Source organism: Coturnix japonica, chromosome 1 (genome assembly GCF_054131305.1).
Source record: "Coturnix japonica strain WE chromosome 1, WE-NBRP24, whole genome shotgun sequence".
In the NCBI taxonomy this organism is placed as follows: Eukaryota; Metazoa; Chordata; class Aves; order Galliformes; family Phasianidae; genus Coturnix; species Coturnix japonica.
This window is the reverse complement of record NC_140663.1, coordinates 80,281,511-80,353,599: the sequence shown is the minus strand read 5'-3', so window position 1 is coordinate 80,353,599 and position 72,089 is coordinate 80,281,511. Positions and strand designations below refer to the sequence as shown.

The following is a 72,089-nucleotide window of genomic DNA, read 5'->3' as shown; positions in this document are numbered from 1 at the left end:
ACAAGCAAGCAAAAACTCATAGATTATTATTTTCTTAGTTTAAATAGCTTACAAGAACATCAGAAAGCTGTGCAACCTTCAAATGCATGGTCAGCATAATAAAGGTAAATGGGTTAATGTTGGCAAATGGATTTAAGAAGTGAAAGGCAAGCCAGATTTCAAACACCTATGAACAGCTGTTGCACTACTGTCACAGTCAGCTCATCCATATGAATTGGCACACTATGACCAGGAAACTGTATATGGAGCTGAATATTGGCTTCAATGCATTTGAAGCAGTCGTGGCAACATCAAAATATTACACATTTTGCACCAAGGAGATCCCAAAAATGTTCAAAAAGGAACAGAAAGAACACCGTATGCAAATTTGTCCAGACCTATTGCACCAATACAAGACTGAAGCTGGTAGTTTCTTGGGTAGTATCATTACCTGTGAGAATTTGTGGCATTGCCACTACAAACGAAAGTCAAAACAGCAGCCCTGGAACTGATGACATGAATTCCCCATCAAAGGGGAAGTTCAAGACACAGTCCTTAGTGGTTAAATTGATGTACACTGTCTTTTGTGTTAGGAAGGGATGATCCTTCTGGATTTCCTGGAACCCAGACAAATCATGAACTCTGACGGCTACATAACAGTTCTGACCAAGCTGAAGGCTCGAACTTCCAGACTCAGGGCAGAGAAGAAGACAGTCCTTCTTTTGCAAGATGATAACACCAGGCTCCAGATCAGTTGGAGCACATTGTCCCTCTTGTCTGGACTGTCTTACCACTCTACAGTCTGGATTTGGCATCTTCTGACGTTCATATGTTCAGGCCAATGAAAGATGGACTGTGTGGGCAACATTTTCACAGTAATTATGCTGTTAATGATGCTCTAAAACAGATTGTGAAAGACAGCCAGCAGGGAGAGCTAGGAAGAAGTGGAATGGCTGGAGGGCAGCTCACCTGCAGGGCCAAGAGCATCTAGAGCTGTGCTTTGCTGCCTCTTAAATCCTGACAGAGTCACCAGGGAGGAGGACAGTATGCTGCTGAGAGAAGACAGGAAACTTCCTCCTACCTCATCACTGGCTTAATCAGGAACAAAAGGGCCATTAAATAGTTTTAAGAATTAGGTACTACTAGTTGCTTATATGCATTGCTTGAATCTTACTGATTTGAAAAATTCCTGGTTCTTACGTAACATTAATTGACACCTGAATAGGGGAGGAGAAATCTCATTAAGCAGTATTTCTGCTAAGTGAGAATTTCACCTGCTTCCAAATGAGGCTAGGGCTGGTGCTTTATACTGAGCATTTCCATTCATATTTAGCTGTTGATTTGGTAGTGAATTTCTGGCAGAATAGCTTCACTTGAGTCCTAAAAATACTTGGCAAATTTAAGCTGATATAGCAAGTTAACAAGAGTGCTGGACCCCGTGGCTCTGAACTATCACACTTACTTGAGTTACTTAGAAATTTAACAGGTTATAGTTGAAATATCTCATTGAGCCTTTGCCACAGACTCTGCAGACTTCCTGCAGTGACCCTCACTGAGTGGATAAGGATTGGAACTTGTATCATTTCTTAGTTTAAACTGCTTTTTAGTTTTCTTCTGGCGATCATATTTGTCCTGCTGGGTAAACTGAGGCATAAATCTAGGGAAACCTTTTATGGAAGAGGTGATTTTCTCCCTGTTAGAAAAGATTATTTGAGAGTATGTGATGTTCTCCCAGCAGGTGTTTTCAAAGAACGATGTCTGTACTTCACAGGAGGCAAAAAACACCATTTTAGTCCACAGCTACCTGAATGCTTAAGCTAAGTAAAGGGAAAATTATCACAAAGCACCATTTTAGATGTTGCATCGGCACTTCCTGCAAAATAAAGAGCAGCCGTGTCTTGCAGAGATGACATTTTAATGGAGTATATTTTTGTATGTGTATTCTGGTTTTAGTTTTATTTGTTTGTTTTATTTGGTTTTTAGTGGTCAGAAAATATAATGTTCTGCTCTGGTGTTGGGTTTTCTGCCTACACACCAACATCCAGGGCATCCACCATGTGCCCTGTCTGGCTGTTGCACATAACAAGTTCAAATTTTCAAAAATGTCTGGGTATCTAGCTTGAAGTATCTTTCCAAGTGGCCTACAGTTTAGGGCACTGTAAGGGAAACTGTTGATCACAGCCTGAACCTCTGATCTTAGGCAAGCAACAAGTCAGCTGTGGGAGCACAGGTGAAGGTAATTCAGCTGTGCTCTGGAACAAATGGAGCTTGACTCCACCTCTCCTAAATCCCATTTAAGGGCTGACCACCACTAAGGTGGTGTCTCTTTTTGATGATTGCTTCTTTGTGGAGGATTTGTGGTAAGTCTCAACATTGGTGAGCATCCATCTCAACTGAAAGCCTCAGCACTGGTGAGTCTTTTCTTAGATACTCTCTGGTTATCCATCTACTCTGTAATTACAGCTATACACTTGTATTATTCCAACTATACGGGCACTCTTGGAAACACAGACCTTTTCAGACTGGCACAGCACACTCCATTTGACTACAGGATGTTAGTGCCACCTGAGATGCAATTGTTTACTTACTGTGCTACCATCCCTGTCACCCTAGACACTGGTACCATTTTCAGTTTTAGAGGGCGCTCCTATTTCTGTGTTGCACCCAGTAAGGTAGTGAATTGAAGCATTCTGCAGTACAGGTTGTGTAAAAGATGTAGAATCATCTAGGTTCTCCAACCACTGACCTTGATCTCTCAAGTCCTGTCACTAAACCATGCCCTTTAGCACCACATCTGCATGTCTATATTGTCAGTTATGGGGACTGACTACTTTCCTGGGCAACCCCTTTCAGTGCTTGGCCACTTCTTGAAGAAATTCTTTCTTATGTTCAATCTAAACTACTCCTGGTGCAATCTGAAACCTTTAAGTAAAATCCTGTTTTGCTTCAAAAGTAAGATCAGCTTGAGAGCAAAAATGACTTTGGAAAGAAAGAAACAGGTAAGACCACAGTAGGCATGTCCTGTCTGCTCCTGTGGTCAATTCTACTATTATCTCCGCTTCCCTGTCTTATTTTCTGCCTGCCATTAATGCCTGCTCTGAAAAAAACATAAGAAAATATGTGAAGTTAATCAGAACATATGTATTTTTTTCTTTCCCTAACCCAACAACAAAGGTACTGAATTCGCTACCATTTGTTACCTGGCACTGAGTGGGTTTGGACTTGTGGCCCTACATCTTCATCTGCACACTTAAAAGCATATTTCAGAAGCAACTGGCATTGAAATGTAAGAGAGAGGCTGCAGAACAAACAGGTAAGTTTAATTAGCTCACATAGTACTGTTGAGTGCTAATGCGTTCATGTGTGGCATTTTTATCTTGGTTTCAGCAGTAGCTGAATATGCAAGCTTTGCTCCTTTCACTTATTTTCTTTTATTTCCACTATGTTTGCTTTTTATTCACTGTTTCACAATAAGAAATACTGCAATGATTACAGGACTGTATATTTAATAAATAGGCACCATAAACATTAAACGAAAAAATATAGTCTCCTATGTGGTTTTATGTTTTGTTCTTTATTAGTAACGCTAGTTGAAGTATAGTCATATGTGTACATGGGTTGCTCTGAAAGTAATGCCTCCTATTTATTTCCATGGAAACTACTGCAGATACGAATATCATAATAACATTATTTGACAGAGAAAATTCTCAGCCACAGAGCATTATTTTTCAATGTAGTCACCACCATTAGCTGTGTATTTATGCCAGCAATGAACAGGAGTCTGTGTGCTGTGCTTGTAGGAACCTGCACTATGGAAGGTGACCCACTGTCACACTACTCAAACACACCACCCACTATTTCACTGTGCTCACATCCACGGTTTGATCTTCAGAAACTTTCAGAAGGTACTGATGAATGTCAATGGGTACCATTTTTTCTGTGTGGAGGAATTCACTGTCACGCTTCTGCTTCATAAGCACTTCCATGTCAGATGCCATTTTGTCAGACTGCCCCTCTGCTGCCATCTACTGCATGATGGCAAAATGTAATGGGGTGTTTGTGGGAAGATTCAGCCTCTGCTGCCATAACATCGTCCTCTGTCTGACACTGGGCCAGCATGATAAAACTGGAGGCATTACTTTTGGAGCAGCCCTCCTAACACATGTTGAGAAGGAAGCAGGTGTGTCTGATAGAACTCTGGAGAGCATTTGGCATTTGACTAATTACTTGCATTTCAGTAGATGGCAAAGATTTTACTTTCATGGGAGTAGATTTCAGCTGCTGCTAGGTGCTATTTTAATCATTTAATAGAGAATGGAACTGATTTCACTGTGGCTGCTCCCAAGTGCATCAAAATTGCTTGCCTTTAGGACCTTTCTAGTCCCTGATCTCCCTGCTGAGAGCACCAATTTCTGCCAGAACACTGGATGACTGACTGTTCATTTGAAACTGCTTTGAATGCACACATGTATTGATAGACAATTCATTACTTACCTTACTCATGTAACTGTCGTACTGTACGTAAACACAGAGCTCTTATTCTGAAGAGCTCCCAGGCTGAGCAGATGCGATAGTAGCAAATGGAGATGACAAAGTGAAATGCTGGAGTTATGTGACAAAGGAGAGAAGTGGGGTGGCAGTGATTTACAAAGACAACCAATGAAAATGTACACCTGTCAAATTACTTCTTATGTATCATGAGAAAACCTATGGCTGCATACCTGATTGATGTCCCTTGTGGACTATTTTTTTCAGGAGATCAATGGAGGAGAAGTTGCCTCAGTAAGGGACAGCTGAGGGGGAAGGGATAAGGAAAGGTAAATGCAAGGGTGTTTGCAGGGTAGATAAGTTGATCACTGCCTTCTGATTTTCTTCCTTCAGTTGATGGTGTCTCAAAGCAAGAAAAGAAACAGTCACACAGAACTCCTGGATGAGGGGAATGATGCTGTAATACCAGATGCACTGAATATGGTCAGAATGATTGTTACTCAGTTATCTTCTTATGCAGCCTTCTGTTAAGATATTTCATTGGATCAGAATCACAGTATGTCTTGGATTAGAAGGAACATCAAGGATCTTCAAGCTCCAGCCCCATGCAGATCAAGCTGCCCAGAGCCCTATACAACTGGCATTGAATGCCTCTAGGAATGGGGCATCCATATCTTTTCTGGGTAGCCTGTGCTAGCACCTCACAGTCCTCTGACTAAAGAATTTCTTCCTAATATCTGACCTAAATCTCCCTTCTTTTAATTTAAAGCCATTCTGACTTATCTTGTCACTATTAGACCATGTAAAAAGTCAGTCCCCCTTCTGCTCCTAAGCTCCCCTCAAGTAATGGGAGGTCTTCTCCAGGCTGAACAAGCCCAGTGCCCTCAACCTGTCTTCACAGGAGAGGTATTCCACCCCTATGATTCTATTTGCGGCCTCCTCTGCACCCACTCCAACAGCAACACATCCCTTCTGTCCTGGAGACCCCAGGCCTGGACGTAGTATTCCAGATGGGGATTCACAGGGGCAGAGCGGGGGGGGGATGTTACCTTCTCTCTGCCTGCTGGCCATCCCTCTTTTGATGCTCACGTGGTACTGTTGCCCTTCTGGGCTGCAAGCATACACTTCTGGAGCATATCCAGCTTTTCGTCCTTCTCTGCAAAGCTGCTCTCATCAAACAAGAAAGGCATCCATCAAACAAGAAATTTCTACCATCTAGGAAATGCTGAATTAGGAAATGAAAATACACTGCACAGCTCATGGCTCCCAGACCTTGCCTGGATATTAAGAGATAGTCATTTAGAGAGTTTCAGATTTGCCTGCTCTTTGTTTTGCTGATACAATCTTTTCTGCTAGAGTACCTTTACATTTCTTGCTTTAACTTGTATATTCCCAGGACACCTTCCTTAAGCAAAAAAAAAAAAAAACAAAAAACTTGTTACCATTAGCCAAATGAGAAATTAAGGCATAAAAAGACCTCAACAGTTTGCCCAGACTCACACAGGATATCTGCACCTGAGTATTACATTGAAAATGCATCTCTGTAAGTGCAGTGACCTGACGCGGAATGCAGTTTAATTTAAAGAGCTCTGTATGGAGCATCTTCTTGGAATCTAATCTACAAATTGCTACTGGACTCTTCACAAGTGCTGTAAAGCTGTTGTTTTGGACTTGGGCAGCTCAGAATAGTAGAAGCAATAAATCTGTGCATTCAGATTAGCTTAGACAATAGTTTCAGTTCATCTTTACTTTTACTACACATCACTATGCTGATGGCCATGGGAAATAAGATTTAAAGCTTTTAATGCATTCCTGGTGAGTGCTGTATGCAACATTCTGCCTAAAAATGCTGCTTTCACATCACAATTTCTAAGTAAAGTCTCCAGTCACTTATTAAAAGCTTGCAGTGTAGAATCAGATAAATGATTACAGTTTTCTGGTCTTATGTTTGCTGATCTGGCAACTAGAAATGTTTTACTTGGAAAAAAATGTCTCCAAACAGAATTTTAAGGAGTTAATTCAGAGTTTCTGGCTATCAACCTTCAAACTTTATTTTTAAGGAGAGAAAATTCAGAGTTTCTGACTAACATCCTTACAAAGTTTATTTTTAACCTCCTGTTCAATTATTCCTGTAGTTGGTTTTTGGTTGTTTTTGTTTTTGGTTTTTTTGTGATTTTTGTGGGGTTTTTTTGATCATTTTCTAGATCTTTGCCATAAAACTTTCTCAAAAATTTCTTTTTGTAAATAGGCATTCTTGTAAATATTTCACTTGATTCTAAGAGATATCATTCTATTTTGAGGAGACTTTTCTTGCTTTCTTTGTAGCTCTAATCCATACCTGTTGCAGTGTTTTAAGTACTGGTCATGATTGATATGGTGGTGCAAGCTCGTAGGTAATTAATAGTGGAGTCCCCAGGTGTAACACTGAAGCAGAGTTATTTTTTATCTTTACAGTGCTCTTCTTCAAAACAAAAGCTGATCTATTTCTTTAAAGATACATATGAAGGCATAGAGTCTCCTGCAGTGGGTGTATATTCACCCTAACTTGATGGGTAAGGGAAACAGAACTTAGAAACTGTTCTTAAAGTGACCATATGTTTTTATGCATGTTGAAGGGAGAAAAGAGTTTGGTACGATTAACTAAAACTTATATGTCAATAATTTTTAAACTCTTAACTTCAGTTTATACAGCTTATACTTTCTTCTCTCTTTTGTACTGGCAGTGTCTAAGCTTTAGAAATGGAAAATAAGATATATACAGTTTTAAGGGAGAAAAACCAACAATAGCAACAAAAAAAAACCCCACAACTGTAGCTATTATAAATATGCTCCCTTTACTGTGAAAGTTTCATTTTGATGAAATCTATTTATCAAAAACTTTCTGATCAGCTCTACTTCCTCCTCCTTCCGATATATGTTTTGTTAGACCTGAACTCATTTCTCAGACCAGAAACTTTCTCTGCTACTTATTTTAATTTAATGCAGTATTTCAGCAAAATAAGCACCCACACAGGGGAAGAAACTGTTGAGTGAGATTGGAAATTCTCATAGTTGATCAGATGAGATATTAGTGTATAGCTCTGACTCAGGGGAGCATTTTGTGGAAGTGACTTTGAATATGTTAGCTTTTTTCTGAATTTAATAAAACGCTTAGCCAAGCATTACACACTGCAAAAATGGGCCTGATACTACCAGACTCACCATCCTGAATGTGAAAGAAGAGACTGAGGTAAACAGATTGAGCAGCAGCCAATATCCAGATTCACTGAAAGCAGAATCATAGTATCTCAAGGACCCACAAGATCATCTAGTCCAACTGTCCTCCCTTTACCATACCTACAGAAAACCACTAAACCATATTTCCTAGCTCCTAGATGTAGAAACCTTTCCCATCACTGCAGCACTAGCCCTTGGGAAGAGCCATTACTCTACTGAAAGCCCGTCAATACTGTATAAAGTTACTCCTGAAAAAAATAAATAAATATATATATGTATGTATGTATCAGAACAAAGCCCGTTATTATAAATTAAATTTTAATAGGGCCTTCAATTTTTTTAAGCAAACCAGACCAAGCTTTTGCCCTTTTATTATAGTAGCAACTCCAATTATCAGCACTGTAATTAAAGGCACTTCAGAGGCCCAAAATGCACTCACACACTAAAAAACCCTTTACTAATAGACTTGGAGCAAAATGACTTCCTAAGGTACTTCTCCCTCCCAGCATGAATGAACTCTTCCTATCAAAGTGGTATTTACAGTATTTATTAATGGTTTATTATAGTGTATGCTCACATATGTTGGAGTAACAAGGTTAATGTTCATTTTCAGGGAAGGAGAAGGGGAAAAAGTTCTGTATCTGCCTTTTTTTAACAGTTCATGTAGTGTCTCTGTTGATGGAGTTTGTTATAGTGAAAGTGGTTCACTACGACACATCTCATTAGAGATGGAGACTCTTGTTACTGTTTAGAGAGGTTTGACTACATTCATGGTTCTGCAACTGGAGAAAAACTGGAATAGGGTAGAAGGATTAGATTATTTCACTGCTGGATAGGGAGTTACACACAATGGAGGAAGAGCTTCCATTTCCCACTTGCGTTTGTAGACTTCTTGTGGATATTTTTAAACTAGAAACCTTGACTCATTCCTTCTGGGTTCTTCTACTCTGTGTCACAATTAGCTGTGATCAAAAAAAGTGGTTCTAGCAGACAACAAGATTTCCTATTGTGTTCTTTTCCCTCAAATGTCTTATTTGAATGCTTCCATATGATTATTCAGATCATATTTTCAGGAATAACAAATTGTGCTGTGTCATCTTGTGCTTTCTTATCCAGTTCTCTCCCAAAATCCGACTGTCCTCTCACATGTTCTCTTCTTAGGAAAAGGTGTCATGCATCTGGATGGGAATTACCAGGAAAGTGTCTTAGCAAACAGTGCTACCAAAATGGTTGGTGATTGGCTTGATAGAAATATTTCTGGATTACCAAATCTGAAAGAAATTTTTGAGTGTATAAGCAGTAATCAGAGAATTTCAGGAAAAGGTGGAGTAACACTGTTCCATATTCACTTCTGTATTGACATAGGAGGTTATTTTATTTTCCTTGTACTGGAAGTCAAAGTGAAATCTTAACACAGGAAAAAAAATACAACACTCATCTATCAGGTCTAGAGTACGCAACACTAGAGGAGGAAAACCTAGAATCCTTCTGATAAAGATGTCTCATAGATACGTGTGTTGGTGTAGTTTGTTTGACAGGCTCACTTGGCAGCCAGTGCTCTTTAAAGACAAATCCTTATCTGATTCAAAGCAATGTTTGAAAGCGTTAAGAAGCATCTTCCAGCTATTTAGTAGAATGGCTACAGTACAGTTAGTGGGGAAAAATGTTTGGCATTTTAAGAACATACAAAGACTGAAGAGAGAAATGGGTTTAATTCTTCCCAAGTCATATTGATTCTTACATTGTGTTTCATTTGGATTGATCTGTTTGGAATGAAGGTTTGGCACTAAAAACAATTTATAATGTCAAAGAGTTGCTGGGGGAAAAAAAAAAAAAAAAGAAAAAAAAAAGAGTAAAAATGCACATAGAGAAAACTGTCACTGGAACTGAAAAACATTGTATTTCTTTTTTATATTCACTAGGGTTTGTTTGCTTCATTTTGTTTTTATAGATTAGATATCTATATCTGTTTGGAAAAGCATGTTGCATTTGCCTGCTGGAAGTGCTGAGCAGCAGTGGGGAAAGATGCCCAGTTACCATCACCAAGTGAGGATTTTGTGGCAGCTGCTGAAAGATCACTTTAATCCAGATGCAGAGAAAGTGACTTATTCCCTTTATTAGATAAATAAACCCTCCATATGTTTCAGTCATGACCTATAGCAGTCTGACAGGGCTGGTATGGTGAACTCTGCTACAGATTGTTACAGTGGTTTCTTCTGAAAGGTTGTCTCTTTGGCAACACTGAATTTATACTACCAAGTTGCTGGGGTTTTAAGGCTGAGGTGGTTGCCTTGATATTTCTCTCTGAACCACCAGGGCAAAGAGATTAGATTTAGTCCTTTGCAGAGGATTTTCTTCTCTCTTTCTTTCTCAACACACAAACCCTTGCAATGTGTGATGCTTTTTTTATGTGTCTGCGTAAATAGAGCTCATTGCTGTTAACCTGACATTTCTGAAATGGCCATTAAACCTTTGTGCATATCTGCTTGCAAGTGTGACTAAGCATGGCCTTGGCCTTTCTCCTGAGATCTGTCTTCTAACTTTGAATTGAACAAGGTACACACCACAGAAGGATTAGGAGAGAAATTCCTTCATGAAGCTGTGCCTAAAGAACTCTGCAAGTGAAACAGATAGCAAAAGTATATGACTTGTCAGGAATGCAGAACAACAGGAGAATCAAGGGCAGAAAATGGAACATGGGAATTTCCATGTGAATGCAAGGAAAAACTTCTTTACTGTCAGAGTGATGTTGCACTGGCAAAGGCTGCCCAGAGAGGTGGTGGAGTCTTCTCCTAAGGAGATATTCAATACCCATCTGGATATTCTCCTGTGCAACCTACTGTAGGGAACTGCTTTAGCAGGGCATCAGACTAGATAATCTCCAGAGGTCCCTTCCAACCCCAGTGATTATGTGATTCTGTGATTGATTCTGCAATACCACAGGCAGGCTGTAGATAGGCTTAGACGGACACTTGCAGCCTTGTTGCACAACTATTTGAAAAGCAATAATCTGTGTCTCACTGAATTAGCTGTTCCACAGCTCAGCCTTTTCTTCCCCCGACTTCAATCTGAGTGTGCAGCAGACCTTTCCAGAAGAGCTGCTGCTGTCCAGCAGACCCTGGCGACTGTATTTAATCACTTGGCTATGCCATTGTTTGCACCAGAATCTGTCTGCAACACCAGATTAGGAAAATAAACTCATGGAAGGTGGGAAAAATAAACAAATCTTCATTTCACAGGCTGTCAAGATCCCCTAGTTTCTCTTTATTGCTCAGACCATATGGTAACTAGATTATTTTATTATCCCAGAGCAACCGTTGAAAATGGTAAGGAGTGAAAAACTAACTTTATTTTTTTGTAAAGGGAGGTGAGATTTATTCATTACTAAGTTCTTGTTTTTATTAGTATTGTATGCTTCCCATCAGAATGATCAGACTTTCTTGTAAAACAATCTTGCTTGAAAGGAAAACCCTCCCCAGAAAGTTGCAACTGTCTATTCATTAGGATTTATTATTCTTATTTAGCTTTCAGCAGTTGGTGAGGGTTGAAAATCCGTCAGTCTCTTTCAGCAGAGTGCAGAGATAGCGATCGGAGGCAGCGGTGTGTGTGCTCCCTCTAGTGAGCTCTGCCCAAGGAGATGCACTTTAACTTTGGCTACTGTCCTTGGGGAGCTCCCACTGCTTCACTCATAGTGCTCTCTTTCCACAGGTAAAACTCAGACTCTTTTCTGTCCTGCAGGATGGGGTGTTGGGCACATGCTGCCCTCTCAGCAATGATTCTACAGATTGAATTACTACTGAGGTAGGGAACCATGAAGGTCTCAGATTCTCTTCTAATTCTGCCACTTTGCTGTGCAGATCAGTTGGGCTCTAACTTTGTATACACTGTTTCTGAAAAACCCTTTTTAGTTTACTTATGCAACTCTTTCAACATTCCTTCAACAAAAAGTGAGTTTAAAATGTGGAGGAGAAGCACAACATTCAATTTAATGTGCTGTCAGGTACTCAACGAATCTCAGGCAGAGGATCTCTAGGTGGAAAATAGTGTCCTGCATGAAACCAAATGCTGGTAGAGCTCACTGCACTACCAGCACAGCCATGAACTGTGATGGTAGATTGCTTACATGTAACCTGTGGCCCTCTTTGGTCATTTGGATCATGCTGACTCTACAGTAATATTTGCTTTATATATTAATTAATACTGATGGGAGAGGAAATGGAGAATAGCATATAAAATCAAACTTTTACTGTGCATTTCCTTTCTTTTAGGTAACACAATGATTAACATATACTCTCACGGAGAGGCTTAAGTATACAGTGTAATAGTTCAGATGAAAGCAATAAAACCAGTATGGCACTCTCTCATCGTGGTGAGTGGGAAGAGTGAAAAATGAGAAGGAAAAACACACATTAGTTTTGTCCTAGCTTGTTCTCCAGCCTTAAAAACATGAGAAACTAAAGTAGAGGTTCAGACTATTTAGGAGCAATGTGTGATTATCTGCAGCACTAACAGTGACAAGGTTTGCATTTGCAATGGAAGTGTAAGGATTCTACAGAAATTATTTCTCAGGATAGATAAAAAGATGCCTTCTGGTTGTTCTCATAGCAAATGTCACTCTTGTATAGGGTAACATGAGAAATGCAGGCATAAGAGGAAAAGGAGTGAAATGTTTGTTTGGAGTGTTTTATGAAAGCCTCTGGGGAAATCTGGATTTGGATAATTACATTATGAGTTAAGTCAGGGAACCAGTACACAACTTTTATTTAAAACATATCAGTGATGAAGCTGTTCCATAATGCACACAAGTCATTAAACGCTCAATGCATCTTGAGCTCTGAGCTGGAGGCAAACCAATAGATTGCACTGCCTTCCCTTTTGGCTTCTGTAAAGGGCAAAAAACATGTCGCCTGCAGGGGAGAAAAATAGTCTTGCCAGCTCAGCATCAGCCTACTCAGCTTCTCTTCCAACTGTGGGGAATGGAAAAGATGTTGACCTCTAGGCACAAATTACCCATTCACCATGGCTCAATAGCAATATGTAAAGATGTGCTAATATGCCATTTTTAGCTATTTGCACAAAAAGAAAAAAAAAAAAAAAGAGGGAGAGAGAAAAAGAATTTTTATGCAGAACTATGTTTTTAACATGAAAGTTTTCAACTAGATTCCTCTAAGTATATATCATAAGCTTTACAAAGCCTATATACTTTTTCTGATTTCAGTAAACATTTCATTTATTGATTATATACTTGACTCTAAGAAAAGGATTTTTTTTTTTCTATATTCACTGCCACAAAGTTTCAGAAAACAAAATTGAAACTCGCTAAGTGTTCCTCTTCCAGAAATCTTTACTAAAAGGCAAAAGATATATATGAGTGGAATTCAAGTAGAGTATAAAGTCTTCATGATTCATCTGGATGACAGTACTGCAGCAGAAAAATACTAGGCTTATCCATGGATACCAAATGTTCACCAGAAGAACTCCCTCCTTCCCCACCCCCTTTTGGCCATACAAGAACTAATTGTGGTGTCAGCTGCCACAGGAATGCAAGGCATGTATCTGGTCTATCAAAAGAATAGTAACTGCTGTCAGCAGCATTCCTGCTCTCCAGCCACAATTGATGGCACAGTGAGCAGTTTACACAATCTTTCTTCTCATTACAACAGCGGGAAGAAGCTATGTAATTTTCTTCTGAAACATATATGCAGCAGATAATTTTAGTTCTTGGAGGAAATACAGTATTAGAGTTTGCTCACTGCTGGCCACATTCTCTAAGCATCCTAGGAACCGAAGATAATTTGAGTTGCAACTCCACTATTTCCTTTTTACTAAGGGTAGCTAGGATTTTCTTCTGAGAAGTGGAAATTCTGACCCACTAAGTGGAAGATGACTACTGTGTTTGGAGTAGCTGAATTTTCTCTGCTCCTCAGCTGAAATGCCCCTCTGGGAAGTGTAGTAAGCCAAGCGTTGCTACTGTATTATATCTCAATTCTCATATCAACACTTGCATTAACTTGTAAGAGATATGTGTGCATGGAGGGCTACCATAACTGGGCCCTAAAGCTTCAAATGAGCTGCAAACCATGAGAGTGGTATAAATTCCCTCCTGGAGTTCTAGTGCTCTATTTAGAATGAGAGAGAATGTTTGCCTTTGTGGAATAGAGTTCCTACTTCTGTCTCTCCATTTCATAGAAGTTGACAATGTCTGTGCTAAAGGAAATAAGACAGCTATAACACAAAGTCTGTTAGGCATGAAGAAATGAGTCCGTGCTATTCTGTGTGGTTATTCTTGACATGCTATGATTTAAAAATAAAATGAAATATGTAACTCTTCTTGTTCAAGAAGGTCACAGAGCTGAATTGTAGTGTCTTGTGCAGTTGGCTTAAAATGCAAGAACATCTTTGATACCCTCTCAGCATGCTAAATCTAGTTCAAGAAGACAGCAGAGGTAACAAAAAATTTAATTTTTATGAAGGACTGCAGATTTTTTTTTAACTGCCAGGTCTTATTTAGCTATAATGTACAAGTAAATGTATGCAGGCCTATAGATGAGACAACTGAGTGCAAATATAACTCCTCACAGAATAGCTTGGAAGAGCATATCTTTTTATTTTCCTTTCCCCTTCACTGACTTAGACCACTGAAGGTATCTGTTTCTGTAAGTAATTCAAGAGCTCCAGAAATGTTTCATTTAGTTGAACTGCCAAGAATTTAAATTTTAGAAAGTAGGTTAGGCTTTCATTTTGCTTGTATAATTTAAAAATGTGATAGAGTTCATTCTGTGAGCACAGTTCAGAGGCAGACAAGGCTACAGGAATCCTTTCTTAGAAACTAGAACTTGTTTTCTTCACTCTGCCTACATTTCTTTGTTTCAGGGAGAAAAAGATCTGGGTGGTGACAAGGTACTCATTGTTATTCAAATGTATTTTGACAACAAATATTCATAAAACGCTGAGGTCATGCGTAAAATTTACTTGGCCAATTTTAAAATGGCAGCCCTGAGATTAAGCATTTTGAATTTCAAAGAGTCACCATTAAGTTGCATAGGAATTGAACTAATAATCACATAAATTGGTGTATGTCTTCTACCCAATTACTTTTTCAGTATTTGCTCTCATCTCACAGTGATATGAACTTGGTGGAATAGCACTCTTTCTGATCTACTGCTTCAAAAATTGCTTTCTGAAGGCACACACATGTACATGTATATCATATGAAGCCAGCAGTCTTACTGTAAAAAAAAGAAAGAGGAAATAAGAAGGAAAATGAAGAAAGAAAAAATAAAGAAGAGGAAATATATATATAATATAAAACAACAACAAAACAACAAAACCTTAAAGCCAGCAGTCTTACTGTAAGAAAAGAAAGAGGAAATAAGAAGGAAAATGAAGAAAGAAAATGAAGAAGGAAAGAAAAAGTAAAGAAGAAGAGGAAATATATATATATATAACATAAAACAACAACAAAACAACAAAACCTTGAAGCCAGCAGTCTTACTGTAAAAAAAGAAAGGAAATAAGAAGGAAAATGAAGAAAGCAAATGAAGAAAGAAAGAAAAAATAAAGAAGAAGAGAAAATATATGTATATATATAATATAAAACAACAACAAAACAACAAAACCTTGAACTGTGTTCCATTGAAAACATTCTGTAACTTCATTGCCTAGATGACAAGTGCAGGTTACACTCATAGCAGTCAAGAAACAAAGTTGGTAAATAAACATTCTGGCTGCATTATGTAGCTGTTGGCACCATCCTGGAGACACTTAACAAAATTTTAAAGTAGTAACAGTTGACTCATTTTATCACTCTAAGGAGAAAAAGCATCAGCAGACAGGGTTCAGTGAAAATCTTGAGCATAAAATCAGGTAAATTTCAAGGATTGCTTCTATTCCACATCAAATATGGTCTTATTAGCAAAGTTTCACTTTATGGAAAATAGACACAGTTTTTATAACATAACCATCTCCCTGAACAGGAATTTTAGATAGGGTTAATTGAGACCAAAAAACATTATATTTCCTTGGATATTATTTTATTTAAGGTACGTTGTATGAATTTATTCCACAATAACATTATTTGTAGAGAGATTTTCACTGTTCTTCATTTCAGACCACGCTGCCTCATAATGCAGTATGAGGCAAAACATTCTTGTGTTTTGATTTTCGTAGGTTTGTATCAAAATATGAAGCCTTAGCTCAAAAAAATTTCTTTGTGTAGATAAAGTGAGTTCAAACTAAAAGTAAGTTAACTTCAAAAACGGGTGTCACCATCCTGGGCAACTGTGAGATAATGTCTGAAATACTGAGTGCAACCCAAGCCCTGAGATGCTGAACTCTTGAGTAGAACAGGAGAGGAGAGACTTTCTGAAAATGTTCAGAGGAAACTTCTTCCCTTTGAAAGAAAAAAATTGAAAAGTTAGAGTTGTTCATTTAGCAAAATGATGGCTGCAAGAAGATAAGATATTGCTGGGAATACTTGGAGGCAATAGGAAAAGGATCTGTCTAGCCCAAAAAGACAGCCTTGCTATGAGGATAAATTGGAATAAATTGTCCATGAATATATTTGGGATAAAATTAAGCAAATTTCTAACAAGTTGCAGAGCAGTGGGGTCACAAGTCTTTGACCTTGACTTGATCAGTGCAACAGGGGATTTTCATGAGGCTACATAAAATTGCAAGAGCTGGGGATTGCTTTACTCCTATGCTCCTGTAAACAAGATTAAGACCATCTGTGGATTTATTTCAAATTCAAGAATTTTTAATTTGATTTGCGTTTACTGCTTTAAATTGGTTTAAGATCTGAAAGAAACTCGGCAAGGAGGACTGATAGGGAAGTGAAGATAAGCCACATAACACTCAATGATTCTGTTGCTGGCCTGACCAAGTTATCTCACATCAGCAGAGTGAGGTGCTGGGGCTGGTGAGGAAGTCTCTTCTCAACCAGGCTGTTTCCCCAGCAGTAGTTTCATGATGACATCCCATTATAACAATTCTTTCTCTTTTTTTGTTTTTGATAATACCTTAAGTTTAATCGCAAATTAAATTACTTAGACTTTGTTTTGTCATTATTTGAATGCACATAGCCTGTTCTGTGGCATGCTATCTTTGAGCATTCAGTTTCTTCAACAGAGGTATATGAATGGTTGTCCTCATGGTATGCGTCTCCCAGTGCAAAGCTACAAGTGTGAGTGCTTGGTAGAGGCAGTAATGTCAATTCAAGTATTCTCTGCCCTATTCTTTTTTTTTTTTTTTTTTTTTTACACTGAAGAGCTTTCTCAAATTTCTGTTTCTATCCCTCCTAGCCTTTCTACCTCCTTTTCTTTAGTGGAGACAAAGAGACTGTGATGGAAAAGGCTCTTCTGTTTTGTTTTTTACCCTGGTAGCTTAAGCAATCGTGCTGGTGTGCAGCATATCAGAAAATCTGGCTGGTACAGTGAAGAAGAGCTAAAACTGGAACTGGACAAAGCAAGGGGGATCTTCTCGATACAGATGCCCATGTTATATAAGACTTATTAGGCACCTGACAGATAGTAAAATGTGCTGCCTAGAAGGTTAGAAATTGGGCTTGTTTCCCAAATTTAAAGACAGAGCTGTGATGCAAGCAGGTTTAGCAAAAGGGATTTGTTTAAGGACCAATATATTACTTTAGCAGAAGGAATCAATGAGTGCTACTTCTAAAACTTTGCAGTTTATCTTTGCTTGGTAAGTGAACAGCACTGTTCTTCTCAACAATCCTGCTTTGCAGGAGCACTGGAGTCAAAATAGACTACTTTTATCTTTGCATCCACCAGGGACAAGGCCTTTTCCTGCAATTTCACATATATTGTTTTGGGATATAGTACACTAAGATAGAAAGTTGTTCATTATGGCATAACAAGCAATGGAAATTTGCCAAACTGGGGAAAAACAGCTAAAGTTCAGCCGAAAGTTACCATGATGAAGCTGATGATGGGAAAATGAGGAGAAAGTACATGGTCTAAGACCACCATAGGCTCCTACCACACACACCCTGAAGGACATTAGCATATATTAATGAGTTTTTGGAAAAGAATGAATGTGAATGCCAGTGTATTGCACATGTATGTCTTTCCTGCTTAAATGCAAAACATGAACTCTGAAAGTGCTTGCTTGATTTGTCAAGTCACCCAGGACATTTCATGAGGAATAAAGAAAATCCAAACCGCATTGGATTTAGAGAGATTCTGAATTTCAAATGAAAGCTGTACCAGGAACTTGCTAGAAACAAAGAAACCTCTGATGATAACATACATGTATTAAAAACCAGGTAGTTGTTTTGTGGTGGTTTTTTTTTTTTTGGTTTATGTTAGTTTTGGTTTATTCCTGTAGCACATCCCTAGGTGGAGCTTTGTGACATGCAAGATTGATAAGTGGGTGTGACTGTACCTCCATTTATTTGCACTGGCATTATAAGCCCCTGGGGTGATCTGGGAGCAGGACACTTCTGGCATGCAAGGCATTTTCTCTCGGACCTGGCATTTCTCATGTGCTAGGAATGGGCTGCATAGGGTCACACAGATGTCCCTCTGAAAACTAAGGAAAGTCTTTCAACTTGTTTGCGTTGATGTTATTGCAAAATTCCAGAAGAAGACAGACCTGATCCCCAATTGAGACAACATTTTTTCTATATGTGAAGTTACAACTAATCAGATTTATATTCACTGCGTTTCAGCTGTGAATAAGCAGCACTTCTAGGTGGCTGGACAGTAGGTCTTGAGCACAGTGTCTGTAGAAACCAGAATTTGGGCAGTTTCATTTGTGCCAGATGATACAAGGACAGGATAAGAGAGCTGGAGCTGTTCAGAGTGAAGAGAAGACTCTGAGGAGACCTGATAGTGGCCTTTCAGTATATAAAGGGGACATTCAGTAAGAAAGAAGGGAACATATTTTTAGCTGGGTCTGCTTTGATAGGACAAGGAAAACTTATTTCAAACTAAAGGGGGAGAATTTAACTTGGACATAAGGAATAAGTTTTGTGCAGTGAAGGTGATGAGGTACTGGAACAGACTGCCTAAAGATGTTTTGGATGCCCTGTAGCTGGAGACATTCAAGGTGAGGCTGGATGGTGCTCTTCAGTAACCTAGCTGAGATTAATATCCTCAGTTTACTCCCAGCCAAAACTACTGCTTTGGTCTCCCTGTCCAAAGAACAGGAGCACAGCTCTGGTTTAGTGAGGCGTACCCTAAGCAGTGTCATGGCTCTGCCCATAACTTAGGAGCCTTTAGAGGCAGCATGGGCTCTGTCCATAATGGTGTTGCTCCTCTGCTTGTATGCTGCTTTTAGTGTTACCACCCCAGGCAGGGCAGCCTGCATGCAGCACATGGTCTTTATTTGGAGCCTGCACAATCATTCCAGATGATTTTATCCATTAACCAATTTTTTTTCCTCGTTAACCTTCTGATATAGGTAGGTGTTCCTGCTTGTCATGACATCTTATGAATTTTCTTTGCCTTGCTGTATTGTGTAACTTGCATTTCTGGAACTGTGTCAGGTGTCATGGGAAATTTGATAGTCAGCCACACTTGCATGGCTTAAGCTGCTGAAGATGATGCTAGTCTCCAGACCCTGGCACCAGCGCTAGATGTGATGGAGCATGGCAAGTCCATGCAATTTCATCCTCAGCCTAGTTCTGTGTCTCCTCCAGCAGCAAAAGAGAACACGAATTTCTAAAAGCCCTTCCTGGAATTTAAAATAATGTTTAAAATAAAAATAATAATAGTTTTTAAAAAAAACACACTCAGACCTCCTTAATTTTGCTTGATGCTTCTTAGAGGCTGAAGAGAGCTAGATACATTGAGAGCCAATCCCAAATGATCTCTGAAGTCTGAAAAAAGGGTTTACATCTGTTTGTTACAATCATTCCTGAATGCATTTAGCTGTGGCGTTTGGATTTGTTTTGTTTTGGTTTAGTTTTGGTCTTGCCTGTAAAATACCATCCTGCCACTTCTGCTTTCTTTATCTAAGATTACACATATTCTGTTGTTTACACATTCTATTGTTAATACACATATTCTACATACAATTTCAAATTGAAATAACACTAGGAAAGTGTTGCATGTTTTCTTCCATGCTATGCATAGTTTGAACTATTCATACAGGATTGTCTTGACTGCCTTTTTGTAAAGCTGCTCAAGATGCAGTACATGTTTCCCTTTGGTTTTTGTAATCAAATTTTAATAAATCTGTAAGTATGCAGTGTGTGGTAAGTTTGTGTTCCAGCTGCTGTAAAGGTTAAATAATAATCAGAGCCCTGTTTTGGTATGGAGTTAATCAAGGAGACAGTTTACCAGTCTACAAGAGACACATCATTTTAGGATAAACCTTGTCTGGATCTTCCTGAACTGTAGTGACTCCATCACAGGAAAGGTGGGAGTGGAAGCAGGAAGGACAGGGTTGTGAGTGCTGCTGCACAATGGCCACAGGTGGAAGATAGAGGCCATGGTGCCACAACTCCAGCTCCCATGATGCTTCTGGTCTTGTAAAAAGCAAAATGAATTTATATCTAATTCTCTCTATTCTTTCCTCTGCATGGTTAAGTTAAATGAGGCACATTGAGCGCCGCCGTTTAGAACAAATTCCCAAAACTTTCTTGGACTCTTGTGAGGATTAATTAGTTAATGCTTGTAAAAAAAAAAGAAAAATAATAATAATAAAGCTTTGAGGATGAAAAGAACTAAAAGTATTGTTTATGAAAAGAGCTTAACAAAGCTCCTGCTGGTTCTATTAAGAGAGGGAAGGGGAGAAGTATTTGGGCAGTATAGAGTTTTAGTTGTTCAGGGACCATGGGGCTCCATGCTGGCAGTAGCAGGGTATGTTAATTTTTTCTTTTTTTCTCTGCAGGTTGTACTTTTAAACAAGCCAAACTAAACTCTAATTTGAAGTGGGGAGAGGTGAATACTTCTGTAGCAATTGCCACCAGACAGAGTGTTGAATTCTGTTTTTCTTTGCTCCTGGAAGGAAGACAGATGAGCAGGAGTGAACAGTACATTTGGATGACTCACCTCCCATGGAGAGATGATGTACCAAGTAACCTCAGGCCAGACTGTTTGTCAGTATTGTACTGCAAGGCAAGACTTGACTTTCCAATATATTGCTCCAAAGATTTTAATTGAACTGTAAATACACAGAGTCCATCGCAGGCAGTAATTTTCTTTCTGTGCATGGCAAAATAAGAGACAGTAGATTAGAGAAGTACTGTGTTATCACTGACATGGAAGAATGCAGGAAGAGCTGGTGGATGCACATTTGTTACAAGTTATAGGGTGACAGAAATGGAGGAAGGAGAGGCCTCGTTCCAGTCTCTTTTCCTCATACAACTGAGAAATGGAGTGTGGAAAATTATCAGGAACTGGTATCCAGGCATGTGACAGGGTGAAGTCCAGTCCCACCCACATCCTGTAGAAAAAGGCAGTGGGTATGGCTAACACACGCAGAAGACATTCATTCACTGAAGACTTAGGAAGGGGCAAATTTGTGTTCTTGGTCCATGAATAGTTTCTGTACTCAAAATCACTATGTCTGTGTTTTCTTCCACTTAAAGAAACACTGAAGTTATTGACAATTACTATGAGTACTTGGGAGTGCATACCTAAGTGACAAGCGAGGAGATAACAGAAACGTTTCACGAAGAGCCTGCAGATGTCTGAGAAATTAATAGTTTGATTAAAACAGGATGAGGACCAGTGATCAGGATCTAATTATGTTCAGTCTGGGTGAGGAAAAAAGATGCTAACATCACTACAAATTCTCAGTGCTGCCAAGGCAATCCTGCATGCACCACAGGAAAAAAATGTGAACAGAAATCATGTAAAGGAAGATATCAGAATGGAATCATAAATAGAGACAGTACTTATTTTAGAAGAAGAGTCCAGGAAAATGCAAGTATTCTGCCTGCAAGAAATAAAGCAGCATTGCTGAAAAACTTGCCTTGGTTTGGTAATACAATAGAGGTAGGAATTAAGAATTTAAGGACAGTACATAAAAATATAGAAAAGGAAATAAGTCACAATAAGTAGTTATTGATCTGAAGTTATGAAACAAATAAGTCCTTTTTGCAAGGCTGAGATAAGTAAGTTATTTTTCTTTTGTTGGATATTTAAATGTATTAGGAATCATAGTAGTTGTGTGTGTCTATCCCAGGGAGAGGGAAATAATAAAAATAATTGTGCTGAAAAAGCAGATGGATTTAATAAATATTTCTATTCTCTAATAGACTGGTTTTGCCTAAGGGTGAAAGTATATTTTCTAAGTCATTAGTAACTTAAGAATACTACTTAATACTCTGTGGGCTCTCAGAGTTTGCTGCCAGGTATCCTAAAGGCATTGGCTGGGAAGCTCTCTCCCCTTTTGGATCTAATTTATGTTTAAAATTTGGATTTTGGATATCTCCAGAAGGGATGTTATAAAGCTCTTAAAGTTTTCAGAAAGAGTTAGAAACAAAAGTTCTGGGAGGGTGTAACACAGTCAATAAAAGCCAGAGCGCAGTTTTGTCTGACAACCAGTATGACCTTATTGTCTTCTCAAATATCTCCACTTTTTCACTCTTCAGCCATAAAAAGACAGTAAATAGGTAGAATTACGCACCGTTTAGAAGAGCCTACCTTAAACAAATGATAAAGGACTGACTGGGGCCATTCAGACCACGGAGCTTTGTCTGCATAATTGGAGGCAGATAGAGTTCTGATGCTTGGTAAGAAGTCACAAGCCTATTCTAGAGCATGTGAGGCAAGAGATGCAAGCCATAATAATATATCTCACTTCAGCTCATTAGGTGAAACTTTTTCGTAGTAAATGCACCATACATTTCACAGCAGAGAAAGGCAAAATGTATCTTAGAACTCTATGTGTCAGCCTCATGGCTGGAGCAGAAGTAGTCCTTTGTATTTTCAATGGAGAGGAGGCCATGTTAAATAAGTAAATATTTGACAGCTTTTGAAACATTCCATATAGTGAGGATTAATCAGTGAAGCAAGATACTCTTAAGCAGAGACTATGCAGAAGTCAACACGGAACTCATTACTATTTAATATTTTCAGCAATGAATGTTAAATTCCTGCTCCCAGCATTTACAGGCAGAGTGGAGATGTGTTCTGCCAAAGACTGAAGAAGAGGCAGACCTTCAGAGAGACAAGGAATATTAAGCAGCAGAGTCCATTTAAATGGAAGGCAATTTGATGTGAGAAGAAAACAAATGATTTTTCTAGAAACATACAATAATATAAACAAAATAGGGGGGAAAGGAAAATAATGACTCTGAAGAAGAGAATAGGGGGGCATTTGATCAGTGTGAAGGCCCATATAATGGAAGAAAGCTTAGCCTGCATTCTGGACATATAGCAGATTAGAATGTATGGAAGCAAAAAGGTAACTTTCTATGTAAGTACAGCACAGTCAGAATTTGAAAATTGTATTAATTATATATATATATATTTGAAAGAGTATTTAAAAGTGTAGAGTCTGAGAAAGAAAACAATGCTAATTACTCAAGGGGAAGAGAAAAAAACTGTATAATGAGACAACTGCAGATCAAGTACTGCTTCATAGGACAGCAGTCTGAGAAGTGACTTGATTACTGTATAAATATTCTACAATAAGAAAAAAAAATGGATGAAAAAGAGCTCCTTACTTCAGAAGAGAAAGACACAACAAGTACTAATAGCTGGATACTCAATGAGATAAGCTCAAAATAAACATTAGGGAGGCATTTATTATTATTATATTCATTTTGCTGTTACTAACCATTGGGAAAGGGAATACACATCAGCAAAGGCAAGGATGGCATTTCTTCAAGTTGAGAGCTGCTGTATTTTAGGTTGAAAGTCTCAGGAAGGGAGGAAAAGTGCAATTTTTTTGTATCAAATGAGAAAATAAATCCAGACTCATTCCTCGGGATCTGAGAGGTAAAATTACAAGTACTCTAGAGCTGCTCATGAGCTGCCTACCTTTTCTGGTTCTAAAAACCAACCTAAACATCAATACTTCTATGTGAAAGTCTTGGGGGACTGCAAAGTTGATTATTGCAGTGTAACTCTCCAACTTTTGTGCTTAAAGGCAAAATTATCTGGTAGTAGATAGGAGAAGTTGCATCCAGTCTTAGAACTGTCCCTGAGCTTGCTTTTTTGCTCTCCTTTAGTTCTAGCTGTAGTTCAGATACTTCATAACTGCAGTGGTTAAACATCCTGTGACTTGTTTTCAGCTGTCACATTTCAGATCCTTCCAAAAGACACACATCATGTGCTACTTATAACTTTTGTTTAGCTTGTTAGTTGTTTAAATGCAGTTTAATGGTTTGCCAGATGCTCTTCACTCAAGAGAAATGCTTTGCTTGTACTCCTCCATCTGTGTCTCTCCTTTTGAATCTACTTTCTACAGCAGACTTCCTCAGACAGATCAACTTGTTTTGTGGTCCTGATGCAACCTTCTTTGTCCACTTAACACAGTTTAATTGCTATTACAACATGTTGCAGGGTGAGGAATGTGATCCCTAGTGGAGTCACCTCAGCACTGATTGCTGCATGGATATCCTTGGAGGCTCTTAGAAGCTTTGAGAGTGTGGATGAAATATAACCACAATGTACCCTTTGAAGGAGGAGTCTTTCAGCTTTCAAGTATGTGGACAGTGTCAGCTGTCAGAGGTATTGATTTCACTGAACTTTTCTTTCCTTGTGACAGTATTGTCATTGTGATATGCTAAATATGCCATTTGCAAAGCATTTTTTTTTTCCTTCAGCCTTGACTATTTTTTTATTTTTATTTATTTTTTTTTTTTTTTGTGTGTGTGTGTGTGTGTCCATACATTTTCACAACCAGAGAGAAAAATCTTGTCTTCATGGATTGTTCTCCTTAAGGAACAGCAGTGCTGCCTCCTGCTTATTAAGATTCAGATCGCTTCTAGATTGCCAGCTTAAGCTCATCTCCTCTGTGTGAATTTCTTGGGCAGTGAATGAGGATAAGGAATGGGAGACAGAAAGGATGTCTTAGGCAGCTGTTCAGCAACCTATGAAATAATCTGAGGTCTTAGCCCCACAGGTGTTTGTGTCAGGAACTATCCATCACTATTTGTAACCTTTTTGGCATTACAAGCAAAGAGAACAGGAGGTGACAGTGCAGAGAGAGGAAGCCATCTATTTTCCTTTGCTTGGTTTCTCCAGTTCATGCTCAAACATACTGGGAAAGAATACTGTGAAAGCTATGTACAGGGAGCTAGTGCTCCCTTGCCCCACACACCGCTTTTGGAAGGGGAGGTTGGAAAAGGACTTTCAGATCAGTAACAGCAGAGCCTTTCATAAGAGCTATAGGTTTCATTTATGAAAATTCTCCTACTCAAAATCCTCCATAGGAACTTTTTCATCATAGATGACAATAAAGTGAATATAAAAGGAGCTCATATGTTGGATTTTGCATTAAAATTTAAAGCTAACTCAATACTAGACTATGTATGAAAGTAATTTCATTAATTTTACTTGGTAGGTGATTTTATCAGATGCAGCTCTTATAGCTGCACCAAGCTTAGTGAACTGTAAACCTAAGTAGTAAATTGGCAGAGTAGTATTTGTTAAATTATAAAAAAAATAAAAAATAAAAAAAAAAAATCAAATGTCAGTTGTAATATCCAGTACAAGTCTGCTTACTGTGGGCAGGTGAGCAGTCATTTCCCACCAACTGACTCTTCAGGCTGAACAGTTGGTTGTGTTTTGTTCACATGGAAACTCAATCCACTTTTCAGAGCTTTGCCAATGTGTTCAGCTACTTAAAGAAATGTATCGTTGTCAGAAAACATCACCACCTATGTGACTGGAATCAAGAAGTATGTGTGTGTATATATATATATATATATCAGTACTTAGGGCATATGGTTTTATGAGAGCTATTTTCTGTGTACACTGGCTACAGTTTGGACACCATGAGTTTGCTGCCCAGTCTTGCTGCAGGTCCTGTTAGGGACTTTCATTCTTCTTCTGTTTCAAAAGAAGGATGTTATGCCTGAAGACAACATAGACCTCAGTAAGTCCAGACTCAAAGAATCTTTGAAAGATGGAAGAGTTGAGCTTGTGAGGGTGTAAACAGAGAGGATGCTACTACTGGAGGTCAAATATGGGTTAAGTTCTGGAAGAAGTCCATGTAAGTTCTGAGTGGCAGTGTGCCAGGTCTCATTGGCAGCAGTCCTAATCCAAGGCTGTTGTGTTTTATGATAAAAAAGAATGCTCAGAAAGGAAGGTAGGATTAAAATGCGATAATCTCTAACAAAATGACCTTAAGCCCTTCACTCATTTCATTCTCAGATGGAAGTATGAGCTATCAAGGAGAACTAATAGTGAGTTTTGAATGATTTTACATTAAATTTTACTTTTTCTCACAGCTAACTCCTAGTTACTTAAATGTTCTACAGAAAAAGGCACTACAGGAACCAGCCATATCAGTTAAGTTCAACAGTTTGCAACTCGAGTCTTAGGTAAAAATGGTACTTGCTCCAAATTAACTTGTGGGGGAAAAAAAAAAAAAAAAAAAAAAAAAGGACTAAGTAATTTTCCATGTAAGAAAGTCATGCTGTTCAAGAGAAGTGAAATTCTTTTATTTTGTTCTCAGAAGGTGGCTAAGTCTTGCTTGCTTAGAGAAAAATTGACAGTCCCCAAGTGATTAAGAGTGCCACTGTAATCTTTCATGATGGTCACTTCTGTGGTTCTTGCCCAGCCTACAGCAGTACAGGTTGCCATGATGTTATTCTAACAGGTATTTTACTAAAGTCTATGGAACTTGGGGGGAAGAGAAGGGATGGGTCTGTTCTGTTTCTCAGGTGAAATCAGGATAATCACCTTCCTTCTTATGTCCTTCAAGTATGGGCGCTGGTTCTCCACTGCAGCAGCTGTTCAGTGCCAGCGCAAAATCAGCATGCTTTACTGGTAGGTGATTTAATAAAGAAGCAGAAAGAAGAGCTCAGTGTATCTCTAGCACTTCCTTCCCCAGCCTCTTGAAATAGAAGAGCTATGAGTTTTTTCATTAAAAAACTGTTTTTTTTCCCCCCTCAATTTGTCTTCCATTTATTTCTTTGGTTAAGAAAAGTCAAGTTAGGATAGGAATTTAAAAGTTTCTGGTCACTGCAAGGCTGCAGGTAAGTGAAAGTTGAGTCTTATGAAAAGGCCAATCTGTGAAAATAATCAATTGCTTTTCCACGGTTAATGTGATTTCCTATGGCCTTGCAAAATCAAGGATCTACTTCTGAACATAATTTCTGACCTGATAGACCTTTCATTTTATGCATCAGTGTGCAATGATCATTTGGTCATAACAATTAAGCTCGGGGATCATCTCCATCAATCTTCATAATAATCTTCTATTATATTTCAACAAATGAGAAATAGAACAGGTTTGGTCTTGAACTAGAACTAAGCAAATGCCCTTTTAGAATTTTGAATTTCACAGTGTGTCCTAATAACTATTATCTGCCTATAAATACATGTTAAAATGAGTAGTTAAAAACAGAATGCACTTGTTTCAGCTAGGAAAGAAAAAAAAAAAGAAAAAAGAAATAGGGAGGGAAAAAGTCCTTATAACATTGCCTAGAAAAAATGTTGAAGTGTGAACAGTATTTCTTTAAAAGAATTTGAAAAGACAATTTAATTTAATACTCTGTAGAGGTGTATCTTAGTCTTTACCTACACTGTTATAAATTTTATCATGAGTGCGAGAAATGGTGACAACCCAGGCAATACAGATACAGCACAAACATGAAGAGATTGTCTTCTTCTGAAGATTGTTAATATTACAGCTACAATTAGGTTTTCTGTAACTTCAGTCAAACTGTCTCAAGACTACATGGAATCAATAAAACATTCCTATCTTAAGCAAAGGGCTCATCTATATTGCCTAACAAAATTAACCAAAACTGAACTTCCATGCTCTACTGTTCTTAATGGATGTTGTCTATTAGGAATTTCTTGGATAGCTTGTGATGCTCACTATGGAATGACTAAAAGATTTTAAATGTGCTGATAGGAGATTTTCTCCTACGATTATCAAGGATCATTAAAACTTTTTAGGCCCTGAAATATGAAACCTACTGATGGTCCCATGAACTTGGATATCCTATCTTTAGCAGCGGAGTAAATATACTCAAAATGCCACATCAGACATTAAAGCGATTAAAATTCAGAATGGTGTTTTTTGTATAAACATACATTCCTAGGTATGAAATTGCCTTTTGAAAATAAATGCCCGTAAATCTCAGGAAAGTTGTTCATTAGTCTGTGTTTTTCAAGAAAGCAATTGATAAAAATTTTCAGCTTCCCTTCCCATTGGACTACTTAAGGTACTTACACTTGGTTGCTCACCATTAAGTTTTGTAGGAGTGTGACACTTGATTAGGCGCTTGCATTGCTTACAAGGAGGTAGCAAACACTGAGGCTCATGGAGGGTTAAACTGTCTGCTTGTCACTTTTAATTTTTCATATTTTGTGTCAAGAAGTCAGTATGTTTGCCCCATGTCATGCAACAGTGGAGATAAGAACCAACTAAAATTGATTCCTTTTCACACTGAGCAAGTAACTTGGTTCTATTAGGAGCAGTACATTTACCTTTTAGAGAGGTTTAAGGCCTGTGGGTTTCTAAGCTGGAATCAAAGCTAACTTGGAACCTTCCTTCCCCCTTCTCTATTAAATCTTGAATAGAAGTTCCATGGAGATTATATTCAGGTGGGTAACTAGAGCTCTTAGGACCTTTGGCATCAGACTTGGGCTGTTGGGTGGACATGGTGCAGACCATAGCTCTTGGACTATGGCTTCCAGAGCATATTGTGAGTGAGGGCTTTGTGTCTCTCTGCTTTTGGTGATGTCTGACAAAAGGAAAATACAGAGAAAGGAAATAATCTAGGTAGAATGACTGTGGAATACTGATGGTGACTGTACTTGGTGGTACACATTTCCCTAGTGGTCCTTCCTCCCAGCTTGAGTCCACCTCATCACTGGACCAAAAGCAAAGTAAAGGTCAAAGATTCCAAACAGACTGTTGTACTGGATTTAGCTTCAGACAATGTGTTTCTCTATCCTGAGACACAAGGAAGGGCAACAGGAACATGTATCGTGCCACTGGCTCCTGGAAATGTCAGAATGTTGAGTCGAAGCCACTGGTGGGAACAAATTAAACCATGACAGTGAGCTCTGATCTTCTATGACTGAAAAGTAGACTGATGATGCAGGAACAGGCTTACTTATTACTGCAACTGACTCCAGAAGGATTCATCTGGAGGAGATATGAGTGTTAATTCATGGTCAGTGTAGCAGCATTTTAGTAACAAGACATTAAAAATGTTTGTTAATAGTTTTCTGGTTTCGTTTCCTGAAAGAATTTTCTAGTAATCCACATGCATGTACTTTCAAAAGATTTTCTCCATTTAAAAACATTTTACTTCGTGCAAAGATTTATAGCAACAGAAATATTAATTGCAATTTTATGGCCTTTTGCTATAAATTTGGTGGGGACAGTAACTTCTCATAAACAATATCTCCAGATGAAATGCCATGTTGAAGATTTGAACATGGATTTGAACACTGTGATTTGAAGCTGTGCTTTTAATTAGTTTCCACAGTTTCCATTTGTTCTGAGAGAGATCACAAGAATCTGCAATCATTCATTTAATCTCCATGGACCAAATTCCGCTTTCATCCTCTTGGTGACTGTGGTTATATTTTGCTTGCATCATGACTACATCTATTTGCCCGCTGGTACAATAGGCTTTGAAAAACACTAGGGGCAATTTTCACCCACCACCTTAACCCATGGTCTTGACTGCAGACTCCCAGTCTAAGAAGCTGAGAGGAAGTTCGAAATGAAGGAGTATGTTATAAAAAGAGACAGCCATCTAGAAAATATCATGATGAGAGTGTCCATCAGCCTGTACAGTTAGCTATCCAATGCTTATCTTAGAAATTTCTCCAGAATAAAAATCTGCCTAGCAGCAGAATATATTTGCACAGTGATCAATATTTTTTGAGTTGATCTTCAACAAACTGAGATGGGATGAGTTTTTGAAGCTGTATATTGTAAAGTTGTTTTTTTTTTTTCCAGCCCTAGGAATTTTCTTTTTTCTTGGCAGTACTTCCATGTGTTGAAATTGTTCTAATTTTCCATGGTTACAACAATAATTTACAAGAAAAAATAATAACAAAAAAATCTTATAAAAGCTAAATAATCAAAGAACACTTCAACTAACTAATTCTGGACATTCTGGGTGTGAGGGTAATTTTGCCAGACTAGTTGATTATTGAAGCCCACCTTTAATCTTGGTGGATGTGGAATTTTTTTCCTGACATTTTCTATTATATAGAAGAAATTCATTCTCTTTGGATAATTCTGATAAGATGTAATTATTTACCAAATATTTCAAACTTTTCTCCAGTATTATTTATGATTTTTTCTTTATCTTGAAATATATTTAATCCATGATCAGACACCTCTTGCTGTTATCAAAATTACATCTTATTGTTCTTAATAATTTTTCCTATTGTGAGTCCACTGAGTTTTTAAATTGTCGCACATGTTTCTCCTGCCTTTTAATCTCCTCCTCGGTGTTTTCCTTCTTTAAATATTAATCTTCTCTGTATCTCTCTAACTAAGTCTCCTCTTTGGTAGGATGCTTTTTACTGTCAAAACATTTTTTTTCTTATATATATACAGCGGTGGTTTTGGAGATTCTTGATAATAAATGACTATTTCCAAGTTCATAGCTCTTGAAGTTTCCAGTAGTTCTGCTATTTAAGATATAAGTGGCTTTCTAATGTTTTCCCTAATATTTATATTATAGTTGATTGTGTATTCTGAGTTCAGAGTGTAGGCATATGCTCACTGTGATTTTTTTTTTATCATGAGTGAAGACCAGTTTTAGTTAATGCTTGTAAGGGAAACTGTTGATCACAGCCTGAACCTCTGATTAACCATCTGAGGCAAGCGACGAGTCAGCTGTGGGAGCACAGGTGAAGGTTATTCAGCTGTGCTACTGGAAGGGGGGGAGCTTGACTCCACCTCTCCTAGATCCCATTCAAGGGCTGACCACCCTAAGGTAGCATCTCTTTCTGGAGATTGCTCCTTTGTAGAGTTTTTGTGGTGAGCCTCAATGTTGGCAAGCATCCATCTCAACCGAAAGTCTCAGCACTGGTGAGTCTTTTATTAGATACCTTCTGGCTATTTACTGTATAATTACAACTATACACTTGTATTATTGCAACTATACAAGGTGAAATTAAGGTGAAATTCAATTTTAACTCATTTTACATTAAACCAAGTACAAATTTCTGTTCCTTTTATTCTGTCTCTACTTTTAAATTCAAAAATTGAGTTCTAGCTTTGTGGAATGTAATGCCAAAATCCTGCTTCTGCAAGCTCGAGGAACGGTTTTCTTAGTTCCTTAGTGAAATATTTGCACCTGAAATAAAACTCTCTCATCTCTAAATTTTATATTAATCAGTTACATATTTAATCCTTGAGCTTTTAAAACGTAGTAACCTGTTTCAAATTAAACTGGTAACTGTTAAACATTGTGCATCTCAGCAGGCAAAGTTCTATTGGAAAAATAGCAATACCATGTGCCAACTTGGTAATATGTATTGTTATTTTGGTTTTAAGTGTGTGGTCTCTGTGGAAACTCATCATCTGAATGATAATCATTTCTCTGCCTGATGTATAAGTTTTAAGCAAGTTATCAAAAATGCGACGGTGGAAGTTGTTGTGCTGGGCACATAGCTTGCCATGCAAATTCCAATTCAGTTCTCTCTCTTCTGTAGCATTCTAAGTCAGAATGCCAGCCCTTTGTATAGCACCTAGAACAGCCTGGAAAATGCTGGATTTTTTCTAAATTTAAACAAAAGAGACTCTTTCCAACTTTTCTGTTCAACTGAGGTGAAATAGCAGAGAAAAAAGTAAAGCCAACATACTTGAAAATTAATTTGTGTGTTGATGCTTTTTGCACTTGGGGGTATCTGGAGAAAGGTTCCCTTCACTCTCAAGCCCATCTGATGAGCGGGTGTGTGTATCATAGATGAGTCTGTGACCTCAGCTTTCAGCATGACACAGAACTCTTTTTTAAAGAAAGAAAACAGCCATGTATTTCCAGCTGAACTCCTTTGCTGTGTTAAGATTAATTTGCTTTTAATTTCTGAGCATCTCAGAATGAAATCTAACAGGAACATGGGCCTCCTATTTCTTCAAAACGATAGAGTCAAGTAAATTAGAGCTGCAAACAAACACATCAGGGTATCAGCAATCCCAGTGCCTGGAATCTATTTCCTTGGCATGTTTCAGCAACCATTGGAAGGTTCATAGGGTGATGTGCTGAAGGGCAGAAGAGGGAATGTTGTGTAGTAGGAGGGCTACTCTGAAAGTGGTGCCTCCTATTTTGCTTTGTTGACTCATAACATCAGAAGCTGTGGTGGTATGGCAGTGGAGGTTGAACCTTCCCATCAATATTCCCTTACAATGTTGTTGCTGTGTGACTTATGGCAGAAGAGGGGTGGTCTGACAGAATGGCGGCTGACAAGGAAGTGTGTATAAAGCAAAAGTGTGCCACTGAATTCCTCCATGTGGAAAAAATTGCACTTACTGACTTTCATCAATGTTAGCTGAATGTTTCCAGAGTCCAAACAGTGGATGTGAGCACAGCAAAGCTGTGGGTGGTGAATTTCACCAGCAGCAACAGTGATGTGAATGACAGCCACGTTCCAGATGGCCACACAGATTTTTATGGGTGTGGCGTACAGGCTTTTGTTCATCACTGGCAGAAATACTCAGCTAATGGTAGTGCCTATTTTGAAAACATTGTTTTGTGGCTGAGAATTTGCTCTATCCAACAGTTCTCTTCAGTATAATGTTCTTTGTATCTGTTCTGGTTTCCATGGAAATAAGACACATTACTTTCAGAGTTACCTTCATGTATGTGGATACATATGCATATATACATAAACATATATATTACAAAGGTGTGTTTCTTTGTGCTTAAAGTTGCCACACGTACTATGTTATGGGTGTAACATATGTTTTTTGTGGCTGGAGTGCTTCTTTCCCATTTTCACTTTTGCCTTGCCTGGATGAAGTTTTGAGGGTTGCTTCCAGGGCTAGAAAGCCCTCTGCCCTTCATATTCCCGAAACTAGACAAGGCTCCATATGACTTTCACTTTCAACTTATTTATGTTAGTTGTCTCTAGGTGTTTGATGAATGTTTTGAAACAGTTCTTGATTTCTTCTCTTTGCAGACAGGTCCTCATATTAGGGTACTGTGGTTAGGCTGCAGTTGGACTTGATGATCTTCATGGACTTTTCCAGCCTGGGTGATTCTACCCTTCTGGTGGCTGGGTGCATAAAGAGTCACTTTTCACTACAAAATGCCAACTAAATTAAAGTATTTTCGTTCATGTTTTAGTGAAGGGCACCAGCATGTCTCCAAGTTTTTACACAGTTTTCCAGTCAAAGACAAGGTTGAAATAAAAGCACAGTGTGGGTTTGCCTGGGTTGTTCTCACAGTACTAGGAAAACTCTCAGAGGGTGAAGGGGGCTTCAAAGGAGAACACAAGGGTGTTTGCCTTTGAGACACATAATGGCCAGTGTCTGGAAGCTTTCTGCCTCTAGATGAGGTACGCAACCCTTTGTATTCTTGTTGAATGCAAGTGTTTAGAAGTCTGTAGAATAAGCTGAGAAAGAATATGAAATTTACTTAACGAAGAAGGAAATTTTAGTTTTGCTGACTCAGCATCCAGAAAGAAGTTGGGAGAAAAAAAAGCCAACAACTTTATTTATCACTACTGTTTTGCTCTGCTCTTCTACGTTTTTTTTTTTTTTCACTTTGTGAATCACATCTCCTCTCTTCTGATGCTGTAGATCAGAGCTCCTGTCTGCCTTGACCTTAAGACTTTGTGCATCTTGTTTGAAGCAGTGTTTGTATCATTTTTGATGCCTGGCTTGCTCTGTAGAAGAGCCACATAGCGAAATATTTCTGTGTCTTAACCTGCTAGGTAGCTCAGCACCAGATAGCTATTCTCTCAACTCTGTGGGGTGGGGGAGAGAATCTGAACAAAAAAAGAGATAAAACTCATAAGCTGAGATAAACACTATTTAATAAGATAGCAGAGGAAGGTAAAAATAACAATAATAATGACAATAGAACATACAAAAACAAGTGATGCAAAACAACACAACTGCTCAGCACAGAAGAATACCTAGCCATTCCCAGAGTTGGCCCTAGCCAACTCCTCCAGTTATGCTGTTCAGCATGTCATCATTATGGCATGGGACATCCCTTTGGTCAGGTTGGGTCAGCTGCCTTGGCTCTGTCTTCTCCCCACTTCTTGTGTCCCCCAGCTCCACACTGGCAGGGCAGCACCAGATGTAGAAAAGATTTTGGTGTGTTGTCAACATTATTCTTAACCTAAATCCAAAATTCAGCACTGTACCAGTGCTAGGAAGAAAATTAACTATATTCCAACTGAAACCAGGATAGTTCCTTACCTCAACTATCCAAAGAACCCTGTTGTCTGACAGGGTTCACAGAACTGAGCACTTTTACTAAAGCTGGTGACTTGCAAGCATACTTGGGGAAAAAGCTCATAGAATTGGAATCCTTTAAACAATTGTTCCCATGTTAAACAAAGTGTGACCACAAGTGTGGAAAGTGTAGATTTCTGTTCCCAGAAGCTTCATGCCCAGGTAAACTAGCAGAGGTTAGGGAGAGAAAGAGGATCGAGCTGGTTAGGGGTAAAAAAAAAAAAAAAAAAAAAATCAAATATTTTCCAGATGCAGTCTTCCAGACTTGGTAGGAGATAGCATCTTGAGAGTTGTTTCAGGTTGTATACTGCTTCCTTTCTTTGAAGGGAGGAGTTCTTCAGTTGAAAGTGGGTGTTATTCAAGAGGGTTTTCTAAAGGGGCAAGTAGTGGCTGCTGATGTTAACATCACACTCTGCCCTTTAGAACAGTGAAGTGATGGGGTGGGCTACTGGTGGCATCTTGTCATTGAAACTTAGCTGTTTTAACACTTGCATAATCACTTTCACATGGAATGGTTGATGTAGACAGGGCCTGGGTAGCCATTGTCTATCTACACTAGGGAGGAAGCAAATATTAGCAAGGGGCAAGGCAAAATGATGGACAGTGATGTCTTCTCAGCGACTGCATCTGCTGAGCCCCACGTGTTGGAGCTGCTGGTCTGGGAGCAGGGCAGTACTTATCAGGACTCCTGATCTTTGTTGTGGTGCACATGCTGTCTGTGGTCTCCATCAGACAAGGAGATGGAGAAGGGGATTTTCCTGTGAGATAGTGCTGTTGGTTGTTTAGTATAATGCAATACATTCAGCTGAGTAGGCGCACTCACTACTAACAAAGTATGTTTTAGAGTTGCCAGCAGGAAGCCTGTTTATAGGTAGTAAGCACATAATCTCAACTGTTCAATATTTTTTGGTGGAGTTATGCCGAAATTGCATCTCAGATAATGTGGGTTTGACCAACCTTTTCATCTCTGCTATTCTGTGATTATTTTTTTTTTGGCTCTTGCTTTGCTCTAAAATTTTTATTTTAGGCTCTCGTACAGAAGAATGATCTGCATCAGTGCCTGTCATTAAGGGCTTAGGAGTTGAATTGCTTGTTTGTTAGCAGAGTTATTTTCTGTTTCTCAGTACTGTGAGAGAAAAGTCAGATCAATTATGAATCTCACTCCCACACAACTAATGGATGGACAAGGGTTTTTTCAGCTGACATCCACTATGCTAACTAAGTCAAGATGAAGTGATGATTTTTCTTGTTTTCTTTCTTCATGTAACGAATAGTAAGTAGGTGAATCGATAAGGTAATATGTGACAGAAAACAAATAAGTTACAAGTCAGTAATTTTGAGTGGATGTCCTGATATGGTGGAGCCCCTGTAAGCATATGCTTCTGTGCAGAATTTGCTACGTCTGATTCCATCTTGACATTTAAGTTGTACTGTGAACTGGTTTCTCTGATGTTCTTAGGAATGTGGCATCTTCTCAGGGCCCTAAACCCTTGCAAATGGCTTTTTAGAGTTTGAGTACTAAATTTAGCATGTTTAATCTTGGCAAGAAATAAGATGTTATTAGGAATTCTAGAATCCATAGTTAACTTCTAAACTGTCAAACACTGCTTTGGCTTTCCAGCTTCTTAGGTTTCACAGAAGACAGACAAGCATCATGCAAACAGGCCTCAAAGTTACAACGACTGTAACGCTGAGGCAGCATCAGAGGAGAGTCTTTGCCTTGTTGCAGATTAGTGCGAGTGCAACAGCGGGGTCTGGTGTTTGAGCTGCTGGCTCTTAGTAATGTTGCTCCCAGGTGGAAACAGTCTAGCTATTATAGATAAGCTTACATGACAAATAGCCTCAATCACATATAGCATGACGTCTCCCAGTCCTTCTTTGATGCTTGTCTTTTACTCACATCAGAAGTGATGGGAAGGAAAATAAGGATCTTTGTTTTTTGGTGCAGTTCACAAGCCCATGTCGTTTCTGTTACGAATTCAGAGCAATAGATTAGATAATTGATTTTCATGTGTTGGTTTTTTTTCCTGTTTTTAAATGGTATCTTCCGGAAGCACTAATGGAGTTATTCTGAAGGATTAAGTCTTCTGGTTTTTTTGTTTTTATTTTTTTGTTCTCTTCACTTTTTCTTTCATAGGATGGTTCAACAATCCCTCCTCTGACTCTTTACAGGGATATGTAAAATAATAAATCATAATAATCATTAAAAGATATTATTACATTACACATATCACAGAATCACAGAATTACCCGGGTTGGAAGGGACCTCAAGGATCATGTAGTTCCAACCCCCCTGCCTAGCAGGGCCACCAAGTGTCTTTTTAATTAACCTGAAAAGCTATTTAATAATAGCTTGTCACAGGATGTTATTTTTTACATTTATTGATTGAAAAGGAATCTAATGTATATTTTTTTGAATGCTGCCATTTACTCTCATCAGCTTTAAAACTAATATTAGATAGCAAAACACAGTGCTAGAGATTCTAGTTTCTAGTATGTCTGTATTTGTCAGACAACACTGGAACATGCTTCCTGTATGCATAAGATTTAATTTGCTTCTGGTGTTCACATTCTGTGAATCATTCCTGAAGGAAACAAAAGCATGACACAGCAAAAATAGTACTTGAAGCATGTCATGGAGTTATCTAGATCAATCTATGTCTGTCTGTGGGCCTCCTGTCCCCAAAAATGGGAAGGGGTAGGGAGATGGGAGCTGGGCTCAAACAGAGCAGCGGCAATGATCTAAGGAGGAAAACTTATTTTACTAACTATGGTATCGGAATGCAAGATAACCACGATATAATACAATCTAATTGAAATTGAGGTGAATAAATCAAGTAAAATAAGAGTTTTCTGAAGACCGAGAAGCCTACTTTGAAACTGAAGGTGTGGCTTGGAAGCACACCCACACCGCTGCCAGGCAGTGAGAGAGAGAGAAAGCATCACTTCTGAAGTGTATTTCCCTGTCTGACTGTGAGGTCCTCTGGGATGTGTAGTTCTTCTGTGCTCCACATGATGTTATGATGTGGAATACCAATAGCAAGAATTACAAAATTATGAAAAAGTGGAAGATGCATTTAGATCAGCTAGCAAATTTAAAGGAACGCATATCTCCTACTGTTAGATCTAGTGCTTTGAGTTCTGGAAATATTATCATGATTGGCTCTTTGTCAGTGATCAAGCTTTATTTTATCACTATCATGTGTCAATGTGTTATTAGGTATTTGTGTTATTTTTCATATTATGAATTTGAAATGTTCCATGTATGAAAATATACTACAGATCAAAACAATTTCACAGAATCACAGAATTGTAGGGGTTGGAAGGGAACTCTAGAGATCATCGAGTCCAACCCCCCTACCAAAGCAGATTCCGTACACCATGTCACACAGGTAAGCGTCCAGGTGGGTCTTGAATATCTCCAGAGAAAGAGACTCTACCACCGCCCTTGGCAGCCTGTTAATTTATGGAATTATTCTCTTATTTGCAGTTTTTCTTTTATTTAAAAATGTTCACTGATTCTGAAGGAGCAAAAATATTGTAAAATGTCAAGAGGTGTGACAACTGAAATTACTAAGATTATTAGCAAAGTTATATGGAGCAATTTTTAATTAGTTAGTATATTATAATAAGAACCAGTGTTTTGAAACAAATATGTGGACTTTACAAGCTGTCTGGCTATTTTTGCACTGAATTTGTTCTGCATTTTTTTTCTGTTTTCATTATTGTCGCTTCTATTCAGTCTGTAAAGAGAGGGGAACTCCTGGTCTAGGAAACTAGTCCTACTTACTGACAAGATACTTGAAAGTACAGATCCTATACACCACCCAGAGCTGATTTTTTGGCATCTGAATGGGGTGATATTCTCAGCTTGTGGCTCATAAATATCCTTTATATCTTAGGCACCTTGATCTCAGCTAGCACTGACTTAGGATATTTCAGGCAGATATTGGCCTTTTTGCTGAGTCTAGCCAAGGAGGAGCCTGAACCAATTCTTCCTCACCCTTGGTTTCCTGGATGAGATGCAATTTTATTAACAACAACTGCCACTTAGACTGTCTGAAGACATTTAAGAAAAGTGCAACGCCTTTGCAGATGTGATGCAGAAATTAAAGAAAACCCATGTCCATACCAATAAGCAGCTGGAGCTTCCATAAGGTATGTTAGGTCTAGACAATAGCTCAGCTTTTAGTCGAAGGGCAGTCTGTCGGACAATGCTCTCTAATATGACAAAGCTATCATTCTTTTACTCTAATATGAAGCTGCCCAGAGGCAACAAATTGTTATGACATTTTTCTCGTGCCTTTTTGGATGAAGAGAGTCATCTTCAGATGCGAACAAAAGTGTGTATTTTTCATATTGTTTTCCTTGTTTAGGACTTCACTTCTACATGTAGATCCACTTTGCTATTTGGTTTAACAGGGTCTCATCATGCCTCATACTTTATTTAATTTGGTATGCTTTATTTATTGTGTTTTCTTAGCCTACCAACATCAGAAATGTTTAAAAACCAGACATGGTTGTGTTGATTTAGCTACAATCATCTAAAGATAAGGCAAGGACAGACATGTACATTGAGATATCATCTTTTATTTAATTGGATAGCATAACTGGAAACAGTAGCTGAATTTTCAGGCACATTACCCTTTCTCAGGTCTCAAACAGAATTAGAAGACTTCAGAGTTAAACTGAAAATGAAAGCAATAAAGCAATTATTCAGATGTGTATCAGCAAAACTATCTCTGAAAGAAAAGGTAGCTAGTATCTGCAGAATAAAGAAAGCTGATAAGGTAGTTATCTCTCAAGGGGACAGAAAGAGGGGGAAAAAATATAGCCTCTGGAACATGTAAAGGTCAGTGAAGGAAAAAGAAAATTACATTGTTCCATGAAATCAATACTTCTGACTAAACTGTTTGTTAGTGATCAGCAGAGTTTAAAATGTTAGCTCCAAACTCATTTTTTGGAAGGGATTTTGGAGATCTCTGAAGATCAAGACTGGAAGATCAGAGGAAGCGTGATCTGATACAAAGTGTATTTATATAAAATGGGAATTCTATGTTTGTGTCAAGAATCTATATAAGAAATTAATCTCTTGATGGGCCTGATTCAGAGTTTCTAGTCCTCTGGGGCTCCATGCTAAGTCTCATAGAATGAACTTTAGTGATTGGAAAAGATTGGTCAGATGTTTGTGTCAGTCTGTACTACAGTACATATTGTAATGTATCCTGTTGAACAGGATTTAGACTTGCTATGTTTATTGACAGCTTCCTTTCATCTGTGAGAAAGCTGTACCTCGGCACTGCTGCTAGTGTGTTGAAATCCTGAAGTCTATGCTTAGCTTTTATTGGTTCTTCCCTGAATTTTCCATGTGCTCTTCTGAAAAACTGAGACTTTCAGTAAGAATAGGAACTACCTGACTTCCTGAAATCATCTCATAGCTGCAACTGTGTGCAGCTTTATGGTTTTTGCTCTTCTAGGTTCCCTGCTCACCTTGTGTCCATTTTCGTTGCCCCACAGTAATGTTGACTCTGAGGCAGAATAAATTTCTAATACCTGGTACTTACTTCTTAGGTACTCCTGGGATCCTCTTAATTTTAGTAGCCCCATTGGTATAGTGGCAGCCCTGCTGCCAGCCCACTTTTTCTGGCTCTGTAAATGAAATGAACAACAAGCGAAACAGAGATAGCACCCTATTCCTCTGACATCAAATAAATGACCTCAAGCTAATGATACTGTGTTTGGTGAGCAGTGGAAGATTTGGAAGCCTTCTCTTCAACAGCACTCATTTGAGAATGAGATGTCATGAAAGTGCGATGGCAACTCTCTTATACTTTTTCTTCTTAGGAGTCTTCTTGGCCTGTAATCATATTGATGAAGAAGTGTTCACCCTAAATTAGTATCCTTCCTTGAACAACATGCAACACCAGGCGTTTCAGAGAGTTTTGTAGAACACTGAGGGTCAGAATTTCAGTGTTATCCAGCTGCTGCTGTGCAGGACAGGTGTTACACAGAGATAACAGTCAAGGAGCAGTGGTAGGGTATTTCCCCAAGCAAGCATTGATGAAATGTGGCTACTTAACTAATTAAAAGGCTGTTTTACTACTTAAGCAACCTCTAGAGCATCCATTGCAATTTTCACATCAAATAAGGTACAATTAGGCCTGACATTTTTTCCTTCCTTTATAGATCCTACCTGAGCTGGTGACAGGGAACAAATTAATCTCTGTTGGAGACAGTGTTATTAAACCATCTCAAACATGTTACACTGCTTTAGATGTTTTGATTTTATTCTTATTTTTATTTATCACAAATGAATACTATTCTTGGTCTGTCTTGTACCACAAATAGAATTATTTAGTCAATTTATATGTCTAAGTAAAAGACTGATATTTTAATTTAATACTAGTACTGTGTGTAGTCAGTCATAACTGAGGCTGTTACAGATATTGTATAACATTACAAACATTTTCAGTCAAGCTTTTACAGTACAGTTGTTTGGGAAACTGACCTTACAGTAGGAATGCAATACATGGAGCATTTTTTTCTTTGAGGTTAGATTTTTGTGATCATATCTGATTATTCTTCCATTACTGCATAACCACTATTATCAACTATTTTTAATAAGTTAGGTTGAAAGCACAAAATTATTTTTGAAATATTTTCTATGACTTTGACACTATGGAGACATTAGTAATGAGCTAATTGCTTTGGTACACTTATGCGGGTTAATAATTTAATAGTGCATTAGTTATGCCCACATTAATAGAATTCCTTTTCTTTCATGCAACAGAAAATGCATACCCTGGCAACGTAATACCTTTATGTTCATGCTTGTCTTTCTATTTGTATGTTTACTCTTTGAGTGACTAGGAATCATATCTTTGTGCTACTTTCATAAAAGTCAAGTACTTCTTTTTCTATTTTGTAAATCAAGAAATAAAAAAAATCAGTTCCTGAACATGTGTTCATACCAGATCTACTGATGATCATCTATGGCTTTGCACTGTTTTTGTTGCTACAGGACAAATAAGTTGAAAAAGCTTTTTGTTTTATTTTACTCACATGATGATGTCCTTCTCACCAAGTCTATGGGGTAAACAGTTATATACTGTATGAGGTAATGACAAATGCTCACCTGCTCTGAAGGAGTTCTTCCCTTTTCAGGTTACCGAATGTTCAGGGGTTCTCTCTGCACCTCAGTTTTGGAGAAAATACCTACGAGCAGTCTCCTTAATTCTTCTTAGCATTCAACCAGAAGCAAAGTGTTTCATTCTGCATTAAGGTTTTAAGATTTGTATTTAAGTTGTTTTCAAAATATACATACGCACCTGGCCTTAACAATAAAATTGAAAAATAATATTTCTAAGCACAAAGTTATAAGCTGTAGAATTTCATTCATTTTATTTTATTTTTTCCACAGTTATAATTTCCAGAAGATGCACTTTGTACTTTAGTTATAGTCATGGAATGTTCTAATCTGTTCCGAACTGCATAAATTGGAATAATTTATTTACCAAAACGACTTTGCTCAGCTCAAGTGACACAAGCCTGGAATAGCTTTTTCTTTTGCCCAGTCTGAACCCATAAAGTGAATTCCTTTGATTCTTTAGTTACCAGTGATGAAAAACTGTAATGGCCATGATGTGTACCTCTGCATTGGACAATGAGGGACAATGGCAGATTTCTACAGGCACGTAGAAGCTTCCTAAAACTAGATGCTGCTATTAATTTATTATATTTTGGCCTTGAATGTTTTGGGGTGGTTTTTTCTTCAGAAATTGACAGGTTCTCAGCTCTAGAATAGAGTAAGTATTTAAGGAAGAGACTGTAGCTTGGACTTAAATTCTCTGTGCCTTCCTACCTCTGTCCTCCATCCTGATTTTCTGTTTCAAAGATAAGACACTTTCACAGTTCTTTCATAAAGCATTCTTTCCATCCCTTACTCTCCAGCATTTTTAGGAATTTGTGTTCTCATCTTAACTGACTTTCCATCTATGTAACTTTTATGTGAACACTTGGTAGCAATTAAGAATCCTGGAGAACAAAGCAAAAAAATTCAAATCTGCAATAATTTTTGAGACAGTGAGATGCCTGCAGGCAAGATACCTTGCTATTATTCAGACTGATTACTAAGCTGTCCTCACTGTCCAAACATAGATAGGGAACTGAACTAAAAAATAATTATTTAGGCATTTCATGCGTAAATTTAATTCGGTCAGCTCAGTGTCTACCATCATTGCTAGAGCCAAATTAATCTTTTCACACAGGCAGTTACAATTTGCGATAAATTGAAATTGTATTAGTCAGGGGCAAGATCATAAAATTCTGGTCTACCTCATTGCTTAATTAGTTTTATAAATATTTATCTTTATAAAATGAAGACAATGCCATCAGATCTTAGTCCTTTTTTGCTCTTATGAAGTACTAATCCAAGCTTATTTCTCAGGAGAACAACTCTCTCTTTTGTCTTCCCTTCTCATTAATCCCTACTTCTTCAACTCAAGCTCTCAAGTGGATCATTATAAGTGAGTATGGGCTTTAAAAGAAAAGATGTATGTGGGTGTAATGTTTTCTCAGAAGCTGGGAGCATGCTGGTTAGTAACAACATTTGTGTCATTTCTACTTGGTGCACATCTACATCTGTGACAAATTTTCTGCCAAGCTTATGTTATTTTTATCTTATTGTTGCATGTATCATCCATCATTTGAGTTCTTCTTGCCTGTCCAAAGTTTTCAGTAGTAGAGATGAAAGAGTTAACCTGTTAGGTTGCAGGCCAAATGAATTTAATAAAGGCAGAAGTGGGTGAAGAATTAAAATCATTTCCCTGACATTCCTTCTTATAGTCATTGCACAAGATCTGTTGATTATAATCTTTGGTAGAGCACTACTAGAGTACTCACTGTTTGTACGTCTCTCCATTCACAGACAGACAATGGCCAGATATGTGCGTGTGGATATAAACTAATGAATTTATGAAGGGGAAAATCATGCCTGACAAAACTGACAGCTGTATATGGTAGGTGAGTAAGGGGACTACTAGATATCATTTGGATTTTAATGAATGTTGTTGACTTTAGCAAGGCTTTTCATACTGCCTTCTGTAATATCCTGATAATCAAGCTGCTAAAGTGCAGACTAGGTTAATGGTCAGTGAGATGGGCCAAAACATGCCTGAACTGCTGAGCTGAATGGTCTGAAGGGATCAGTAGCACAAAGTCTGACCGGAGGCCAATCACTAGTAGTGTATCACAGGACCAACAGTGGATCCAACATTGTTTAATATCTTCATTAATAACCTGAATCATGAAACATAATGTACTCTTAGCAAATCTGTAAATAGATCTTTGTGCAAGATCTATCATGATCCTCTCCTACTTCAGCCTTCCTGTTTTTCTGTGATATAAAACACTGGGCTTTTAAATGTGTTGAGATGTATTGAGATTTTTCCTGCTATCATTTCACCTCCTAGTGGGCAGTGTCAGAACAGAGGTATTATGCCATTAAACACATGCCTTCCGTTACTGGTTGCTGATTTAGAACAGATATTCTGTTAATGGATCATCTTGTAATGACAGTGGGTTTCAAGCAGACAAACAGCTAAAGTAAACTATAACACAGGATTTCATGTAGAGTAAGCAGTAATGCTAAAAGACAGCTACTGAGAAAACTTTGAACTTAAATTTCTTTGTAACACCTTCATTAAGACAATGGTCAGTAGAAAAACTTGGAGCATCACAGCAACCTTGTTGGATTTACACAGGTGTAGAGGATGTGAATACAATGTCATGTTCAACAGCTAAGTTGGAAATGCCTGCAACTTCAAGGCCATCTTCAAGTCACAAAGTGGAATCATGGTGATATACTAAAAATAAAAATAGTTCTAGCAAAGCATGCTCTTGAACTCAACAAAACAAGACACCAGACCCATCTTTATACTAAACTTGGAGAGATTTCAAGGCTCACCTCTCTGTGAATTGAAATCTCGGTTGTAGCTGACTCTCTGCTCATGTCGGTTTTGTAGAAAAATGCCTCTAGCAGAAGACAATTTTGCTGTACTCCTAAATCAAAACAAAATGGGAAACACATTGCTGCTTGTGTCAGTGTCTAACAAAACACGAGTGAGTGTATGACATTATTTTGCATGCTGGTACTTGCAGTTGATCAGACTACGGAACAGTCACCTTTGTGATAAAACTGTGTTTTCTCTTTCTCTTACAGTATCTTCAGTTTTAATGAAGATTAAGTGTGACAAAGCTACATGGAGTAATGGAAGTACCAAAAAGAAATTGCTTTTTGAAAATGAAAAGCTTTTTAAAAAGTCACAATAGAACCGAGAGAGCCGTGAATGCATTTTCTACGCTAACATTTTGGCATTACTCTATGGAGCCTTCTGCTATCAGCAGGGAAAGAAAAATTGCAGTTGACATCTACACCTGGCATTTGTCTCCATTAATGCTTAGTGCAGGGAGCAGGGGCTGCATTTGCTTGGCTTTGTCTCCACCTGTCAGATACTTTGCTCTCCAGGAGAAAAGAGATCAGGGAGAAACCAAGCAGATTTCAGATTTCCTAGTGTGAATCAGTTTTCTTATGAAAGCTGGAGGCAAGGGTGAAATCTGCATCCTTAGGGAAGAAAAAAACCCACAACATTATGGCCTTGTTTGTCACATATTGTTTGGGTCTGCTCTTCTATAAGCTTGTCTGTCTCTGGCACAAAATTCTTCTGCCTGGCTTTTTATTCCAGGAGGTAGGAAACAATTTTCAAATTTGGTGGATCTTTCAAGGATTAAAGATAACATGAAAATCCTGTGGCATAGATGTGCTTTGAAATGGAGAACATATCCCCATGTCACTGCTGAAGAAAGTAAAACATGGCTGAAAGCCACAGAGTAATTCTATTAGTTTCCAGAAAAGCCGCTCCTTGGAGGAGATATAATGAAGCCATAAAGCTGAAAGGTGGCCCCTTTTGAGTGTTGTTTCACACTCACAGGAACAGTCCTGTGGACTGCTGGCAGTGAGCCTCTTGTCAACACAGTAAGTTGGAGACTCTACATTACCTTCCAACCCAGAGCTGCTTGATCACAAGCTTAGGGACCATCCATGGCTTGATTAGGCTCAGGAGTTTTGTTCTGAAATCTGGTCTTCTTTCTTTCACTGAAATATGTGTAATTGAAGAACACAGAGTAAGGGTATTACCCCAGCTAGCTTTTAAACACTTTCATGTGAGAGGTTATTCATATAATTGTCTTGGCATGCTAAGTGTGCAGACTATATGTCTATTTACTGTAGTTCCCAGGAGTACTTCTCAGCTTCTCTCTTTGGATGCACACTACTGCAGAAACCCACCTCAGCAGTTCTGGGGCAATCGTCCCCACCATCATCTGTCAGAACCCTTGGCCCAATCTTTCAAAGGGTATGATCTGGTCCCCATCTGTGGCTGAAACGTGGCTGTCCAACAAAAGATGATAGTTTACTTTTACAGCAGGGTCAGTTAAAATATCTTTGAAATAAAAGATAGAATGCAGTAAAAGAAATAATAAGTCTGTCCCAACACTGTTACTAAGTAGGAAGGCAAGAGTTGTTATAGCAACAGATGGAGGTATTTTATAACAAGTGCAAACACCTGAACCTTGGAAAGCTAATGTAACTGTGAGAAGGACTAAATGGTACCTTTCAGGCTTTTGTCTGCCTGCTGTGCTTACATTTCAAGCTGACCAAAGCTGAGTGCTGTATTACTATAGTCACAGTCCCAACTTTGTTGAGGAGCCAAGCATCTATCAGCCCAGCCCAGGACTGCTTTAATCAGGCCACATGCCTCTTGGAGTTTTTCACGCAACATTTGGGTTACATGTTGACCAAGCCTGCATCTGCCCACAAAGCGTTGTGCAGGCGTACTGTGGCTCAGTTTTCTTTTGGCAAATAGTTCCCTGAAATCTTGCTGTCAGTAGCAGAGCTCTAAGGATCAAACTGATCTGAAGCAGAGTGGCAGCTGTTATTTGTCTCTATGCCATCTCTCTCCCCCGGCTTAGCGCAAGTCTAACCCACTTGTTGATAACTAAATATTAGCCCCCTGAGCCTGGATTTGTGCTAGCTTTCCTGCCTCTAACACCACTAAAATAGTAGTTATACAAGGGTAAGAGTTTTTCTAGCACGCACAAAGCCAGGGGAAAGGATTAGAATCAGTCACAAATAAGACTTAGATGAATACGCATACTGCTAGAAGCCAATCAGCTTTTTGACCTCAGGTTCATATTTCTGTAAACATGTATCTTGGCAACGCATCATTCAGTTTTTCAATGCGATGCAATGCAAGCCCTTTCTCATTTATCTCAGCTGTCTTGTTGTGTTATGTTACAAATAATTGCTGGTAATTCTGTGTTTAATTGTGCTTAGCATCATTTATTTGCCGTCCAGTGATTTTAACTGTTGGACATAGCAAAATATGGTTCTTTTCTCTTCTGCTTCCTTCTGCTTCTCATCTGTGGATGCTAAAAGCAGCTGGACCTGTTCCATGTGAATGGAAATAATTATGGGCATGTACAACAAATTCATTAATCTCAAGAAGGCATCTTGTTCAGAGCTCTTCCCAGAGTATTCTTCAGGAACCGTCTTCTCCTCTCCTGCCCCTTGAAAATTACTTCTTTCTAATTTTGTCTCACAGACTTGCTTTCTGTAAGCCTACCTCCTTCCTCTTATTCATAGGAATTGGAAGCAGAATGCATTTCAACTAAATTTGCCAATAATGCAACATTCCTGAAACTCAAGTTCCTGTCCCAGATGTTCTGGAGGAAAGCTTCAAGTCCTTCAGGCGCAGTGGGAGCACTGGGATTTCTTAACAAAATGGGATCCTAAAAGAACAATTTGTCTGTCCTTTAAGCAGCCTATCTGTAGGGGCAAACAGACATTTGCCCTTAGAGTCCCTGTTTCCTGAGAGAGTGTCAGAGATTCATAGAATCATAAAATTGCTCGGGTTGGAAAAGACCTTAAAGATCATCCAGTCCAACCACAATCTAACCATACTACCCTAACTCTAACAACTCTCCACTAAATCATGTCCCTGTGCATCACATACAAACAGTTTTTAAATGCATTCAAGGATGGTGTCTCAATCACCTCCTTGGGGAGCCTATTGCAGTGCTTAACAACCCTTTCTGTAAAGAAGTTTTTCCTTATACCCAACCTAAATTTACCCTGGCACAACTTGAGGCCATTTCCCCTTGTCCTGTCACCAGTGAGAAGAGACCAACCCCACTCGCACTGTAAGCACCTTTCAAATATTGGAAGAGAGCAATAAGGTCTCCCCTCAGCCTCCTTCCCCAGACTAAACAGTCTTCAGTCGCTCCTCATAGAGTGTAATCTCCAAGTCCTTCACAAACCTTGTTGTCCTTCTTTGGACCTGTGTCTGTCCAGTTCTGAATCTCCTAAGCTCCTGAATTCCTTCAGTATGAGCCTATATGTAAAGCTGGTCATAGATTAGCGTGCTGGAAAAAGGCAGTGACTGTGAAGGGTGCCACACTCTTTCAAAGAGGACAGCAGCTATGCAGCGGGCTGGTGCTCCACTGTTTCAAGTTTGAGCACAGGGACTTGTGTGCATAACCCTGTGCTACGATTAATAAACTTCCCAAGCTGCACAGATAAAAATTGTTCCTCCATCTCAAAATCAAAGCCAATAAAGCCTGTATCATTTTCTTTTAAATATGGCTTAGTTTGATCATATCCGAGATTATTTCTGGCTTATCCATATTCAGTATGTGTTATTTCTATTTCTTATTTATCACAAATACGCTATTCTATGTGAAAAATGAGGCCAGCATTTGATCAGCATTAATGGAAGCCTTTGAGGATCTCTCAGCTATTGTTCATCGTTATCCGCTAGAAGAATAATGATGTAGTAAAAAGTGCATGCATTGTATCTAATGTGATTAGTCTCTTAATGCTGGAGATGCAGGAAGAATGCAACAGGTAAAATAAAACTGTGGGTAAATACAAGAGTGCAAGTCTAGACTGAAATACAAAGAAACAAAAACAATATATATATGTACAAAATCAGCAGTTTTCCAGTTGTAGTTTGGGGTGTTATGTATATGTGGTACTAATTTTCCTCAGTGAGATTGCATAGTGGAGATGAAGTGTCAGGAGAAGGAATACGAGATAGTTTGTATTGTAAGTCAGTTACTATTGAATTGGGGAGAAAATTAACTCCATCCCATCTAGACCCAGTATAACGTATCAATTATGTTTTGTAAGAGAACACTTCCTGCAGTAATCTGAATTAGGAGAGCTAAAGGGTGGTAGAAAGTCAAGAATGTACTTATTTCATCATTTATCATAGGCCCATCTGCATCACCAAAAAATGCAGCCAAGTAAAAAGAAGTCAGCTAAGAGCTGAGTTATATCTGATACTCAGCATCTAAGTGAGATTTCTTGCTTAATCTGAATTCTGAGTTCTTGCCATTTTTCTGTGAAAGGTTTGATGTAAGAATGTAAAGCCTTCTGTTCACTGCTGTGAATGGGCTTCAGAGCTACCAGCTGAACCTCATTAGGTTGTCAGTGCTTTCATATGTGTTCCCAGGAACAGGATTTCATGATCCAGGAGGTTTATTTTGGGTCCTTATCAGTCAAAAAAAGAATTTGATCTACTACCTGCGTATGCAGATTCACATCTTCTGTTTCCCGGAGGATAATTCTTGTATTTGCAAATCATCACTCTAACAGAGGCTGATAGGAAAATTCTCAACTACTCTTAGTCATTATAAATTGCTGTTATTAGTTGTTTACTGAATCTTGTTGATTTTATTTTCCTGGAATTGTTCCACTATTAGTGCTCTTGATAAAGAATTATCTGTCCATAAAAGAACCTTCAATTGAAAAAGAGCTAGGCACAATAGCACACATAGCCTGGGAAATCAGGAGGCTTTATGCTTGGTAGACAAGGACTTCTCTCTCTGTTCTACATACTGCTGAAGATTGACCTAGATATCTGAATACAATCTATTCTGAGGTGTGGATACACATAATGCTCAACCCTGTTACACTACCCATCAAACTGAAAATCTATGCAAAGTTTTAAACTCTCTACAACTCAAAAAATATTTGAGAATGAAAATTCAGCTGCTCTTTGCTGACCTAAAATCATGCCACTGGTTTCAGCTTGTTACTACAATACTCTTAATTTGAAAAACTTGTGTATGAATTGAGCAGCTTTAGAGAGTCACGGCCCTCACAGTACACCATGGGACCAGCTTACACTCCACCTTCAAGAAAAACAAACACAACATGAATATAACTTAGGAGTTTTGTTCTCAATATTGTATATTATTCTGGTATCTCTAATGACTATGATTAGAGCTCACTGCAAAACCAAGTAACTTTCATAGTAACATTTGAGTTCTTCATTTAGTGTTCTGTATTTTCACCCTAATCTGAAGAGTAGGTCTAACTCATGAAGGGACAGTTGTGTTGGCGTTAGTTTCTAAATCACACCTGAAAGTGGCAAGTTGTACATGCACATAGGTTCACACCAGGAATTTGGGCAATGGTCTGTCTTCCAAATTATGCCTGGAAATGTCATTTCCTTGTAATATATCCTTTCTTCCCTTAACTGTGGTGCCTCTGGTTATATCGTAATTGAGAAATAAATAAATAAATAAAAATCAGCTATTGAAGTAGAAAGGCACATTAATTTATTTGCTGTTCTTACAGATTTCCATATAAGCAAAGAGTAATCTGTATTATTTTTATAGTGTTGTAATTTTTTTTCAAATATCCTTTCTGGTTCACTAGATTTTTTCCAAGGTGAAAATGTCAGCAGTTTTCTGTTACAGTTCCCCACCTAGGAGGAAGATTTAAGATCAAATGCATCGGCAATTTGTTCTTGCTGTCATTGAGATTATATTTTCTTCCCCCTTCCTGTGTATCTTAATGCCTCTTTCTGTTCCCTACTACAACTCTGCTCATGAACCAGCCTAACAAAATTAAAGCTTCCAGGCTTTCTAGCAACAGGAGTCTCCTAAACAAGGAAGACTGTGCCTCAAACTGGCCCTGTATTATCAGCAAAAAATATTCCCATCTGATAAGAAAGACCTTTGCAAAATTCAGGTTACAGCAGAATTTTGCACTAAATACTAAGAAGAATGGTGAAGCCATTTTGCATGTTAACAAAAGTAAGTAACTGTCCATGTGAAGATAACATATTTCACATTGTTTCTTTAGCAGCTTTAGACTTCACACCTTGATAGTATAGAACTTTTTGCCATCCTAATTAAGATTCTAAGGGGAAAACATGTAGATCTTTATTTAGTATTCTGCAGAAATGGTACGTCCTAAAAGGTATCAGCTAGATGTATAAACCTCTCTAGGGAAGAAGGAGAGCTAAGGAAGCATGACGATAAATTAATGTGTACAAACGCTGGACTAGAATAGTTAAATCTAATGAAAGTGTTGTTGATATGATAGACACTGTTTTAATTTGGCTTCGGTTGCAGATGATATTTCCAGTATTTGAGCACTTTGTGGTTGTCTTCTGTGGAGTTTTAAATGTATAATTAATGTAGCATAGAAATATGCACTAGCCATATTATTAAAATTTATCATGGCATTAACTTTTGAAAATGAATAACAAGTTGGTGCGAAAGCTGTAAAATTGAGTTTTCTTTGAGGAGATGCACCATACAAAGCATTGAAATTTATCTTGATATTATTTTACTAGAGCTTTTTAATTACTATGGCAGATAAGTAGAACTGGACATTATCTTAAGAAAACATTTGTATTGGTAATGGCATACAATTTGCAAAGATAGCTCTAGAATATTCTGTCCCTAATAAGAGCTTAGTTTTAGCTTATATGCAAAAGCCAGTCTTCCATATTGCAAAAGGTTCCCTATTCTCTTCCAGTGGGCTCCCAAGTCATTTTTCTCAACTGAACTGTAGTCTTTTCCTTAGAAATACAGCCAAAGGAAACTTATCAAATCCCTCCAAGTACACCAGTAATGACAAGTTCTGAATGATTGTGTGATAGCTGCAAAATTCACCATCTTTTTTCCTTTAATATAATCTTGCTGTTTACAGAATGAAAGACAAAATCATTTTGTAATCCAAAACTTTGCTTTCAATTATTTATTAGATTTTTATTTTGGTCTAGATACATAACGTGAAAGCCAGCAATTTATTTTGAAGTGAAACGCTGGTAGTTTGCTTCTTAGCAGGATATTTGTGGCTCTAACAGGGAGTGAAAAAGGCAGAAAGAAATCACACACTATACATTCTAGCTTTCCCATTGTCTTCAACAGACTAGAATGTCAAGCATTAACACTGGATTTTAATTAAAAGTAGTGACAAGGTTCTTGTAATGCTGCAGAACTCACTGAAGCCCTACATGTACCATTCCTGTTTGGAGTAAAATGAAGACTTCAAATTTCAGGCAGGAATGATTTTTCAGTGAATAAACTGACCAAATAATTATATTTTTTAGTATATTTTATCCTTTAAACTTCTGTAGTTTATCTGCAGGAGACCCATCTCTGTATTCAGAACATATTAAATAAAAAATAAAAATAAAAGACAATGAAGAAATACAGGGATTATAGCAACACCACAGAAATAGCCCATTCAGCTTGTAATGAGATTTTTAAAGAACTACTGAGAAGATTTCAAATATCTATATTGGCCACAAACAAGTTTTTGTCCTTGAATTATCTTGACTTCATTCAATTCAGGGCAGTTCAATGTTTGCATTATAACCTCACAGCATTCAGAATCAGAAACAGAAAGGGATCTTTAAGATCTATTGCAGTCCCCTCTTCTTTGCCAGCTAAGGCAGTATTGTTCCTGAAATTATATTTTGCTATTGTTTGCCTGGCCCGGCTCTATCCAGCTGATGCCAAAAAAGGGGAAGCTACAGGAGGTGAGCCACACACAAGAGGAGAAGGATGCTCAAGACATTGGAAGCTGCTACTCATACCAAAATACAACAGAGGAGTCTTAAGGTACATAAGGGTGACTCCAACCATTGAGTGCAGAACTGTTAATAAGGATGAGCACTTGTGCCTTCTGTACCTAAAAATATTGACACCTGATGAGACAGCCATGTTTCTGACTTCAAGATGCTGTAGTTGGGTGGTGTGAGGAATAAATGATTCTTTTCTTTATGCCAGTTCAAGGATGAATGGTGGAAGGATTTAGGGACATGATTTTTTTTTTTTCTCATTCTTTTGGATCTGGAGCTGTTAGTGTGAGACTCTGTCCAGAAAGAATATGGTTTTTAAACAGAAACTTTTAAATTTCCAGTTTTCCTTGTAGGTTCAGTGTAAGTGCAGTAGGCACACAAATGTTGTGTGGAAACAGAATAGTTAAGGGGGGAATATATTTATATATATATATATATATATATGGAAGACACAGATTTTGGTGTTATTAAAGTGTTTTCCACGAGGTATGACTGAAACAGGTTGGTTAGTTCCTGGTAAGAATGTCTTTATCTGAAAATAACTTCTGTCAGTTTTGTTCTTAATAATATTAATCTATAGTAGTTGGTTTTGAAATATTAGAAGCACCCCCCAGATTGTCTTCCAAACTTTTAAAATCACAACTCCTTCAGCGGAACATGGAGTATTGGCATCACCCTCAAGCAAGCATGCTTCTTTACAGTACTAATCTGTCTTTAAAGTCTTTCTCTCCTTGATTTATACATCTTTTATCATCCTTTCTGCTGTTAATCAAGTGCCACTGTAAATCTTTTAGTCCTTCAATAAGCCCTAGAAGAGGGAAAAGCCTTGAAACACTATCTAAAGCATCACTGAGGACATGTGATGCAGTGCCCCTTGAAATGAGCAGGGCTGTCAATGGTTGAGAGCTACTGACTCTCATTAAAGCCTTAGGAAAAGCTCTCCTGAGCTGAAAGCCTTGTTTGCAACCAGAGCCATTACTGACTGCAGACTGCATGTAGTGGTTTATCGTGCTTCAAGTTGCTCTGTGCCAATCCTGCTGAAGTAATTGCCCTTGTGCTTACGCACAGCATATGTGAGGCACTGCCACTTCTTTTGAGCTTTTATTATCTGGAGACTCTTGGGTGCACGTTTGCTGAGTTTCTTTGTTTTGCTTTTCTTGACAGAGAGCAAATAGGAGAGGAATCATACCATCCTGTTCACTCTCTGTGCCACTCCACATGGCTGAATTCCTCACTTTTTATGAAAAGTTGCCACAGATGAGCTGGTGCTGTCATTCATCTCCTCTAGAAGCCTTTGCACAGGCAAGACAGCCATGGCATACACCTTCCATGATGTTCTCCTTCTGGATGGGGCAGTTACAAATTGTGTCCCTACACCCTAAAAAAATGACCACTACAAAGAGATGTTGCTGCAGACTTGACACACAGCACTATGTGGGCCACTATGAAGATGCCCTGTATGTTAACCAACGATGTTTCATTAATGTGGGAAATAAATAAATAGCCTATTCTCCTACCAGATCACCAAGCCCTTGTGCAGCCAGCCTTACAAAATTTGCAGGGAGATTCTTAAGCCAAGCTGGTGGATTTCTCTGCTGTGTGCAGCTGGATGTTTTCTGTAAGCCAAATTCTGCCCTAATTGATGCCTCCTGTACAAACACACGTGGCAGTGGGATTTGGGTGGGACTGATTTCCTCCTCATGTTTCCTTAGGGCAATGGATGGGCAATAAGCAACAGTCCCCTTCCCACTGTGGCCTCAGTTAACTGACAATCTGGGAAAAAAAAAGAAAGGGAGGCATTTCTCGTCATGGCAGTTTGCTACCATGATGGTTAACAGGGAGCAGATCTGCATAGTAAAAATAACAAACTTAAAGGAGCTCTTCAGTAATTGGAATCATCTTTTTTTTTTCTTCTCTGCATCTTACGCCAAAGAATGCCTCATGGGGGAAAGCGTAAGAGTACTAAGCATATGTAAATTTTGGAGCTGGAATTCTCTGGTTGCAGTTAGATGTATAAGCCAAACCTGAAAAGAAGCAATTTAAAAAATAAATCCTGTAGGAAAGACTAAACAAGTGTAGAGTGGCCTTTGTCAGAGCAATAGTTTAGATGTCATTCATATCCTTAAACACCTGATGCTTCCTGTGGTTTTCTGTGTTTTAGTCAGGTTTATTCTCCAGCAAATTTCAGTATAAGGGACCAAAACAATGTGCTACCTATAATGAGCACCCCTGGTTTTGCATGGAAGCTACATTTTTTTGTATGTTCCAATGTGTTCTTTGCAGGGGACTGCAAATCAAGATCAGGTGATGGTTCATCCCTGTTTCCCTTTTTCTGCTTTTGAACAACATGCTATACAGTTGTTCAGCTGTGTCAAAATATCTTCCTAACTTATTCAAAGCCAGGAGTACCTTGCACCAAGTATGGCTTCACTTTCTTTACTTTCTTCACCTGTAGCTTCATTACACAGGTCTCCTAAGGGCATGTTACTGGAGCCCTACCCTGGAACTCATGGTTAAGGAAATGCATCTTTCTGCCTGTGATGAGTTTGCAGCTGTTCCTGCAAAGGACTCCAAGAGCTGGGGAGCTGAACTGAGGACTGGATGGGAGCTTGGAGGTGAAATGACCTGCCAGGGAAAAAAAAGGAACTGTGAAGGTAAGTCTGGAATGACCTGAGTGAGTTGTGTGAGTTCTCTGTGTCTTCCACCGTTGTTTGAGGCTATCGTTCTGTGAAGTGATATGAGGAGGATTTGCTGTTTCTCTGGCATATACATGGGTTTTGTTGGAGGAACTATGTATCAAAAGTTTCTACTTGTGGTGGCAGTATAGTGTGTGTGTGTGTGGAGGGGAGGAGGGGAATGGGGGGAAGGGAGTCTGTGGGATTTCTTCCCTTGATTGATTGAGCCCTTCAGAATGTAGTATGGGCTGATTTATTTCTCTGATCAGATATCATTGGAATTCTATTTATTTGTAGAAAAACTGCAGCTGAAGCTACCGTACATATAAGAAAAGCTTTTCTATTTTAAGCACCTGCCCATCAAGTGTCTTATCATAAATTCATTTAATGTTGGGAGATCACTAAATGAAAGCTCTTCATCACTACCAAATGGGATTTGGACAAAGAATGTTGACATAAGGCTCATTGTCTCTGCCTTCATCCCTAAATTGTAGATATTGCATCTTTCTACACATGAGTTAAGGAAATACAGTCTTGCCCTCAAATCTAAAATGGTTTCTAGGAGGAATACCTTAAAGCTTAGATAACAGCCACTCTTTCTTTTGTTTGCCAGAAATTTGCATATCAACAGAAGGAAGCAGTTAAATTCTCTTTCCAAATAGAGATACAGGTCTATGTTACTTTTTCTCCCTTTAAAAACCAAATAACCAACACCCCCTTCTCCAAAAAAAAAGAAAAAAAAAAAAAAAAAAGAAGGAAGGAAAGAAGGAAGGAAGGGAGGAAGGGAGGAAGGGAGGAAGGGAGGAAGGGAGGGAGGAAGGGAGGAAGGGAGGGGGGAAGGGAGGGCTAAGCCAATTAGGTTATCAACTATGCATAGTAAAGAGTGCCTTCTCCACCTGAGGCATTTGTTTTTGACAACCTGATGTTAGGGCTGTATACAAATAGCACTATAATTGTAGAAGAAATATCATCATTTTCTAAACAGGGTATGGGGAATGCAAACTGCAGTCTTAAGTAATGAGCCAATGTTTGCTAATTAAATTTTACCTGTGCATGATATATTCAAACTGTTTTGTGCGTATGTTAGGAAAAAGACAAAACGTGGGTGAGTTACTGAGAATTAAAGTAAGAAACAGAACCAATACAGTGTTGCTCTCTTCTTCAAACTCAATTAAAAGCAGCTACCATCCTTTAGAAACTTTTTAAAGGCAGAGAATGGCAAGATTTCAGTTTGCATGTTCTTACACATTTCCTTCTCTTGGCTTGCAAATGAGTTGCCAGTCATCATAGAATATGCTTTGGCAGCACCCTCCTGACACTTCTGTGTGGGAGGTGTAAAAAGAAACGAGGAGTTTGCTCTCTGCCATAGTCATTCTCTCAAGAAGAGATTTTGAGGTGGAGCTGCTTTCTGTGAACTAAGAGTTGGTGCTTGTCAGATTTCTGAAGGAGGATATTGCTAAAGTTATCAAACAGTACGTCCCAGGGGTAGCAGCAGAGCCTTAGGCTGGCTTCTCCTTTTCCTCTCCTGGCAGGTTGCAGGGCACAGGGGGAGACTGCAAGCACTGTGCCCCTACTTCAGAAAACAAACACCTTGAAGTCAAGGTGAAGTCAAGGATCTGCCCAAGCTTGCATGATGTCCATTCCCATTCCATTCTGGGCTAGCAAGAAGTTAAAAACTCATAGCCCTGCCTGAGTTCTATCCATCAGTGAAGGTTGACACCACTTTCTCTTTGCTTCCTTCCTACCAGGAAAACAGCACCCATGGCCAAGTGCATAACCCCCAGAGCACAACCTTTTTGGATAAAGCCAGGAGTCTCCTCTGTGATCTTTTTTTAGCAGACTTCCTTCCTTCCATTAATCGCATTGAGAGTAGAGAGCAGCGCGGTGATGCCCTGCAATCATTGCTGGTGTAATGGTAAGCACACTGCTGGGTGAATGAATTGCTTAGCTTTTCCTGTGTTCACCTTGAGTGGGGAAAAAAGAAAAAACAAACCAGCAAATTGACCTAAAATAAAAATCCACAAACACAAAAACCCAAAAACACTAATGTGAGTCATAAGAGGCAGGAGGAAAGAAGGCTTTCAGAGGGGCAGTGTGAAAACCAATTACCAGTTTCCTGGAAAACAGTGCTCTGCCTGTGAGAACTTTAAACTGTGAAGGCTTTAAAGGGCACGGGCTCAGCCCTGCTGTCAAAGAGCTGTTGAACTGTGGCGGACTGCAGCCAGGCTGCAGTCAAAAGAAACTCCGAGTCTTGCTCTGAGCTGGTGAGAAATTAAAAGCCAAAGGCCATGGTTGTTTCACTAGCTTAAAAAAGAATGAGTGAAGGGGAATTCAAATACAAGAGGGCTTGATATTGATGTTCCTGTCAGGATAAAAAAGGTGTTACTCCAAAATCTAGCCATTTCAGAAGAGGCAGATTTTTCCAAGCCTTTTCATTTGGTTCTCTCTCTATCTCTCTTTCTCTCTCTTTTTCTCTCATTCTTTTTTCCCAGTTTTGTCATAATCTAATAGACTTACTAACATATTACCAGTGCAATAATACACACATTACTTAAGGTAGTTTTTTGGAGCATTTTGAATGCGTGGTATTTTTTGTTTTTATTTTTACTTTGGAAGCCACACAAGCTAGCTGTTGCTTTAAGGACATTGAAACAAATTTAACTTGGATCTGTCTTCCATTTTACTGTGGAATCAAAGGTGAAAGTTTGAAGAACAACATGTGTCTTCAGGCTCCCGAGCTTCAGCTGAATCACCGACTAGGAAAGGGCTTATCTTGGCAACCTGCCTCCTTCCTGCAATGGTAAAGTGATAGGTGTTTGTTTCATTTATTCTGTAGTGCTATCCCAGATGGTCACACATAAGGAATAAGCTCTTCTCCTGCTTTGCTGATAGTGTAACACCTGAAACTCATTCTTCTCATAGCTCAACAACAACTGCTGTGTAGATAGATTTGTTGGGATGAAATTTTGGTCAAGTGAAAACAAGCAAGTGTATGTAGTAACACGGAAGACAAGGAAGCTAGAATTAGTTCATTCTTCTCAGCCTTGAGCCCATATGCTAGAGAAGTTATCAAACTTCTACTCTGCTGGTAGGTGAGACTTTTATAGCATTATTCCTACCTGAACAGCACCTTTTGTGATCATTCACCACCTGAGCTTTCTAGCTTTAACATCTCAAGCCATACTTTTCCCTTTTCTTTTTTTTTTAAAGACTCTCATCTGACCCTTTGGTCACCTCCCTCTTTGCTCTCAAGTGGCTTCTGAACTTTCCCTAGCTGTGGGTAGTCTGTCTTCTCCAGACATGCCTTCCTTGAGGCTGCAAGATCTTTCCCAGACTACAGGGTCCTATTTTTTTCCTGTTAATGACTTCTGGAAGCACAGATTTGGGTTGTATATCACTTTAGAACGGTATCCATACATACAGAATTATACTTGGATCTCACTGTCACCTCATAATTCCATGACAATTTCCAACCTATTTCTGGAAAATCATGTGAACTATTACACTGTTTTAACAAGAAACTTTCTTGCTGTTGAGAAACTTCCATAAGGTGCGTTCACTACTGTTTAGCAATCACTGACCACTTCTATCTAATCTAACATTCTTTCTATGTGATTTTAAGCAACAAAAAGGGAAAAGGAATTGTGTGTGTGTGTGTGTGTTATATATGTGTGTCATATATATACACACACATATACATATTTGAGGGCTGTTCTGAAAGTAATGCCTCCAGTTTTATTATGTTGGCTCATGACTTTAGAGGTTTATGTTGGTGCAATGGCAGTAGAGGTAGAACCTTTCTGCCAGTATTCCCTTATGCTCTGTGGCTGTGCAACTGCTGGCATCAGAGGGGCAGTCTGTCAGAATACCATCTGACATGGAAATGTGTATGAAACAAGGATGTGTCAGTGAATTCTTCCATGCAGAAAAAGTGGTATCCATGAGTATAATCAATGTTTGATGAGCATTCCTGAAGATCAAACAGTGGGTGTGAGCACAGTGAGGTAGTGGATGGTGCATTTCAGCAGCGGTGACCATCACTGGTACAGATTTTTATGTTCATCACAAGCGAAGCATATGTATGTAAGCATACATGGCTAAGGGTGGCACCTATGTTGTTTTGTACCTGAGAGTTTGCTATGTTAAAGACTATTATTGTGTTCTTTGTATCAATTGTAGTTTCGAGGAAATAAATAAGAATCATGACTTTTGGAGCACATTATGTTTTATATAGCCTATCCTCAAGGATTCTTTCAATGGCAGTGTTGCTCAGTCACAAGTTAATAACAGTTCTGTCACAAGATAATGAGACAGGAACAGTTATAAACAACTATTTTCATTGGACATAATGTTGGTAATGTTACACAGAGCATGATCTTGTACTAGAAATGTATGGGATTCATGTCTGTACTCTTCAGTGCCATCCTGATGCTGCAAATCTTGCAAAAGATGACATATCGCTTGTATCAGGGTCAAATTCAAAGGACAGGTTTAATCCTTTGCCAGACAACTTATTGGCATAGATGAGCTGCTTTCAGTCACTTCTCAGAACCAAAACTGACAATTTCAAAGTGTTTCTCTCAGAGATCCCCTTCCAGGCTAATAGTGGCAGCAGCTTTGAGCTGGCAGATTTCAGAGTAGATGAGTTCAACTTGAAAAAGACTCAGATAAAACTTGGCTGGCCCAAACTATCCCAGTGAGCTTCAGAGATAAATGTAGTTATCTGTTCCTGGTTCTCCTGGGAGTCATCATTTCTTCTAATCAACCAGCTGCAAGGCAGATGAAGCAGCTCTTTTGAGTTTTAATCTCTGCTTACTCATTAGGTCTTATTCAAGAAGTTGATCATGTGTGCTGGCTTCTTCATGGTGTGTACTGGATGACTGTTCACTTCTAGGCATGCAGTGTTAAGTGTGAATTTAGACCTGGAATGTAAGTCTTTACCCATCTCAAATTATTTCATCTCCCATGTTGCTCCCATCAGCAGTGCAGATATGAATCGTTCCCTGCAGGAAAGAAGGAGAAGGCAGACTAGGGATATGCTGAATGTCTTTCAACTTCTTTTCCTTATTTCAAAACAGCATATCATAATGACAAAGTCCCTTCTTTCAAGGAAAGGGACATTTTCATGATTTTCTTAGTCACTGATGCTGTATATGCAGTTATTGACACAGCTGACCTTGACAGATTGAAGCAGCCTGAACATTTTAGTGAGGCACAGAGTAACCTGTGGTTGCTAAAAACAGTACCTGTAGATGTACCTTGGCGAGATCTAATCCTGTGGCAATTACCGAGTGAATGAAAATAGACCTTAGCCTGGGGCAGAGGGGACGAGAAAGAGTAAGGAACTGTGTAACTGTGAGTAATGAAAAGAGATTATTATCTTACTTGTAGAAAAGAGATTTCCTTAGTCCACAAAGCCTAGTGGTTCTGGTTGAATTGTCTCTGTGCTTTAAAAAAGGTAATGTTCCCAAGTGACATGTGAGTAAAAGTATGCTTCTTGTTTTGTTTTTCTCCTTAGTTTAACAGTGATACATGTTTAGAAAGACTATTCCTCTTTTCTGTAATCACTATTAAAAGTCAGAACCACAAGTCAGTATGTATAGCTTTGGTATAATGCAGTGGTAGCTATTTTCTGTGGCAAAAACCATGCTGCATTCTCTCTGTGGAGTAACATGGGGGGAGGTATTGGTCCCAGACCATCAGAAAGCTTGTGGTAGAACTTCCTGCCTAAACTCCACACCAAAGGTAATGCTACAAAATACTGGAGCAAAGACAGTAAGAATTAGTGGCACTTTGGAGTGTTCTGTAAAAGGTTCATCAAATTCATGTTTGATATTGTTGTCTGGAAGGCAGATTGCAGTGCAGTGTGCAGTAAGCCCATCTCACACTTAAAATATTGACTTGCAAAGTTCGGGTTCTAGGTAGTCTTCCACAAAGCTAGCACGCCCCTGGATTTTCATGGTACTGTTTTATACATATTTTTATCACTTGACCACTACCCCAACACAGCCTACAGCTGGTCAGTTAAAGATAGGGCTCATCCCCGTACCTGCAGGCTAGATAAGCATGCTAATCAACTGCATGTTTTCTAAAGATAATACTTTCTTCCAAGGCAAGTTAAGTTGTTGCATTGTGATTCTTCTACTTAATCATAATGACAGTTTCAGTGATGATCATCCTGATCTAGATTCAAGTATGTATATGCTGTATCTAAGGATACATATACAAAAGCTTGTACAAAGGTTAGTTCTCATCTGACAGCAATTTCACAGGGAAATTTATTTAAAATTCATTCTTCTAATAACTGCCTCATCACTTATTTTGCAGTGGTGAGCAGCCACCACCAAGTACCACAGTTTGTTTTGTTTTTAAGCTTATGGACATTTTTTTTGTCCTTGAACAGGTCTACCTGCATTTTGAGGATGCTAGGCAGTCTGCTTTCTCATGGCACCTTGCACAGTCAGGATCTGGATTTATGGTAATAGTATTGACAGCAATTGTAATGGTGTTTTTTTAAACTTTCCCTGAACTAGCTCCCTGCTTCACAGCAGCTTTCTGTCACAACCAGGACATAGTTGAATTACTCTGACAGGATCTCACATGCTTATTCAGTCCTATAAGGGGACAGTGACTGGCATGAAATCACTTCAGCAGTGGTTGTGTAGCTGGGAGAAAGCAGCTGAACAAAAAATGTTACTCCAAGCTGACTAGTCAGTAATAGCAGGTGGGTCAAGGAGGCTGAAGTGCTGGCTCTTGTCCCTCCTGCCTTCTTGTGCCTGTACTGACAATGACATTAGGAAAGCTTGCTCCACATGGCAGATAGGGGTAACTTCACACACTACTGTTGTCAGTGAGTACTTGTTTCACCCCTAAGATAGTCAGCCACAACACTGAGTCTGCCTGTTGCTGTTGTAGAGCAGGGAAAGTAGACTCCACAGGTATAATAACCATATGGTGTGTTTGAACAGCTGCAAGGACAGAAAGGTAATTGCTGATGCTTGTGGCTTTCTTAAGGTGATAATCACAGGCAGAGAATGCTTACCTCTTTTCCTGACTGAACTTATCAGTGGTGGATAATTTTCAATCTTTATATTCTAGATACTCATCTCATTGCTTCCTACAAATGACTCAAAACACTAATAACTTATTTTCCACTCTATATGGAGTGGTTATGCACCTGCCTCGGGTGGGTGGTTTGTATATTCAGTCAGCCAACATAAAATCACTTTGAACACCACTCACTTTTGCTGGCACTGGAAATTACAGCAGCAGGTATAGATTGGGTAAATACTTTGCCTCAGCTGTTTTGGTTTAAATTAAGACGACAGAAGATCAAGTGCAAAGCAAGTACATAAAAGCAGTGTGATACAAGCTCAAAAGTCCTTTGCATTAAAATTGTTTGAGGCCAAGTTCAATCATAAGAATTACCATAGCAATGAAGTAGCTTGTAGAACATCCATTGAAAACCAGACCCCACTTGTTCTGTTTGTAGAAATCATTTCAGCTTCCAAAACCATCAATTTTCTCATTACCTCTACATAGTGTTACTTGTTTGTTCTGCTGAGCCTAAAAAAGCAAACAATGTTTCTTTGTAGTTATCTCTCCTTTGGCATTTGTAAGGGAGGTTACGCACATGTTATTTGGGTTGCGCAACTCCTCCTGTTTGCTTTGTTTAAAATGGTTTTCTGGTTGAAAAGTCTTATATCTTTTAAAGAAAGGCCAGGTAGTATTAATCTTTTATTATTATTATTGGAGAGAATTTCTCTGTCACATCAGACAACTCTTGAGTCTTCCATCTGGTTTTCCAAAGAAGCAAGGCTCCTACACTCATGTTGTCTTGTTATTGCATGCGTTTATCTCCCACATCTAGCCACAGTAACTTTTTTAACCTGTGTGCTGCTTCTAGTTCAACTTGACTGACTGGCAGAGATCACAAAGGTAGTTTGTTAACAGCTAAGGTAGGTAGAATTAGGGTTCTGAGTAGCTGAGGGAACAGGCATGTACTCAGACTGAGAAAGGGGCTGCAGTATAACTCAGACCTGACTTGGCCTTTGAGTCCCCTACAGGACAGATACCCATAAGCTCCACAGCTGGGGAAAATCTTCTGCTGGGGGTATTATTCAAGCATGAGGCACCCAGTCATCCTGATTTCTGTACTTCTACCTGATCATAGGAAGACATCAGGCTGGTATCCTTCAGAAAAGAACTGGCAGCTCAAGACCACCTGGCAGAAATTATCCTGCATCCATCCAACTAAAGTCTGCACAGAGACGGGTCTCAATGCAGCTTTTTCACCACCCACTCATCCTCTCCCCCAAGACCTCCATAAACTGGAGTATTCAGAAATTAGCCAGAGGTTCTGCAGCTCTTGCAGATCAGCAGTTCACCTGCTCAGACACAAAGCTTCGGGGTACTGAAAGCAACTGCTCTTCTGTGCACCAGTTGCATGGATCCTGTGCCCCAAGGCCTTTATTTCCACCCCCATAATCAGCAGAGCTGCACTTGAAATTCTCTATCTTGTAGGTACATTCTTTGGATTTGCCATCAGTAAGAAACTGTATGTGTATTTGTGCTGTGTGGAAATAGCAAAGAGAGAATAACTGTAGGTGGCAACATGACGATGTGGAGAAGAGGTAGTTAAGAATGCTTCAGATTTGCTTATGCTGAAAGGTTGAAAGACTTCATGTAGCTAAAAGAAGGGAAGCAAACTCAGACAATACTTTTTTTACTTTTTTTTCCTAATTCTTAATAAAAAGAAGAAGAAGGATTTTCATATCCAGTTCCTATGAAAACCATTTGCTCATTGTCATGAGTGGCATGTATTTTGATAATACAAAATAAGCACCTCATATGCCACTGCTACTCATGCGTGCACAATTCTTCCCATTTAATTCAGCAAGACTAATTATCTGAATTAGTGACATTAGCTTGAAGCTACAGCTTTGCAGATTGCAGCTCTGGCTTTCAGAACAACTTCTTTAAAGGAATTAGTCATGTCTAAGTACAACAGAACCATCAAATTGCAACCACTGGCTTTGTTTGACATTTTAGTCACAAAACCAGCCTTATGCAAGACTGTCCTCGTGGCACTAGACTTAAGGCAGTGGATAGTCTAATTTTATTGCTCTGACAACCATAAAATGGCTCATAAAGATCAGGCAGTTAACTCACCTTCTGACAGTGAATGAGGATGATGCACTGTGTTTTACCTTCCACCTCACTGGCGGACTTTGTTGCCCACACTCTGGGAATATCTGTTGTCCATTTCCAAATTGCCTCCTGAGCTAACCCTGATTTTGGTTTAACTTACCACGTAGGTATGAAAACAGTTCTCAAGCAGATCCCAAACCCCTGCCCTGGCAGCAACAACACTGATTAGACAGGCAGGGCTGAAAACAACAGCCCTTCATAGTGCTGCACGAGAGCTTGCACAGTGGCTGCCTGTGAGACCAGCAAAGTGTGCAGCCAGAATGGGTAGATCCTCTGTTGGTTGGCTGGTTTTTGCTGCTTTATTTTTTTTTTATTTTTTTTTAACCTTGAATTTTTGCTACGGACTGAAAAGCTTCAGACTCTCATGAAAATGCTGAGGAAAACAATGGGAGGTTGAGGATCCTCAAGACTCACCCAAGAAGCAGAAGGGCATGGCTATGCTTTTGCGTGTAACTAATGCAGTCTCCTAGTCTATGCATCATTTGTTGCCCCTTATCTTCAAATGAACACTTCATAATTAAGTGGCACAACTGAAGATGTGAAATTCTACATGGCACATACTGAACTTGCCCCCTCATTTATCTCTTTCAAGTGTTTAATGAATTTTCCATTTCAGCTAATGAATAATGGCAATTTCAGGCCCATTGTCCTATGCAGGGAAATTAATAATGGCCTAAGGATAATTTTGTACCTAGTAATGTGATAGAGATTGCTGGAAAGTCAGAATACATGTTCCTTTCTAGAATATCTAACACTATCTTTGCATTCATTCTGATCAGCATATAGTTATTCTAGCAAAGACCCTCAGACCCACAGAATCTGCTCTCTGTGGGGAAAACTGCCTGCCTTCCTACTCTGCCCTTCAGGTTGTTATGCATCCCGAGAAGTTCTTCTCTTTCTGTGTGCAGAAATTTTGACCACAGTTGAAAGGTTTTGATTGCCAGAAATATATTAATAATGTCTAAAGAATACGGCTGCTCAATCCTTTCTCCAAAGATGTCCTGAAATAAGTTGGCTTAATGGATAAGAATAGGGAAGCTTATGCACTCAAGAACTTACCATAAAAACACTTTTTTGGCATCACTCTTTTTATTAGGAAAATTGCTGTGAACAAATATTTTCACCAGATCCTACTCCCACGAGGTAAGGAAAAGCAGCTTATGCTGGCATGTTTAGTTTCAGTCATTTTCGGTGTTCACGTATGGAACTTTAAGTGCAGGAAGAAAAGTATACGCAACAGAGATGCACACTACAATTCCTTTTTGACCACAGTACTTGAAGAACTGGAAATACTCTTGAATTGTAGGAAGTATATCCTTTCTATTAGCCAAACCTGGAGTAAATGTACTCAACTTCCTATCCAGCCTCGGTGACTGATTTCCATTCTTTTTTATTTCCTTTCAGAAATGCAGCTTAAGTGAAATATTGAGAAATAAAGATGTGGTTTTCTATTATAAAACAGAACAACAGGGAAAAAAAAAAAAAACAAAAACCACCAAACAATTTTTTACTTAAAAATAAACCCTTCACATAAAAACAAACTTATTTGTTTTTTTTTCTTGTTGTTTTTGTTTGTTTTAACCTAATTGGTGAAAGTTAAGGGCTGCTAAGTCTTCATCTCCTTATTCAATTTACCGTGACTTACATCCCATTTCTACTACTTCTCCACACAAAATATATGCCATTGAGAAAGACTGTGTGTGTGAATTGTGGTGTTTAGACCATGGTATGAGAGAAAGTAATTTGTGGCAAACAGATAACACTCCAAGTCCTAATATCACCAGACATGAGATGTGTAGGATTCAATTGTTCATCCTACTCTGTTGTTGGAGGTGCATCCCAGACTGCTGTAGCGTGTCCATGTAAGATCTGATGTTGTCACTAGAAAAGATGGAAAAAGTTGGTTTTAGTACATAAGTCTGCAAAATTATTTCAAGATCCTGTCAGCAGCTCTGGTCTTCAGATTTGCAACATTTGGTTTTGGAAGTGTCGCCCCTGAAACAGATTTCTGCATATGGTTTATAGGCTTGATTTTCTTGGTTACCTCAGAAATGTAAATAATCATGAGCAATGAGGTCAAAAATCATTGTTTTGCTATCCAAAAATATTTTTGAAACTTCTGGCTATGTTTTTTTTTTCTACAATATGCCTTCATAAAAGTTCCGGATGTTAATTTCTGCCACGCTAGCATTGTGAACTTGATTTCAGTCCAGGACTTATCCAATCTCCCTCTGAAATCATAAATGTGCTTCAGTAGGAGTGCCTACAAATGTGTTTTTGTAAACTAGTTATAATCCTGTCATATGGCAATCATGAGGATTATCATTCTGGAGGAATAATTCATCTTGCAGCATGCCTGACAGCTGTCGGGATCACAGCCTTCAGTCACATGGATTGGGCAACTTATAATTAGAGGTAGTTAGATATTTTCTGTCTGAATAATTTTTCCTGATGGAAAAGACAGGTCTGGGCAATTTTTTGTTTTGTTTTCCCAAGAAAACTAAGTAAAGTGACTTCGGGCAGTTCCACACGTCATGAAACAAATGCATTTCTATCCCAGCACATTGCTACCCATATCATTTTTGGAGCTTGTGAGAGAATATCCTGATGTTTCTTCTCATTTGCCCAATATTTTCCTATTGGTGGGTACAGTTAGACTAACTAAACTGCTATTTTTTATCTATCTACTGTTTTAAGCACCAAAACTTTAAGTTGCATAAGATTACTTCTATTCACTCCTGTCCTTTCCTGAGAAGTGAAGTATCTTGGCATGAAAAATTTTTAATGGGAGTAATGTGTGTGCTCTGTAATGTGCTTATTAAATGTAGTCATCCAGTATTTGTTCACTCATGTATGGGAAACTATTAATCACAGCCTGAACCTCTGATTGACCATCTGAGGCAAGTGACGGGTCAGCTGTGGGAGCACAGGTGAAGATGGAGCTAGACACCACCTCTCCTAGATCCCATTTAAGGGTTGCCACCACTACGGTAGCTTCTCTTTCTGGAGATTGTCCCTGTGTGGAGTTTCTGAGGCAAGCCTAAATGTTGGCAAGCCATCCATCTTGCCTGTGAGCCTCAGCATTGGTGAGTCTCCTCCATATAGATCTTCTGGCTATCCACTCACTTTGTAATTACAACTATTCATTTATATAATTACAACTATACACCTCAATTGGACAAAATGATGTCCCCAAAACTGTATGTGTTCTAGCACAGTCATAAATAATTCCTCACTGATGATCTAAAACACTTTATTTCATGTAGTTGTGAGCTGATGTATAAATGCTGCTTTTGCCAGCTACTATGTCTCATTCTTTGTTTAGTTCAGCTGAGCTTTTATTTTGCACTGCATACAGTTTTGTTATTAAAATAAATGCCTTGTTGGTTTTTTAACCCTTTTTCTTTTCAGGAATTGTTTTCCATCTGTGCTGCAAATCAACTATGAAGGCTATATTGCTGCAATTTAGATTTTGCAGGCTTTTTAAAAAGGCATATTTTCTTCATGACTTTACTAAATTCCCTCAAAGCATTCCTGAGAAGGAGCTTAGCGCAATAAAAATGACTTCATTTAAACAACTGAGTAGGTGAAAACAAATCTTTAATTTTCTAGGATGCCTCTTATAAACATGAACATGGTGTTATAATTATGCCACTGAGATATAATTGCTGGCATTCTTGTATCTGACAGTTTTACTTACTCAGGTACACACATGCATTGTGAGTCTGTGAAATACTCTGTTGAGAAGCCTCATCATACCTGGCAATTGAAGGATCAAAGGAATAAGATCCCAAATCCATGTAGTACTGTGCTGTGTCTTTCAGAGCTGTCCATGATTCACTAATCTGAAGTAGATCAAAACAGAAAAAGAGCATTCAGAGCTTTGATACTGAATGAATACCATGTGTGGCTATGGAGAAACCTTGCTTGCACTGATAACAAGACACGTTTCCTCTCTTGCCCCCAAAGGGGTTCTTGTTATTTGCTAATCCCAGACCTGCCCTTTAGATTTTGCTTGCTTATTGTTTTTTTCTCTTTCAGTAGGTGCTGTGAGATAATGGAAGAAATACCTGCTCAGCCACCATGTATCCCCATGTGTTCTGACTACTGCTTGGGTCCCAGTAGCTGTGAGAATACGGTATTTGTCGTTTAAGTCTTATAAACTGATTAGCCGATTCTTCTGTCAGAAAAGGTATTCCAAGGGCACCTGAAATGGTAACTGAGCAATATGTGTAACATTAGAAAAAAATGTTTAGAATGTGCACTTTAAAAAGAGAAACAAAAAAGACCCCCAGCCCCCAAAGCAACCATATTTTATACTCAATAAAAATTCCTTTGGAATGGTGATTTACTTAAAAGAAGCCCAAGACAGTCTTACTATAGAGCTTCAGAAAGTTTTCTTTAGTTTGGTATGTTTTCTAAGCCTGAAATTAGTACAACAACTCCTAGAAATTATGGTCTGTTGAATCCAATTGAATTTGCAATGAAACTATGGTGCTACTATAATGCTACTATATCTTTAATGAACATCTGTTTGACAGGAAAAAAGTAAGACTGGCATTGCATAAGCGTACTGAGATATCTAGCTCTCAAGAAAATGAACCTAAGCTTAACTATGTTCCTGGTTTTAGATGTATTTATTCTCATTTGTAGTGGTATATTGTATGTGTGGAAATTATTTTGTTGAGAAAGGATACTGTACATATCATTACCATATGTTCTATGCTTAAAAAAGGTCATCCCAGATGCATAATTTCTTGTAGATCTTCTTGAAATGACAATATTGCCGAAGGAAAAAAGGCTGAAATCCTCATTAATTTCATATGAAAAGCCTTGGTACAGGAAATGACTTTTCTGTTAGTCTACAGTTTTTGAGACTGAAATTCATTTGGGGTTAAACTGCTCTGAAATAGCACTTTAGTCTGAAACATATAATTTTTAATGAGCTGCTAATTAACTTTAAACACTGATAAGTCAGCTGAACTGAGGCTGAGATCTGTAAACAACTGAGCTGCAACTTGGCTGAATGGGTTTAAGTGGACCCCTGAGGATGACCTGCACACACTCAGTACAGATGAGCCAAGAACTTGAACTCATGTATGTAGTGTCTTTTGCAGGAGTTCTGCAGGGCAAACTGCTGCCTTACTGACCACTCTCTAGTGTCCTTATTCATCATTTCCTAGGAGGAAATCTGAGAACATCAAACATTTGCTTTCATTCACGATGCTCAGTAGAATCAGATCCCTTGCTATTACTGCCAGCTTTGCTGACCACTAACAAATACAGTTGGTCACTCTGCAGCTTTTCAAATAGAAAAATGCATGCCAAATGCTTATAGGAAACAGTATTGTGAGGCAGGATGTTTGCTATTTCTCTTCATTGCCAAAAGCATGCTTGTTTAAAAAAAAATAAAAATAGAAAAGCTTGTCCATTAAGCTTCTACAGTGCTGTTCCAGGGCTGTGCAGGATAAAACTAATCTCATGCCAAATTTCTTTAGTTCTCTGGCAACCCAAAGTTACCAGTAGAAAATCTATGAGCTGTTAACTTTCCTTCAGTGAATCTGGGAGTTCTTTTAGTATTAAATATTTTGTAAAGTCATGATTACGTTTCTGGACTGAGATAACTGAACTGGGATTGGCAATTGGCTCTGTAGCAGGCTGCACTTTTGTTTGAATATATTTATAGTTAGTAAGGGCCATTAAACATTAAATTTTATCACCAGTCTGAGCTTTGGCCTTATGGCTTCGTGGTGAGCTACAAACAAAGATCACTCAGCAGCTTGGGGTTATCATGTTTCCTTTCCCCACTGCCAGCATCCTCACGGAGTGAGTTTGTAGCTTCACTGGTGGGACAGTGAGGGTATTGCCTTGGCTCCTCTGGTGCAGTGCTGTGTTTTAAGTGTATTAACTTTCCATTCTTGGCATGCAGTCTCCTCTGACTGCACCTGTATCCAATGAGGAATGTTTGTTTTCTGGCAGAGCTGTGAGAAAGCAAGGTCTGAAAGATCATGTGGACAGGGACATCTGGTCCATTGCTGCCAGATCTACAAGTAGCTCCTCTGAATGAAGTATATAGACTTCAGCAAATAACATCTGCCTTGCCTCAGTTTAAGTTTCTTAAACTGGGTGTAATTTTTCACCACCTTTTGATTGCCTTACTAAATGTTTGTGGATGAATTTGGTGTTCAAGTTTTATTAAGAGAGCATTCCTGAGGGACATTGGGTTGCATGTGTAGCAACCCATCTTGCAGATGAGTAGCTCAGAAATCAGGTGAACATAGCTGCAGAGCATCTAGGTATGAGGCTAGGGAGGGAGTTAAGAGCAGGTGGGTAGATAAGAGTTAATGAAATTGCTCACATGGCATTAATTTGAGCTGAAAAACAGGAAAAATTTGAAATTGTAGAGAGACAAAGTTGACCTACTGTTAAGAACCATGAGGCACACTGAACATTAATGTTTTCCTTCAATACTTTTATCCCTCTTTTCTCTTAGAAAAACCTTACTTGAAAAGCATTTTTAAGAATTAATGGTCCGAAGGGAAAACAGAAGGAATGCATGCAGAAGCAAACTGTTGCAAGGACTGTATCAGCTGTTACCAGTCAGAGTGACTCCTTTCATCATCTCTGGAGATTCACTCAATATTCTTGTATGAAAAGCAGATAATAGGAAAAAAATGGGCTGTTTTTTGCAAGCAGATGCTTAACTCATGTAATTACTGCCTTCAGCAGACAGTTTTGTCTGTCCCTACACCTCAAAAGATTGTCCAGTGGGAACAACTACTAGCAACCGTTACTGCTATGGTGTTTTCTGAGTATCTCTGTTTGGATTAGGGTGAACTACAATGCCAAACCTGAGAGAGCAGAAATAGTGGTAAACTTTTGTCATGCCTGTCAAAACAGCAAACACATATTTAATAGCACTGAATGTCAAAAGCACTGATTATGGAAAACGCATATTAAATAGCTATGAATGCCCAGATAATAATAAAAGTATTGCAGTATAGCTGGAAAATTTTATGTAAAATATAAAATCAATCTGCATGCATAATAAGTTATTTGTAATTAAAATCTCCTAACACAAGGCTTAAACAGAAGCTGAACTCTACTGTGCAAGAATAAACTTTTTAAAGAAGATATTCAACTGGGTGAAACTGCAAAATCTTCCTAGAGCAATGTTGTCTTTGACCAGCTGAATGCATCATGATGCACTTCACCACACAGAGAAAATGTGAGGATGGGATTAAATTTTAGCACCTTTGCCTCCTTAGGAAACCATTTAATTGATTTTCTTCTTTATGAAAGCTGAGAAGTAGGAGCCATTGCGTGCTTAGCAGTCTTTGGGGAAAGAAGGCAAGACATTATTTGCATGTCTGATGGTAGAGCAGAATGATAAAATAAGAAATCTGAATACTTATTTTACAATAGGATATTTCTCCACTTATCCAGGTGCTCCTTAATCAAATCAGCAGTGCTGTGTAAGTGGTGAGGAGTGATGCTGTGGCTTGAGGCCACAATCTATTACTGCTGTACATCTACCACAGGGAAAAGAGGTCTGTGTCTGATTTGCCAGGATAGTTACAGGAAAAATATAAATAAAAAAAATTCCTTAGCAACACTTCAATCCTTCTCTGCAGACGTTTTCATATAAACTGGAGCTATTTGTTTCTTCTCTGATTTCTGAAGAGTATTTCAAGTTCCTGACAACTTGAAAACCTGTTGCTGAAGTTATTTGTGTCAGTGGAACATAAATGTTGAACGTCAGTAATTGCTCTGACTCCATTACTTTTAGATTAGTAATTCTTATTATCAGTTTTGATGACTGGCTGGCCAGAATGTCAGCTCATGGGATAAGGCGGATGGTGTTATCAGCACTTACAGCCAGCACCTAAGCAGAACTAAGCATCAGCCTTGGATACTTCAATCTTGCTGACGTTACTGATGCTGACGTGTTGGTAACTTTGAAAAGGTAAATCTAACAGTACCACAGAGGTGCATGTCTTAACCCCAGGACTTGGCCTTGGACTATTGCATTTTGTTTGAG

The 72,089-nt window shown here is 38.6% G+C and overlaps 1 protein-coding gene and 1 long non-coding RNA gene across 3 annotated transcripts in view; one reads left to right on the top strand and one right to left on the bottom strand.

Moving 5' to 3' along the window:
* Positions 1-30,746: 30,746 nt before the first annotated feature.
* Positions 30,747-45,548, top strand: LOC107321262 (uncharacterized). 2 transcript variants are annotated; one of them, XR_004309093.2, is made up of 4 exons: positions 30,747-30,846; positions 42,668-42,746; positions 43,148-43,238; positions 44,441-45,548. It is a non-coding gene; the product is annotated as an uncharacterized LOC107321262 (long non-coding RNA). The 2 variants fall into 2 exon arrangements; XR_004309092.2 differs by having other exon boundaries at positions 43,148-43,242.
* Positions 45,549-65,118: 19,570 nt separating this feature from the next.
* Positions 65,119-72,089, bottom strand: part of C1H3orf85 (chromosome 1 C3orf85 homolog) — a 9,575-nt gene continuing 2,604 nt past the window's right edge. The window contains exons 2-4 of the mRNA XM_015877992.2: positions 68,119-68,267; positions 67,808-67,893; positions 65,119-65,929 (exon numbers count right to left, since the gene is read on the bottom strand). Of these exons, the coding sequence (XP_015733478.1) occupies positions 65,851-65,929; positions 67,808-67,893; positions 68,119-68,267 (314 nt within the window). The 3' untranslated portion in view covers positions 65,119-65,850. The remainder of the gene's footprint in view (positions 65,930-67,807; positions 67,894-68,118; positions 68,268-72,089) is intronic.